Raw genomic sequence first — 64,164 nt, forward strand, 5'->3', positions numbered from 1 at the left:
AATGTGTTTGATTGATTACAAGTAGTATCATGCTAAGTTTGGAATGGAAATTATGATTTGGATGTTATTGGTGATTGGATTATGAAGCATGATTTATTTGTGATGGATTATTGAATGGAAAATAATAGTTTGGAATATTATTTATGAACCACATATTTATTTATGGCATGTTAGAGAGCATGTTTAATTAAACTAAATGTTTAATTTGGTTTGGAATATTGAAAAGAAATTTTATTATGGCTCATATAATTTTTATTGATGCTATAAGCATGAGGAAAGAGCTATATAAGTGTCTATGTACACGAGGAATAAATTGTATGTTGGTACCTTAGTGCACTTAGGGTGTCTTTAACACCGAGGGATAGGATTTGTGGCGCTTATGCATTTAAGGTGTCATTGGCACCGAAGTAGAATTAAAAAGGATTCAACATAAAATATTATATGGTCACTAATTATTCAAGAATTAAATTGGTATATTTGGTTGTTTGAATAATTATTGTTAATTCATTGATTATGGTTTGAGAGTCATCACCAAGTTTATAATCTGTAAATAACGTAAAGTGAAAGAGATTACGCACCAAAACTCTTGGAACGTATATACCTTGAGTATGAATATATGGGGGAAGTTATGGAGTTTTATATTTAACCATAACTTCTACTGGAGTACCGGACGTTGTACATTCCTTTTATTATTATTATGCGCAGGAATTCCGCCACTTACGAGTGGTTATTAATCCTGGCACAGTTAGCTCCCGTGTAAGTAACCTCAAATTTATTTGGGGGAGGGTGAGTGGGAAACCCGTTCGATGCGTAGTCAGCATTAAATAAATCATGTAGTGTCTAGTGAGAAATTTTATTGAATGTTGTATGCTTGAAAAACAGGTGCAACTAACGAGATAAGTTGTGTGTTGATAGAAAATTTTGTGTTAGTGTGTTAATTACGCTTATGTACTCAGCTTTGCTGATTGTGTGTTTTGTGTGTCTGTTAGCCTTGTCTTTACCTTGGCCCTATGATGACCCATTTTTAATGGAGAGTAGTGGAAACAAGTAGAGATAAGCTTTTCAGGTGATGAAGCATTTTCATGAATGGACATGAGTGAAGAGCGAAACAAGCTAGTTTCTATAAATATATGAATGTGTAATTGCTTTATTTATTTATGACTTTATTTATTATATGTGACTAATGAAAAGGGTTTTTAATTTCGGTTTTGTTTTAATAAGGGCCTACAATGGTTTCAAGTTGTAGGTTGACTTTATTTTACATCGTTTGACTTTGGTTTGACTTTACTTTCGTTGTTTGATTTTCAATGTTGAGTTTGTTTGAAATGTTTTGAAATTAGTCTTCCGCTGTGTGTCTTTGATAGTTGCCTTAATCGTTATCACGGTGGCGGTAATGTCTTAGATATTCCTACTTAAAAGTTTTAAACAGGGCAAAACAAGTATTTTAAAAGGAAGGAATTTCTAGGGTGTTACATCCCCGATCCTCTTTTGTGGTTCCGAACCATATGGAGTTAGTAATATCATGGATTATAAATGGGGTGTAACCTTCACAGGTAAATCACTGTTGCATTTAGTTACCCTTAATTGTTGTGGTCTTTTAATGATTAATGAACGATTTACAAGTTCCTTAAAAATAAACTTGTTGGCTTGTCCCTAATTGTATATGTCAATTCTCACTTTCTAAGAGTGTCAAGAATATCACAACATGCTTAAGTAGGCGCGCTTCAAACGACGCATTTAGGTGGTCAAAATTATACAGACTTGGTTGAGATTGATTGATGATGCCTTGGAGACTTGTTGTTTTGCTTGGAGCCTTGAAGTGCTATTGTTTTGCTTGGAGAATTTGTTGTTGAGTAGTTGTTTATATATATGTTGATTGAAGCTGTCATGTTGATTGTTGTTACGTTTTAAGTATTTTCTTATGTCTGTAAATTGATTTAAATAATTTAATTGGACAATTGTATTTTATTACGATATTTCCTAAATTTGGCCCGTATCAAGCCTCAATATCTAAAGTTGCACATAAAAATTAATAGAGGTAGTATATATGGACTGCTGTTTGTTGTAAATTATGACAATTATTAAGCTTTTCTTTTTAATTTCTTCATTTGTTCAGGAAATCACATACAAAATTTAGGCACAAAGGTCAAATCAATAAGTCCAATTATCAGACCTAAATTTAGGCCCAAAACTTGAATCTATATGGATTCAATAATTTCCAAAATCAAATTACTTCGGTTTGGATTGGATTAAATTGTAACCAAATTCGATTTGGATTTAGTTTCAAAAATCCAAACTGAAATAATGCAACTTGATATATAATCCAAATAGAACACGAACTTTCACCCCTAATTGAGAAAGTCATCGATCGTTACAAAATATAAATACATTCAATATGTAAAGAGTAAAAGACTATCAATAACTATATACTTCCTCCATTTTTCTTTTATTGCACCATAAAGACTTTTATACTATTCAGATAATGTTCTTTGACCATCATTTGTGATTTATTGGTAAGGAAAAATGTAATCATGCGGGATCTAGTTAGATTCGTCTTGAAATCTACATTTCAAATATCAAATTATTATAATTTTTACAAAGCTCAATTAAAGATATTAGTAGGCAAAGTAAAGTATTGACAGGCGTGAAATTACTCATGACAAAAAAAAAAAGAACATAGAAAGTATTTAAAACGAAACTCATGATAACACATGTCATCCACTAGTTGAAAATTTTTCCTCCACTTTATCCTTTTTTTTTTTATTCTTCATAAAAAAAAGTGTGTATAGCTTTCCACTTTGACAATTATAATTTTTTTTTTCATACTCACATAAATGAAATATTTTTATATGTATATACTCCTTTCATTTCATAATACTAGCAACACTAGATATTGCACATAGTTTTAGAAAAAATATAGGAATGAGCCAAAAAGTTCAGAATTTAATAATTTAAAGTATAGTAGGTAACTTAGTAAGGGTATATTTCGTTGTTGTTAAGAGAGAGATATAATAAAGTTGTAGTGTAAGTGGGGTTGGTAAGAGAGAGAAAAAATAAAATATAGGTGTGTCCTAACCAAATAAGAAAGTGTTACAATTATTATAAAACAAATATAAAAGAAAATATTGCAATTATTACGATACGGAGGGAGTATATTTTTGTTTAAGTAATTTAGTTATAAAAATGAACATAAATAAAAGTACATAATAATACTATATTTTTTAAGTATATAATTGTTAAATTGATATTGTACTCCACCATATAATTAATTAAAACTCTCACAGACCTTAACTAATGAAAGAGGGACCCCTAAAAAACAGGGCCGGCTCCTAGGGGGAGCTCGTTGAGCGATCGCTCGAGGCCCCCCCTTTTGTGGGGCCCACATTTTTTTTTGATATCTTATTTAAAAAAAAAAAACTATTCTTTGATAAATTTATGAAATATAGTACTAATGACAAGTATTTAATCTAAAGATGAACCAAAAGATTAACTTAGGGCTTGTTTGGCATTGTTTTTTGTTTTGAGTTTTCAGTTTTTTTAAAAACAAAAAACCTAAAACAGGAAACAAGAAAAAGGTGTTTTCACTTTTCTGTTGCCAGTTTTCAAAATTAGCATGATTTTAATAAGTTTGACTAATTTTTTTATTCATTACATTACATATATCATACACTTTTAAAATACAAAAAACCAAAAAACTGAAAACCGCAACAATGCCAAACGAACCCTTACTTAGCTTAAGTGATTTTTTTTGGGTTCAAATAGAGGAAATGAAGAAGCACTAAAGCAAGGGTTTGGTTTATATGCTTAATTATTTTTTTGTTTTGTATTTTTAGATTTTCATTTTATCTTTTATGTGAGCTTCCATTTTCCTTTTTCTTTTCTACTTTCTCTTTTAGTTTATTTCTTTTCTTTAATTACCTAAATTCTACTTCGTATTATGTTAGCTTTAATTACTGAATTTCTCTTCTTTATTAATTTTTTTTATTGGGTTTAAATTCTTGACAATTTTTTTAAATAAAAAAAATGAGGTATTGGAAATATAGCTTGTGAGGGTTTGATTGATGAATTTGCTTTTAAAAAAAAGGCTCATAGGACCAACTATAATCAATAATTTTGGTGAACTTTATAATATAAAAATTTATGAAATACATTCTCTTAATTTAGGGGCCTTTTTTAAGATTTCGCTCTGGGCCCCTAAAATGTCCAAGACGGCACTGCTAAAAAAAAAACTAATGAAAAAGGGAGTAGTAAAACAAGGGATTCTCACGCTCTAGCAACTACTCCGTAGTAAGGACCGTTTTTTTAGAATAGATATAAAAAAAAAGGTCGCGTGACTCCAAAAAAAAAAAAAAAAAAAACAAAAGTAATTTTGCTTTTAGGATGGAAAATTATCCACACCCACTAGAAATAATTTCTCCTAGTCCATATTGTTGAATTTCAAAACAATATGAAATAGGCCTGGGCAACCCTTGGCAAGAGTAGAAGTTACTCCTTTACTTTATAAAATGGAACCACACATCCTCTTTCTCCAATGTGGGACACTCACAAGTGGGCTACAATGGGTTTCAACACTCCCTCTCACTTGTGATTGTCCTTAGAATTACAGCACACCATAGGGTACAATTAATATAAGTCCTCTTTGGGAATGAAGATCTAATAGAGGTCCCTTAACCAGTGGCTTGACAAATACTCAAATTATGAAAGACCCAACTACCCTAGGCTCTAATACCATGTTAAATTTTGAAACAATATGAAATGAGCCTGGGCAACCCGAACAAGGAAGAGAAGAGTTTGGTCCACATACAAGGCTTAGGAGCTTCCATACTAAAATCAATTGACAATAGTAAAGAGTTACTCCTCTACCTTACCTTATAAAGTGGAACCACCTCTCCTATTTCTCACAAGTTGGCCACAATGGGTATCAACACATTACACATATATTAAACAGAATGTTAAAACATTCATTCATAAATTTTAATTCATTAATTTTTTTTTTAATATTTTAACATAAGTTTATTTATTCATGACAACAGCAAAGGTCGTTAACGCAATAAAAAGACTCGGCCAATGGTGGACATTGCGCTTGACATAATTCGGTTCTACAACCAGTTATGCGTATATTGCAACGGAGATTTGCTACTCCAGTGTCCTTTAGAGCATGAATATTGGAGAGGATATCTATCCTCTTGAAGGTGGTTTTTGCTTAGGTGGACATATCCTCTTTGATGCTGGGAATTATTGAGGATCCTTGAGGGGAGGAGGTTGCTCATGAATCCTCTTCTGTTGAAGGAAAGTGAACCTCGTCTACCGTGCCAAGAGGATGACTAAAAACAGCGTTTCAAGCAAAAATACAATGCAAACGGTGACGTTTTGTTAAATTAAAAAAAAGGAAAAAAATTAATCTTCTGACATAACAACAAAGTGGCGAAGACAAGCAACGACAATATATTTTAACCAACCTTCCATTGCTTGACAAGTAGCAGCCACTGATTTGTTATATTTGTTACATGATTTTACTAGCACAAAAATCTTATAACGGTAATTAATAAAAAACGGTAACTTATTTAAAAAAACTGATTTCACCAACAGCTTTATTTTTTTTTCCTCTATAAAATGAACCTAATTTTGGCCATTTTTATGCACTTCAATTTTTCATATTTTTCCTCTCTTTCCTCTAATTTTAAAATTTTCTTCTATAATGGATCCAAATAATCCTAATTATGGAAGAAATATGAATTTCCCAACTGAATACAATGCAAATACTCCCCCTTTTGATCCAAATATGTTCAATAATCCACAATTTCAAGCTGCTTTGCAATGGTTTGGTAGCCACCAAAGACCTATAAACCCGAATTATACATCCCAAATTCCTCACCAATTTCATGGGGGTTCATCTTCACAAAATGTCCCATTATTTCCCATGTCCCAACATTTTATCCAACCCATGGATCAATCTCCAGGAGTAAATGTTAGTAGCACTGCTTCTCAACAGAAGATGTACGGGAAGCGCAACATCTAGAAGATCTCGATGATGATGTTGTTGACATTACCGGAGAAGACCTCAATGATAAAAAAGCTAGTGCATGGAGTATAGCTGAGTATAAGGCGCTTGTTTCAGGCTACATCAATGCCGGTGGGAATGTTACCATAAATACGAAACGAACTAAAGCCGGTTTATGGGCTGCAATTGGGAAGTTATACGAAGAGGGCACGGGTAGAGAACCTTGAAGAGATAAAAGAACGGACCATTAAGTCCATGCAACAACGTTGGGATTTTATCAACAAATGGGTTTCAAAATGGGTTATGGCGTACAGTTATATCCTACGACATCCGAAAAGTGGAAACTCAGGCGGAGACGCTGTCCAACGTGCCCATGAGTATTATGCAAAACTCAATCATGGAAAACACTTTACTTTGATGCATTGTTTTGAAACAATGCAAAATTGTCCTAAATGGGACCCACATATGGTCCAACAGCTTCCTTTGGAGAGCGAGGGAAGTGGGAAACGATCCGAACCAGAATCATCAAGTGTGGGTGCTGGAAAAAAGCGGCCTATGGGTATAAAAAAATCAAAGAGTTTAGCTGCAGAAGGTAGTAATTCTTCTACATCGATAAACCTTGAAGCTTTCAACACAACTCTTGACGAAACTAGTGATAAGTGGCTTGATCAAGGAGAACGAATGATCGACTTGATAAGTAAAAGGAGCGAAGATAGGAAAAAGCTAAAGGAGGAGGAGATGAAATTTAGCATGTTACGTTCGTTGATGGAAAAACCTGTCCTCGATGAATTTGAAGTCGAAATGTACAAGAAGCTTAGAGAGGAGTTTAGTAACAGGTTTTTTTATAGATATTAGTTAAGTACTAGTTATTTTTTATGTATTACGTATTTAATCTTTTAGTTTTTGTATCAAGAGTTTATCTTTCATCTAACAACATTATGTTTAAGATTTGTTGTAGTACTTAAGATGTAATCGTACGTAGTAGTAATTTTAATCGTTTGTATTTTTATTTGATATTAGATGTTGTAATCTTATGTGTTGGAGTAATAATATTATGTTTCTATTAATAAAAAAAAACATGTAATTTTCTATCTTATCTACCAAAAATCTTATTCCTCTGCTAAAAATCTTATCCTCTGTAAGAAAATCTCATTTTATCTGCCAAAATATGAAAACTTATCTGCCACAAAATCTGACCTTATCTACCAAAAATCCTATCCCTCTGCTAAAAATCTTATCCTCTGTTAAAAAATCTCATTTTATCTTCTAAAAAATCTTATCCACTGTTTAAAAAATCTTATCTTCAGCTAGAAAATCATATCTTATGGTAAAAATCTTATCTTACCAGATTGCAAATTATTTTTTGTAACTTTTATCTCAATTGCCTATAAATTGACCTATTTCACTTACAACACTTCTACTATCACAACTACAACTACATATTAATAATTTTAAAATGAGTAGTAATTCAAATTCTTCCACTTCTAGTGATGAAATCTATTACTACATGTTGGTTGATTTTATTGAGGAAAATCGGCAACAACAAATCATAGAAGATGCATTGAGATATGTGGTTAACACCACCATGCAACAACAAGAAGAAGATGTTCCACGTCAAAGAAAACGAAGGGAAGTTATACCACGTAATCGTGAAGCAGCACATGATCAGTTGGTTGCTGACTATTTCAGCGAACAACCATTGTATGGTGATGATAAGTTTCGACGTAGATTTCGCATGCGGAAACCTCTATTTATGAAGATAGTGAACCAACTGAGTGAAACTGATCGATTTTTCCAACAACATCTAGATGCCAGTATGCGTTTAGGTGCTTCTCCAATACATAAGTGCACAGCGGCTATAAGGATGTTAGCATATGGCTGTGCAGCTGATCAAGTTGCAAGTACCTCAAGCTTGGGGCAACTACGGCTAGACATTGTATCACGCACTTCGTTGACGGAGTGATTCGTGAATTCTCAGCAGAGTACTTGAGGAAACCAACCCCTGAAGATATGAATCGCCTTCTAAGAGAAGGAGAGGAAAGAGGTTTTCCTGGTATGTTGGGAAGTATCGATTGCATGCATTGGGAGTGGAAAAATTGTCCAGCGGGGTGGAAAGGGATGTATCAAGGGCGATCAAAAACGGCGACGGTTATCTTAGAAGCTGTTGTATCTTGTGATTTGTGGATATGGCATGCCTTTTTTGGTACACCTGGATCCTGCAATGATATAAATGTCCTTCAACGTTCACCCGTCTTCGACGACATTCCACAAATTCAGTTTACCGTGAATTGAAATACTTACAATCAGGGGTATTATCTCACAGATGGGATCTACCCAAAATGGGCAACATTTATAGATGCAATAACTGCACCGCAAACCCCTAAACAACGATTGTTTACTACCAAACAAGAGAGTATTAGAAAAGATGTAGAGTGTGCATTTGGAGTGTTGCAAGCTCGATTTGCCATTATAAGACGTCCTGCTTTGGCATGGAGTGTCGAAATGTTGTGGAAAATTGTTATGGCGTGTATTATCATGCACAATATGATCGTGGAAGATGAGCGCGAAAGTTATCTTAATTATTGGGATCCTAATGAGTTTGCTACTGAACAACCCGAGTATTTAGCAGGAACTTCAAACCGAAGAGGAACGACTTTCAGCGTAACCCCGCGCTACCAAAATCCTAATCTAACCACATTAATGGCTACACCAGAAAATCTCCTCAATAAACAAACTCATATGTCACTTAAACAAGATTTGGTAGAACATTTGTGGGCAAGATTTGGGCATACTAGTAGTCGGTAAGGAAAAATGAGGATATTTAGTTATTTGTCTTTAATTTCTTGTATTTGTTGTACTTTAGTGTATCAATTAGTGTTTTTATTCCTAACTCCATGTGTTATTGTATCAAAATGTAGGTAAAGTATGGTAATTTTAATTATGTATGCTAATTATGGAATACTAATTATTATTATTATTATTATTATTATTATTATTATTATTATTAATGTTATTATTATTATTAGATTTTATCATTAAAGAAATCAATAACAAATAATCAATAATAATAAGGTGGGGCCATATTTATATATAAAATATATTGAGAGGATACCCTTTTATGTGGGAAAAATAAATGGAAGAGGATGGAAGAGAGGAAAGAGATAGTGGAAAATGAGGTGGATGAAAGAGAGTATGAGGTGTCAAAATAGGGTAAGGAGAGAGAATGAAAGAGAGGATAAAACCATCCTCTCCAATATTCATGCTCTTAAAACCATTACTTTGGCTAACCTTGAGCTCATAACATTAGTACCTGCATTTATAAATTATATACAAGTTAATAAATGTAATACCATTCTTCCATAAAAAAAAATTTCGAAAAAAAGAAATTGTACACCTTAAAATTGATTTAAATTATATATTTAACTACTTTTTATTAATTTTTTTATTGAAGACAATATATTTAATTACTTAATTGTATCATTGAGATGATACGGATAATCGAAATTTCCCATAACTTATGAATTAAAATTGAAAAGGTACATAATTTTATATATACTCTCAAATCCAAGAATAGTTATTTATTTGAAAATAAACGTTTTATCCTCAATCATAAATAAAATCTCATTTTACCTATCAATCAAAATTTGGATTTTAGAAAAAAAATAAAAAAAAAAAAAACCATCAATTTTAACTTTTACCACTTGTAAACATAACTAGTATCACTAGTATGAGAGACAAAAATGATATATTTCTAGCCATCTGAATAATTGTGCTTTTGAAAAATGAATTTCAATATGTTTATCAGTTACTTTGTTTGATTTAAAGATGTTATGTGATTGTCAATTTTATTGGCCAATTTATATCTGTTGCTACACATCAACAAAAATCCAATAAGATTCATGAAGAATCTACTAAGATTTTTTTATTTTTTTTTGTTTGAAACAAGGATCTAATAAGATTAATATTACATAAAATTGACTATTAACTATTGACCTTTGAATTTTAATTTTTTTTTTTTTTTTTTTTTTTTTTTTGGGAGAGATATATTAGTTGATTTGTATGATTATCTTTGCAATTTCTTCTCCTAATTCAACCTTCATTTTATTCCACAAAAATACAACCTTAATACCCCACCTTCTCCAACATATCCATTTGACACCTGTTAAACAGGTTAAAAAATTTTTAATTCTCTCGATTTCCTTTCTCACTCCTCTCTCCTCAAAAATGGAAACAACCCACCAATACACCACCAATACCACCGATACACCACCAACACAACCAGAACACCATACCGAGTACACCGCCAGTACACCACCAACACTAGTCAACCAGTCCCTCACCACCACAATGCATCCCGTAACCACTCTCAACACCACCATGACACGAAATCCCACCATAACCACCCATAACAACTCGCACCAATACCATAACCCGTAACCCAGTCACCACCACCACCAAAATTCGAAACCCGAACCCACCCAATTTGCAGCCACAACCAAGATCCGAAACCCCTCCAAAATCACCGGAAACCAACCTCGACCAAATTTTACAAGGGAAAAGAATTGATTGGCGGTGGTTGTCAAAGAAGAGAGAAGAAAGAGAAGAATTGTTGTGTGAGGTAAGTGGTGGTTTGGAGTCTGTGGTTGTGGGTTTCAATTGATGGTGGATGATCGATTGGTAATGTGAGTTAAGGTTTGGTATTGGTGTGGGTTGGAGCAGGTGCATCAGCAGCCTAATTGGTGGTTGGTTTGGGATTTCGGGCTCTATTGTTGGCTTATCGTGATTGTTGGTGACTGAGCGGTTTAAAGTTGGTGGTTGTGGTTTGCGGGGCTACTGAAATGGAGGTTGGAAACAGAGTTGGGCGGTGGTCGAGCTGGATTTGCTGATTGGTGGTTGTGACTGTTGTGGCGGTGTGATTGTGTTGCTGGTGTCGCTAGGATCCGATGGGCGATGGGGATAGGGTGGTCAGGGAAGGAAGGTGGGGCTGGCTTTTCTGAATTTTTTTGTTTTAATTTTTTTAGTTTTTAAATAATTAAAAAAATAAGTGACCAATTAATGGCCTACATGTGGTACATAACGTACAAATATTGGTCATCAACAGGTAATGGATTGGTTGGAGAAGGTGGGGTATAAAGGTTGGATTTTTGAGAAATAAAATAAAGATTGGATTTTTTAGGAGAAAAAAGTGCAAAGGTTGGATTTTTCATTTCCATTTTTCCTCTATGATTTGCTTCCTATTTTTCCATAAGTAGGTAAATATGGAGTGGTACAATGATTGTATCCGAAACAACGTAACACACTTTCTATCAACTCCTTTTACTTTCTATCCGTATGAGATATATAAATTCTTTTATGCTTGATGTAGGAGCACACACGTAAATTAATTCGAGAAATTTAATTGTGATTGTCTTTCATAATCACTATATGTAATAACAACATTGCATTTCTTGAGCAATTAATAAAACTCGTAATTCTAATTGAGGTTGGTTATAAAAGTGTTGATTAAGTATACAACATAAAAAAGATTGGAGCTAAAGAGATTAGAGTGATTATTGATGTGTTTATTAGAAGTTATCAAGAGTCAATGTTATTGTTATTTTTTTTTTTTGAACAGAGTCCATGTTATTGTAGCCATAGTGATTTTTCTTTTTCAAATAGTGTTTGTAAAAGGTAAATATAAGCAAAATAATCCCTCTTGCTTCCTTTATTTCCCCAAACACTCTCTTTTTCTCGGTCTTGATCTTTTTCTTTCCACTTATCCTTGCTCCTTTTTAATACCTTCATAAATTCTACGTCTCTCCCTCTCTCCCCTCACTCTTACCTTAAATTTTCTTTAGGTCTTCATTTTCTAATTTTATATTTTCACTTTGTCATTCTCTTTGTATTAACTCTCTACTTCCGTCATCTCCTTCTTTCCCCATATACCTCTTTTTAGAAGTTTTCTCCCACTTAGCCCCTTCTCTTTTGCTAACTCATTCCATCACTCTCCTTTTATGATTCCATGTAATTCACAAATAAATGAACAACATATCTATGTTGTGGAAAAGATATTATATTAATGACAAACTTTAGATCTTGAAATCAACTGGTACAATATTCCACTGTAGAAGAAGCCCTAAATTTTCATTATGATAAATATTAATTGTCAGATTGATATGTGTATATATATATATATATATATATATATATATATATATATATATATATATATGTATGTATGTATATGTATGTATATATATATATATATATATATATTATATATATATATTTAAGTATAGTCTAAAATTGTCATAATAAGCCAAATAGATAAATCAACAATTTGCATAAGCTCAACCCACAAATCAGCCATTCAATTTCCAAGAACCAGAGCACTTGGAATCACCCGAATATCTTCATCTATCAAATCTTGTATTTAACTATTTCATTATTATAACAAGTACAATTGCATTGAATAGTTATTAAAATTCCAAAAAAAAAATGTAAGCACTTAAAGTGTGCTTGGATAAAGAAAAGGGAAGGGATGAAAAGAAAAGAAAAGGAAGGAGGAGAAGAGGGGGGGGGGGATGGTGAGTTTCCTAATCTCTTCATTGATTGAGGGATCAATTTCCAACAATTTAATCCCTCATTTTGCTCCCTTCCAATTTCCGTCCCTTCTCATTTATCCAAATGAAAGATACCCTCAGGAGTTTGCTCAATTTGTCATCATCAAAAAGGGGGAAATTGTTGACCCTTATGAGGTTTTGATGATGATGTTAGGAATTGAGAAATCTTTCTTTTAATAAGAATTTTCTAGTGTTGTGATGTTTGCAGGTTTAGTAAGCTCGATGACCTGAAGTAGGGAATAAAACAAAGGAACTTTAGAAGATCCATGAGGACAAGTAAAGACTGAAGAAGAGTTCCAAAAATTGAACTTCAAGGAGTTTCCTTACAGGAACTTCGCAATGGGTTGTAACGACCTGGTTCCGGTGTAATGCTAGGGCAAACCTCACAACCAAGGATCAGAGCAGATCTCGAGATATCAACCGAAAAAGATGGACTTCACAACTTAAAGTTGTATAAAAGATAAGTTTGTTTTGTAGGTTGATGTAAACATGTAATTGGTTGATATGCATGGAACTTATTAGAAATCAGATAAAGCTTGGCAAGCTCATTAATTCGTAAAAGATAATCGCAAGTTTATGAAAAAATTATTTATTTGATTTTATCTTCTAAAATATGGTTTAACTCAGTTTTATCTTTTTCATAAAACTTTATCTTTTGATAAAACGAATTTGACTGAAAAAGGTTTTTATAAAAACGAAATTAAGTTTGTTTTAATTTTGGTTTTAAAGTGATAAGGTTAGATTTCTGTTTGAGCTTATCACATTTAAAAAAACCCTACTTTGTGAAACTGAGGAACCTCTATAAATATAGAAGTGATGCAGTGAAGTAAAGTGAGAGTTTTAAGTGTGAAAACCACTTAGTACTTAAGAGTAAGTTTGCCAAAAGGTTTAAGCTTTATCATTTTGATTTCGGGTTTCATGTGTAGCTTTTCATTTATGTGTTAGAGTGAGTCTTTGTGTTGTAATTGGTTTTGGGGAGAGATTGTGAACTCTCTACAAATTCACGTTTAAGTGTATGAGTTTGAATTCTCTAAAATTCAAGTAGTAGTGAGAGCACAGTGAGTAAAAGGAACCTGAGTGTGTCTTGGGTCAGGAAAAAGGAACCTGAGTGTGTCTTGGGTCTGGTAGGATAGGTTCCTATCAAGTGGCAAGTGTCCTTTGTGGAACTTGCGAGAAAGGTCTGTAATAATAGGTTGTACTAGGAGAGTTGCCTATTATAGTGGAGTTGTTTGAAAGTCCCAAGAAGGGCCGAGATTTTACTTCCAGTTAGGGTCTGGAAGGTTTCCTCGTAAATCTTGTTGTGTTCTTTAAGTTCCTTTTATGTTTTGTTTTTAATTTCCGCATAAGTTTCACGATTGGAACCTACTACTATTCACCCCCCCTTCTCATAGTAGTTCATCTAAACTAACATACCCCTTCTCTTCATTTCTCTTCCCTTCTTTTCCCTCTATTTCCTTCAATCCAAACATACCGCTAAACCTAACAACATTTTCAATTTATGCCAAATAAAAGCTAACAAATTTACAGCTAACTAAATACCTAAAGCACTTAACCCCTGTTATAAATCTACAAAAACCCATTTGGTAACACAAATTCAAAAGTTCATTATTTGATGCCAACATATTCAAATTTCAAGATAGAATATTTTAGAATATCATACTCAAGATCCAATATTTTTTTTAAAAAAAAAGCCAAGATTGTACAAGTTTTATGATTTTTATGATCGTATTCAAATTTCTAGGATATTTCAGATATTATATCCAAATTTGATTGTACCAAGATTGTACAAGTTTTATGATGTTTATGATCTATGGGGAAGTATAATACTCTTCAACACAAATTCTAGATGAGTGGGAACTGTGTCAATTCATCCACATACTTTGGATTGGAATCGAGAGCACCATTTGTGGTGGAGCACTACAGCTTGGGATTATGGAATGGTTCATAGCATGGTAACATTTTCTGATAATAATACTACATTTTTTTTTGGAAACTCACAAATTCGAAAGGTATGTATTTAGATGAATTTATGAGGCAACGAGATACAAAGTAAGAGTTGAAAAAGTCCTAGTGCAAAGTGGAAATATCGAAATGGTTGAAGGAAAAGTTAGCTTTCCATATTTTAAATCATGTTCGAAAATGTTCATCACAAAGTAAAAGATCTAATCTGTATCTAGTAGAGACGAGTAAGAGACCCTACAAAAGCAAGAGCTTATAGATTTTTCTTATTGCTCATTATCTTAACCCATTCATAGCAATAAAGGAAGAACCACCTATCATAATACATGTGGGAAAAACTACTTAAGTAGCGCCAGGATGGTTAAGAAATTACTTAGAAGGAGTACTACATGGTGAATCAGTACACGATTATCTTGAAGAAGTTGAAGCTGGAAGATATATATCCTTAGAGGAAAAAGAGCACTTAGCTTATAGAGATCTTTGTCACATGGGATGACTCATATGTTGTCAAGTGTGTGATACTCGATATAGAAGAAGAAAACCACATGTATATCCACTATGAAGACCGTAAAGAGAACAAGGATGGTCTACAAGACATGATGATCGATGAATGAGATAATGAATTCCTAAACCCACACCAGCAATAATTTAGTATCCTTTAACTATAGCCACGTTTTATTTGTTTTAAAGTATCTTTAGAAAAGCAGCGGACATTCACTTACTAAGTCATGGCTTGCTATAAGCCATAAAAGGTGTCGGTAATCTGTGTAAGCGTGCCTTCCCCTATATTGAGGGCATTAGACAATGAAGTGAAGGCAAAGGTGGAGGAGTAAGGTAGAGCATTCCTCTAAAAACATTAGAGAGTCCTATAAAAAAAAGCCCTACTTTAAGAGAGAATTAGTTCTTATCTCTCTCAATCAAAGTAGAGAAAACTCTACTTTCAGCTCATGTCTATTTAAGCTTTCAATCAGTGTGTTGTAAAATAGAATGTTGTAATCTTTTCAAATTAAATACTACTCCGTACCTTCATTTCATATTACCTGCAACCAAGGACTACTTTATGTCTCACATTTCAAACGTCATCAAAATTTCATCCTAAGTATTAATATTGAGTTAGTTGGTATTAAAATAGGTATTGTTGGCATATAAAAAAAAATAAAAAAAATAAAAAAAACTTTATAAAATACCAACATAAGCAGCCAATTACTAGAGGCAATAAGGGCTCTAGTAGCTCGAGGCTAAGAAATTCCCATGTGAATAGTGTAAAATATCAAACGTTGCAATGTTTAAAAGTTCTTTTGTAAAAAAGAAAAGAGGAAAAAGTCGTTTACCAAAAATGAAAGTGTAATACATACTTGCATGAGAAAAACAGTTGTGTTTGATAATTGTAACAATTAAAATATTAAAGGAGTACATAAAAATTACATAGTGTAAAAAGTTGAAATTAAGAAAATAAACATTAAAATCAAACCAACAAGGCACAAAAGTATCTACATAAATTTATTACAAGTACTTTTTATAATTTGATGAGAATTTAATGTCAAAACTTTTAAAGTTTCCTCATAAAAATTACAAAAGGAGCAATTTAGCTACTTTTAGTGGGACTCGTCAAAAAAAAAAAAAAAAAAACTTAAATATTGGAGTTTGCCACTCTTAGCAAGGTAAAGGCTACACATAAACTAGGTTTATGTGGGACAAATATAAACCAATGATGTGGCGTAATGTAATTGGTGGTTGTCTTGGACCCAAAAATATTATTTTAAAATATTTTTATTCAAATTTCAAATCAAATTTTCAAATCAAATTTTAAATCAGATTTGTATTTTAAATACACATTCAATGTACCCAAATTCTCAACCACCCATTCTCTTTCCTCTCATTTTTTTTACTAAAATTTTTTTTGTTTGGTTTTCTCTTTCTCTCTCTTCAAATGTTCTTGAGTTTTTCATGTTCTTGAATACTAATAATTTCGAATTTTTACTATAATTTCATTTTTTTAAAGACATTTTTTTATATAATGTTTCACAAATTAAATTTTATTTATCTATCTACTTAGTGAATAAATCTCTTCAAATTTTTTCGGTTGAAATTTTATGTGGTCTGATTTTTGTTCTTTATTTTCTCTCTTCTAATATTATTCATGTTCTTGAATTATTACTTTTTCTTATGATTTTTCTATAATTTTTTTTAATATAAAGTTTCACAAATCAAACAGGATATCTATCTAATTATGAAAAAATCCCCACTCATTTTTTTTGGGTGAAATTTTTTGTGGTCCGTTTTTCTCTTTCCTCTAATGTTCTTCATATTCTTCTTTATAATTTGAAAATTTTAATTCTTCATTTTTTGCTTAAAAATTTATTTGGTTTTTCAGAAATTGATATGAATATACATGTTGTTGTACCTTTTTTTAGTTAGTTGTTCTTTATCCTTGTTGTTTAAAATTTGTTTTGGGATTTTTTTTTCCAAATTATTCATATACCAGTTTCATTTTATTGATTTTCAAATTATTAAATTGGTATGAAGACAAATTATGATGTGTTTTTATTCCAATCATATAGTTTTTCAATTGAAATGTACTATATTATGTGAATGGAAACATCGGTATTTCCAATGTTCTTCAGTTTTCCTAAATTTTAAATATCAAAGTATAAATTTGTTCAAGTTAGACTATTGATCAGTGACCGAATATGGACACTGGATTATTCACAATGGCAACACAATTAACTCCTTGAATTATCTCGGTGACAAATTAATAAGAAATTTATATTCTGTTTTAGAACCAAACATCAAGCTTTTCAATCCATGAAACATTAGTTTATTAAATGGTGCTTATAGTTGTGATTAAAACAAAAGGATAAAAATGGGTCAAGTCTTAAAAATAAAACGATTTGTAACAATTGTAAGTTTGTAATTTATTTACTAATAGCAGTTATTTAAATAGTATTCAATAACTATATTGCATTAACAACAATTACTTAAATAGAATTCAAAACCTATATTATAGTTGTATATAATGGCGGTGTATATACTATAAAATATAAAGTATCAATATGTTAACATGGTGAATATCAACTATTTTTGTTGTTGATATGTTTTAAAACTTTAACTTATTTTTTATTTTAATATCTTAAGTTTAGAATATTTTCTTCCAAAGAAGTAAACAAAGTTTCGAAACTTTTAAATTTTATTATTTATATGTTTTAAAACTTTTACTTATTTTTCATTTTTTATGTTTTTGACAAACTTATATAAATATTAGTAACTGATAACTATTATTTGTATTCCAATTTTATTTTATTTTAGGAAATTTTGCGAATAACTACCATTTAAATGACCACTTTTGAGAACAACTACCATTTAAAATTTTCTTTTGAAAAAACTACCACAAAAACACAAAAGGTTTGAGTAGCACTACCGCATTTATTATTTCCGGCAAGAATCTCCGTTTTTGGAAAATATTTTATATAATTTCCCTCAAAAAACTCAAATTAAATGATAATATTACACTACATTAACCCTTAATTGGATTATACACTTCAATTATCCCAAATCCCCCAATTTCGTAAAGCCCTCAATTCAATTTTTTGACCATAAACCCTAAATTTAAGATTTAATTGAGAAATTAAATAAATTATAATGCAAAATTAAAGATAAATGACCTATAATTGTGTTTTACTATAAAAATCTCTTGTTTTCTATACCACAATTGATTGAAATCTTATAAACTAGGCTTTCTCAACCGGAAATTCTTCCCGGAAAATAAAACGTGGTAGTGCTACTCAAAGTTTTTGTGACTTTGTGGTAGTTTTTTTAAAAGAAAAATTTTAAATGGTAGTTGTTCTCAAAAGTGGTCATTTAAAAGGTAGTTGTTGGCAAAATTTCTTTTATTTTAACCCTACACCATTTTATTTTAACCCTTCACTATTTTGTTTTATTCCATCAACTCAAGTGCTATCATTAGTATTAGGTGTTTCAAGCAAACATTAAATATTTCGATAATTATTACTTAATTTGTAAATGATTATTTTTGCATAATCTCACTTTTTGGCATAACAATGGATCTAGTGTTAGTATTTATATATTACAATGTTATTAATTTCTATGTCTTTAATAATCAATTATTATCTAATATTATAACTAAAAAGAAGTGTCATTTCACTTTTAGTAAAACAATTGATTGATATTAAGGGCTTGTTTACATTTATTGAACTAATTGAATTGAACTAAACTGAACTGAGCTGAAATGAATAATTTATGAGAGAAGGAAATTATGAGCTGAACCGAACTGATTGAAGCTGAACTGAACTGAATTGAACTGAACTGATTGGAGCTGAACTGAACTGAAATTAAGTAAATGTGAACAAGCCCTAAGTAGTTGTGTTGTTATGAATGAGCTTCATTTCATTTTTAAAAATAGAAATTATTGATCGAGGTTTTTTGTTTTTTTGTTAAGAGATTGATCGAGGGTTAGTATGCATACAATGTACATTACAAGTTTAATATTTTTTTCCTTGGAATAATTGGTTAATTAATATTAAGGAATAAGATCGTATTAGTATTGCAAACAGTGGCGGATGTAGAATATTAAAGGTGGAGGGGCACTAAATAAATAAATAAAATAAAATACTTGTATAAAGACTTGAACCAAAGAATTTTAACACTAATTAGGGTGGCCAACGCGCGTGATGCGTGCGACATGGCTAGCCAATGAGGAGAAGTTATCAAGGCTTGTCTTTGTACAAAAGATTTTAGCTTGTACATAATTATTATTTGTAAGCATTTTGCATGTAAAATGTCTTATGCAATCTTTAAATACCTTGAAACTGGTAAGAATTAATACAATGAACCTTTAGAAAGAGTAATAATCGACTATTAAGTTCAAAACCATATATCCTTAACTTGTATTTTAAAGAGTAAAAAAATAGCATTTACATGCTTTTCTTATAGAGTCTAGATGATTCTCTAGAATAAAATTTTAATACATATTACAAGATGAAAAACAAAGAGAAACAAACAAAGGAATAATGAAATTTTGCATCAATTTGTTCTTGGGTACCCTATGACTCCTATGAGTAGTTAGGACTCTCAGGTGTTAAATTTTAGTTTTAGTTTGGATTTTGATCAAGTCCAGTGCAACGTACATTTATACTTAGTATTGTTGTTAAGTCTAATATGATCATCTAATATAAAGTTTGGTAGCTTGAACCCAATGTAAAAATCCAAAATAATAAAATACGGAGTAGCTTTTTTTTCCCCCTCTCTTTGTATATTGATCTAGGGGCTTTATTTTTTATTTTTTAATACTCTGTAATTAAACCCAATGTAAGAAGAGCTGAGTTATCCAATGCAGGCAAGCTTGAGCTCAGCTTAATTCAACTCAACAATACAAAGAAATATAGTAAATCATTAAACTGATACTCATTAGATGCAGAGCATATAACATTATTAGGATGCATCATATTAGAATCTCACCAGAAAAGTGGTATCTTCTCTTCTAACAAATAACGATAAACCTTTAAGATAGGTTAGGATTGATAAGAGTACTACTCACACCTCCTTTCCTTCAAATATAGAATATACATCCAGAGCCTAGCACAAAGGCATTCTACTCCCTTTAAAAAACATGTACCTTGAAAAATTGCACCTTTTAAAGTTGTGGACTCTCATTTTACGCTCTTAATCCCAAAATTATAATCGAAGTTTAGATGTCATTTGCATATCATAACAATGAATCTAATAGCAATGTTGAAAGCCACCTTTGTAAAATTCTTCAATCCCCAAAATCAAAATCAAAATACAATATAAAGATCATAAATAAAAATCCTAAAAAATCTTATAGGAAAAAAATTAAAGTACCTTTTGATCAGATTTGTGGTAGCGCTTAAATGGACAAACCACAAAGTCACTGACAAATATTCATGAAATGATCAAATTGAAAGAATAGAAAGAGACATGAGGGGCTTCCTGTTGAATAATTTTGAGAATTGGAGACAAAATGACAAGTTAATAATTAATTTACTTAGGCAAAGGTGATGTAATTTAATTATATAAGAATATTAAAGCAAAAGAAAATAAGAACAATGGTGAAGGAAGGATGGCTTACGAAAGAAGCTTGATTTTCAGCCCTCTATGTGCCCGGTCAGCCGCCCGGTATGGGTGGTGGTCGCCCGACCGGGCGCGAGAGGGTGTATCTGAAAACCTTCTCAGCCGCCCGATCGGGCAGTCACCGCCCGATAGGGCGCGAGAACGGTGATGCAAATTGCTGGGTTTCTCGCCCGATCGGGCCACCACCGCCCGATAGGGCGCGAGAGCAACCCATTTCCGTCACTCCGATTCGCCCGATCGAGCAGCAGCAGCCCGATCGGGCGCGTGTGTGGGCTGGTTGTTCAATGACGGTTATTTGTTATCGTTGATGGCAGTTTCTTCAAGGCTTTTGGTTTCATTTTTGTTTTAATATAAATATTTTCATAGGAACATATGTGTCAGTATCTTTTTGAAGAGGAAAAGTTGTTTTCTTTACTTTTCTTTCTTGAGAAAATCAATTGCAATATTTTTATCACCATCATAAATCCAAAAGCTTTTATACATTGAATTGTAATCATCCTACTTGTGATTGCAATTGTTCTTCGTTGTATCTCCTAAGTAAATTTCCGTGAAACCCGGTTGTAGTATAGGGTCGGAATTATACTTTTGGGAAAGTGATCCCGTTCACGCCTCGAAGATTTTACCAGTTTATTTTATTTGCTTTCTTTGTGACCCTTGTTAACCACAAAATCCCCAACAATCCAAAAGTATAATTTCTACAAAGATGGCAAATGTGAAGGGTATGATGACGAATTTCCAGAAATTGAACAAGTTCGAGGGTGAAGATCTTGGTATGGAGATGGAAACGAAGATGGTGATATTTCTTGTGGGATTACAAGAAAAAATGTTTGATGGAAGGTTTTCTCTAGTCAGTTATATGATTAAAGTCACTCCATTCAAGTAAGAGGTTTCTTATTTGTGATTAATATATATTTATATGTTTGATTATTTATCTCTATGGTTAATTCTTGACATGTTTAATTAATCTAAGTTTATTGATTATGTCTTGATTATTATTAGAGATATGTTGTCTTGTAATTATGCCATTAAAGATGATTGGTAAAAATCATGATGGTTGGTTAAAACCATGTAATTTAACATTGTTAATGGATGAACTAAGTATTATTATCGTTCATGAAATGGGTGTGAATTACGGTTTGTTTTTACATTGGTATTAAGATACTTTGGGTATTGTTAATATATTTACTATATAGACGGTTAATGCTTGTTGTGTATGGACGGTTTAATAGCCATGATTATTTTTTATACAAAGTATGTATTATTTTATCTTGTTACATGGGTTATCAGTTGATGGTTTGTACTTTGTATGACATAAGTGATGTCATTTCATGTATGACAGTTCTTTATAGCGGTTACTCATGTTATCATGTATGATGAATAATGTATGGTCTTATAATGTGTTACTCCATGGTACTTATTCATGAAAGGTTGAATGACCTTGTTTTCGATTTTGTGATTGTTAGTTTACATGCATGAATTAAACCAAGTAGTCTTTAATCATTGACAAAGATATATGTGCATGTATGCTGGCAGTTGTAATATGTCACTTGGTGATGTGATGGTATTGTATATCATGGCAAGTATATTCTTGTGATTAACATGTTATAGTTATTAGGTTTTAATGCCTTGTTGTATTGTTATAAAAGTTAGTGACATATGTTAAATTGATGATTAATTTGATTCAAGTTATTATTCTATGGTATAATAGAATAATAAAACTGCAATGATAAATTATATTGTATTTATAGTGAATTAATCACGAATTTATAATTCCTTGGTTCACTACTAGAAAACACCTTAATTGCGACGGAAAAAGTTCGTCGTAAACTATGTAAATTCCTTCGTAAAGTTGGTTTACGACGGAATTCCGTCGTAGATGGTTGTCGGAAAACCCTTTGTAGGAAAATGGCCATTTTACGACGGAAATTCCGTCGTAAACCAAATTTACGACGGAATTTACGACGGAAATAATATCGTCGGACTTGGAATTGGCCTTTGATGAAGTTCCGTCGCAAATATACATTACGACGGAATTTTCCCTCGCAAAATATAATTTGCGACGGAATTTTCCCTCGCAAAATATAATTTGCGACGGAATTTTCCCTCGCAAAATATGATTTGCGACGGAATTTTCCGTCGCAAAATATATTTTGCGAGGGAAAATTCCGTCGCAATGTATATTTGTACGATGGAAAATTCCGTCGTAAATCATATTTTGCGAGGGAAAATTCCGTCGCAAATTATATTTTGCGAGGGAAAATTTCCTCGCAAATATGTAAATTACAACGAAATGTTCCGTTGCAAATTGTATTTCCAGCCCAAAACAAATTTTTGTAATTTTCTGCATTTTCAAACCTGAATTTTTTTAATGATAAATCGACAAAAAAAATAAATATTGAGTCCTAAAATTGTTGTTTTTAAAAAATTAATTACCGACCTATGAAATTAGGGTTATGTACATATATATATAATAATTATGTCCTAGTACAAAAGATAGTCCACATTTTGGTATCTATACCAAACAAATGCTAGGTTAGAGTGATTCTATGCTAGACTAAAGCTAAGCTACGCAATCGCCTGGAAACCCTGGCCTGCTCCACCACCACCCGGGTCGTTCCTAGGGTCTCGATGCTGAGGATGAATGGTGGAACATGAGTCGTTGTTGTTGAGACGACTCATCATCTCATCGAAACTCTCCTTGTATCTCCTCTCCATTTCAGCCATTCGGGCTTCCATTTGAGTTTGGAGAGTTTGCACCCTGTGTTCCATCTGGTCTTGCATTTGAGAAATGACAGACGGCGTGTATTGCTGTGAAGAACGGGAACCTCGACCCTGTTTGCCATAGTAGAGCTCTGCACTTTGGCCAAGTCCCTTCACACGCCCCTTCTTATTGCGCCCACCCACCGACTCCCAGTACAACTCATTGGGACTCTTCTGAATCCCCTGACTCATTGTTTCTTCGAGCTTCTTCTGGTAGGTGTCCTACAAAATATTGAAGATAAAATAAAATACTGTTAAAAAAACAACCAACAATATGGAGTTATATCGCATACTTTTAGGTTCCTAAGGATAGAAATTAAGAAAATTAAGCACATAAGTCAATTTTCAACCTTCACTCATCCAAAATCATCCAAAATTGGGCTATATCGCTAAAACCATGCCTATTTTCTAAGTTTTCAAGCAAATGGACTCGTTCTTTCTTCTAAAATTCCAATATCAATTGCTTTTAAGTGCATAGGATAGAAATTAAAAGAAATAAGCACATATGTCAATTTTCAACCCTTACTCATCTAAAATCATCCAAATTTGGCCTATATGGCTAAAACCATGCTTATTTTCTAAGTTTTCAAGCAAATGTAAGGTTTCTTTCTTCTAACATTCCAATATCAATTTCTTTTAAGTGCCTGAGGATAGAAATTAAGAGAAATAAGCACATATGTCAATTTTCAACCCTCACTCCTCCAAAATCATCCAAATTTGGCCTATATGGCTAAAACCATGTCTATTTTCTAAGTTTTCAAGCAAATGGACTCGTTCTTTCTTATAACATTCCAATATCAATTTCTTTTAAGTGCCTAAGGATAGAAATTAAGAGAAATAAGCACATATGTCAATTTTCAACCCTCATTCCTCCAAAATCATCCAAATTTGGCCTATAAGGCTAAAACCATGCCTATTTTCTAAGTTTTCAAGCAAATGTAAGGTTTGTTTCTTATAACATTCTAATATCAATTTCTTTTAAGTGCCTAAGGATAGAAATTAAGAGAAATAAGCACATAAGTCAATTTTCAACCCTCACTCATCCAAAATCATCCAAATTTAGCCTATATGGCTAAAACCATGCCTATTTTCTATGTTTTCAAGCAAATGGACTCGTTCTTTCTTATAAAATTCCAATATCACATACTTTTAAGTGCCTAAGGATAGAAATTAAGAGAAATAAGCACAAATGTCAATTTTCAACCCTAACTCATCGAAAATTATCAAAATTTGGCCTATATGGCTAAAACCATGCCTATTTTCTAAGTTTTCAAGCAAATGGACTCGTTCTTTCTTATAACATTCCAATATCACATATTTTTAAGTGCCTAAGGATATAAATTAAGAGAAATAATCACAAATGTCAATTTTCAACCCTAACTCATCGAAAATTATCAAAATTTGGCCTATATGGTTAAAACCATGCCTATTTTCTAAGTTTTCAAGCAAATGGACTCGTTCTTTCTTATAACATTCCAATATCACATATTTTTAAGTGCCTAAGGATATAAATTACGAGAAATAATCACAAATGTCAATTTTCAACCCTAACTCATCGAAAATTATCAAAATTTGGCCTATATGGCTAAAACCATGCCTATTTTCTAAGTTTTCAAGCAAATGGACTCGTTCTTTCTTATAACATTCCAATATCACATAATTTTAAGTTCATAAGGATAGAAATTAAGATAAATAAGCACATATGTCAATTTTCAACCCTAACTCATCGAAAATTATCAAAATTTGGCCTATATGGCTAAAACCATGCCTATTTTCTAAGTTTTCTAGCAAATGGACTCGTTCTTTCTTATAACATTCCAATATCACATAATTTTAAGTGCCTAAGGATAGAAATTAAGAGAATTAAGCACATATGTCAATTTTCAACCCTAACTCATCGAAAATTATCAAAATTTGGCCTATATGGCTAAAACCATGCCTATTTTCTAAGTTTTCAAGCAAATGTTCTCGTTCTTTCTTATAGCATTCCAATATCACATACTTTTAAGTGCCTAAGGATAGAAATTAAGAGAAATAAGCACATATGTCAATGTTCGACCCTAACTCATCCAAATTCATCCAAAATAAGCATATATTGAGTTCTACTTTGCTAATTTGCCATATTTAAACTCATATAATAAGTGTTTACCGCAATCCTTTTTGCTTTGTTGTTGGCAGCCACTTGGCCTTTACCAGGCACTTCCTTGAAGTGTGTCTTCAAGAAAAGATCATGGGCATTTGGTAATTGGCCTTGGTTTTTTGCAGCCTTTATATGTACGTGCAGAAAATCAATGAAAACATGTTAGCCCACCAAAATTCATTAATAGACAAATGACATAATTGTTACTGGACATATTGTAGTAACCTTACCATCTTTTTAGCATGTTGTACAGATGACATTGAACCTTGAAAGTGGGTCGGTTCAACGACATTTTCCATGGATCCGCCTCTTCAGTTCTTCTTGTTTTGTTCCGACCGCTTCTGATATTTTGGATCGGTGGAAACAATTTTCATCATGCCTTCGTGGACATCCTTATTAAGCCATCTTGGTTTGCGACCATTCAGCCCGTGTGTGATGTTGTAGAACGTGTCACGTAGGCGATTTGCAAACTTTTCTTCGAAAGTGTCCTTCACTTGGTTGTTTAACTCAGGTGCCCACTTGAATTTTTTCTGCAAATCAAGAAAATGTCTTTATTACAAAATTCAACTCCATCAATATAATTTATAAAACATGTATTATGTTAGGTTAAAGTTATCATAAGTTGAACAAGTTCCAAAATTGCTCTCTCGAATCTTCATCAACCTCTCCATAATTCCTCCAAGGCTGAACATAGTAGCCAGTTAGCGAGTCGGAGAGCACATTCTTCACCGGCCTATCATCAAACCTATAATAAAGGATAGACATTCATGTAAGTAGATAATCAACAAAAAGTGAATAAAACATGGTTAAAGTAATACAAATTCACTTTATCAAAGTAAATACGAATTTAAGGATATTTCATTATACAAATACATACGCACCAAAGTGTGGAAGGGTCCAACTCTAGCAAGTCATTAGGATGCGGGTCCTGTAGCTCCTGTTCCTGAAGCTGCTGTTGCTCCTGTTGCCCTTGTACATTTCTGACGATTTCTTGAGAGGCCCCCAAATCATGTGCCTCCGCTTCCTCCATTGACTCATCCTCGTCAACACGTACAACCGGAGATTTCCCCTTAGACTTTCTCCTCTTGGACGTTTCTCCTTTATTTCCTCCTCCCATGATGACCACCTGAAAAAGTTATTAGTACCATAATCGCACATTGTAAATTCATAAATTAGATCCATAAGACATTAAAATAATAAAATGAGACCAAAAATGTAATGCAATATTACAAATCCGAGTAGTCATTAAAAACTAAACATTCGAAGACAATAGTAAAAGGAGTAACTACATATTCTCCTCTTCATTACTCTTATCACTACTACCACTATCATTATCACTATCATTATTACTATCACTAGTGTCATCTAAAAATACGTCGATGTCCTCTTCTTCGTCACTGTCACTGGAGCCAATGCTTTCTTCTTCATCTTCATCGCTTGAGATAATAAAGCCATCGTCATCATCATCATCACTATCAAGTTCATAGTCTAGAATGTCATTTGGTGGACAAAGCGTTGCATGTACTTGTGGGGAAGGACCCTGCAAAAACTCTAAATCCACTGGAGCATCAATCACCGACCTTGCTTGAGTTCTAAATACAGCCCACCATTGAACCCGATCACGTTTAAGGCTAGGGTAAGATGCATAATACACTTGAGACACTTGGTAAGATAAGACAAATGGATCATACTTGGGATACTTCTTAGTATGATTTACTTCAACAAGCTTGTATTGTTCATGAATGTTCATTCCTTTACCACAATCCATCCAACTACAACTAAACAAAATAGTCTTGTACTCTTTTTCGGGACCGGTGTAGACAAGTTCAATTATGTCGTTTAAAATGCCAAATCACTCTCCACCGTCCTCACTTGAGACACACACCCCGTAATTCATCTTAGATTTGTGTTTGCCATAGGACTGTGTGTGGAAATTAAAGCCACCGACAAATATTTGGTTCCAAGTTCGAACACGCTTGAAAGGCCTCATAGACAATGCTCGCAACACATCGGAACTTGGTTTTTGTTCTCTCACCTATAGCCGTTACGAATACAAGCGTCACACTAATTGAAATGAAATATATTATATTATATTATCACAAATTAATCGAGATGCAATGTTCGAAAGGTATTATCACCTTGTGATGAAACCAATCAGGGAATTCACTTTTGCATTTCTCCATGACATCTTCTCGACGCAAATAAGTTCGAGTACTAAGAATGTAGTCTTCAAACTGCCTAATAGATTAATGACACATGGTTAATCATTGCAGCAATTATATTAAATTTAAGGGATTTTCAAAAGTTTATCGTAAACATATATACCTTTCGTATTCACCAAGAATGTCGGTATTTCTTAAAACGAACAAATGAGCACGTTCGAGTTCCTTGTCATCTAAATACCGAGTTTTACCCAAATTTGACACACGACCCTTATCCACCGTGAACAGCTCTGGGATTTCATCGTTGTCAGCCGGGGATTCCACATCAGCATTCACATTTCGACCTAGATCTCGTGTTTTTGTGTCAACTGAGGGCTGAAAGTAATTGGAGCAGAAGTTTGATATCTCTTCAGTGAGATAAGCGTTGCATATGGAACCTTCAACACGAGCCTTATTACCAATTTTTCGTTTCAGGTGATTGAGGAACCTGTAATTATGTTTATGTAGCCGTAGAAGTATAAGTAACGGAAATCAATGAAAGAGATGAAAGTAAGAGTTGAGAAAGGACTTTGTTTTTACCTTTCAAAAGGATACATCCACCGATATTGAACAGGTCCACATAACTTGCCCTCATATGGCAAATGAATTGGTAAATGCTCTATGGAGTTGAAGAAAGATGGGGGAAAAACCTTCTCAAGCTTGCACAGGATCTCAGCTATGTTTTTTTCCAATCGCTCCATGTCGCTAACTGTAATTGTGTAGCAACATAAATCGCGAAAGAATTGGCTTATTTCTGTAATTGCATTCCATATATGGGTAGGGAGAAATTCTCTCAAAGCAGTGGGCAACAACCTCGCCATGAACACGTGACAATCATGACTTTTCATTCCATGTAACTTACCTGATTGCAAATCAACACATCGGCTCAAATTGGAAGCGTAACCATCAGAAAACCGCAGTTGTTTGACCCACTCGCACAAAACCTTTCTCTGAGCCTTGTCAAGAGCAAATGGAGCCTTTGGCATGAATTCTTTTCCTCTATCATCCTCTTGAAGATGTAGCCGGGGCCGTTTACAGTATTTAGCAATGTCATTCCGAGTTGATGGGGTGTCACAAGATTGCTTTTTCACGTCCATTATAGTGTGAATCAACTGATCAAAAAAGTTTTTTTTCAACGTGCATGACATCTAATTTGTGACGGACAAGCAGATGTTTCCAATATGGAAGGTCCCATAGAGTGCTTTTCTTGAACCACCCTTTTTTTTGCATTCTTGACACGTTTCAGTGCCTCGGGGCCATCTGTTGCTTTCGGGAGGTTTTTCACACATTCCCAAAGTTCCTCTCCTGACATGATGTGAGGTGGTGAACCTTTTTCGACTTTGTTTTTACAAAATGCATTTTTACTATTTCGAAAAGGATGATTTGTCGGAAGGAATTGACGATGGCAGTCAAACCAAGAAACCTTACCACAATTTTTGAGCCAAAATGCTTTGCTTTTCTCCATGCAATATGGACAAGCCTTCTTACCGGCTGTGGTCCAACCAGATAACATACCATAAGCCGGGAAGTCACTAACGGTCCATAGGATGGCTGCTCGAAGATTGAAATTTTGTTTTCTCGAAATATCGTAAGTATTTGCCCCAACTTCCCACAATTGTTTCAACTCGTGTATGAGCGGCTGCATGTAAACATCCAAGTTGCCCTTAGGGTTTTTAGGACCAGGAACGAGTAACGAAAGAAACATGAACTGTCTTTTCATACACATTGACGGAGGCAAGTTATAAGGGGTCAAAATGACAGGCTAGCATGAATACTGTCCCCCAAACTGACCATGTGGAGCAAATCCATCCGTACATAGGCCAAGTCGAACATTACGAGGTTCAGAGGCAAACTCAGGAAAGCAACTATCTAGGTGTTTCCACGCTTCACTATCGCTAGGGTGTGCCATTGTGCCTTGAACTCGAGGATTTTTAGCATGCCATGTCATTTCCTCAAAAATGTTTTTAGTTGCAAAAAGCCTTTGCAACCTAGGTGTGATAGGGAAATAAAATAGAACATTCAAAGGCACTAAGCTACCTTTAGAAGTCTTCTTGTATCGGTCGCTGCCACACACCCTACATGTAGATAATTGAGCATCATCTTTCCAAAACAACATACATCCTTTCAGGCATGCATGAATCTTTTCATGGGGAAGCTCTAACCCCTTAACAATTTTCTTGACCTCATAGAATGTCTCGGCCATGTGGTTGTTGTTAGGAATCTCTTCATTAACCAAAGAAGCAAATCCATCAACACATCTGTGCGGCAAATTATACTCACACTTTAGGCTAGTGATTCTAGAAGCCATCTCTAACACAGACAATGAACTCCCTTCGTACAACGGTTGTTCAGAAGCCCTTAACAAATCAAAAAATGGCTTGGCTTGTGCATTAGGCTCCTCCTCTAATGAAATAGGTGGCTCTTCGGAATGGCCTTGATCTTGAGACTGACCAAAGGCATCCAAAACCATTTCACGATATTCATTTGACTCCCTTCTACGAGTTCCTGGAAACCCTTCCCCATGACACATCCACTCGTAGTAATTAGGTAAAAAACCGCTGCGATACAAATGAAGTTTGACCGTATCTGGATCCCAGAGACGTTTGTTTTTGCATTTAAAACATGGACACCTAACTTCATTCGGGTTGCTACTCTCGGAATGATCTTCCACATATTTAAGGAATTCATCTACCCCCTTCAAGAACTCAGGATTAATAGAATTCCCAACCTTCCTTTCGTACATCCAGCTACGTTCTTTTCGTTTCATGATTACAAGTTCTACACAACTAACACATATGCCATTAATCACATTAGTCATAAAGCACAATATATATTCATTATAGACCAAACTGTTATGGAAATGCAAATGAGAAGAGAAATGATTTCCAAGGGTCCTTATCACTCCAACCTAACCCATCCTTGTACGTTCAATGTCACTAGTGAATGTATGCCAGAATTTCAATTCTATGGAAAATCCGGCAGCATCTCCCTATAGTTCCCCAAGTACACAATATAGGCGATTAGAAACACCTATATATGTACCTAGAGAACATTGTAGAGAAATGACAAGCAAGGATCTTCCTTAGAATTAAAACAAAGGAATACATTCACCACCTAAGTGAGAATAAACGTACAAGGACAGTCCCAAACGGGGACTATTCAAGACATACTCCTAATGTGTATGCCTTGAACGGGTATCTAGGCATATGATTATGCAAATGATTTTTTTAAAAAATATATATACTTAACTAACATACATATTATTAAACAAATATATCAAGATTAAACTAAACAAGAGAAACAAATCAAACCAAACCAAAGTAAACTAATATATCATATTAAACTAAACCAAACCAAACTACCGTTTTATATATTAAATTAAACTAACATATTTCTAAAAAAACTAAACTAAATTAAGATACTTTATATTAAAATAAATTAAACTACAACACATTATATTAACATAATATTAACTAAACTACATTATGTTAAACTAAACTAAACCAAACTAACATTGTTTATTTTAAAGATCAAGGGAGCAATTAATTAATTATAAGATTTATTTAAAAATATATATACTTAACTAACATACATAATATTAAACAAATATATCAAGATTAAACTAAACAAGAGAAACATATCATAACACCATACTATTAATATAAATAAAAATAATGCCTATTTTTAACCAAATAACCTAACATACATAATTAAAATAAACTAAACTAAACTAACAAAAATGTTAACATTATAAATTAACACGTATAATTAAACTTGATTTAACTAAGTTAATATTTTTATTCAAAATAAACAAAACTAATGCCTATTTTTAACCAAATAAACTAAACTAACATATTTCTATATACAATTAAATTTATATATTTCACTAACATGTCATTCATCAGCTAAACTAACAATTTTAAGTTTTATAATGTCATTAAACTCTAGATCTACCCTTTTTATTGACAATTACACCAAAAAAATCCACACTTATAACAAATAAATTTAATTGACATATAATTTAGAGTGTGTAATGTGAGATTCAATTAATTAAAGTGTTTTACAAAATAAAAAAATAAAAAAAACAAAAAAAAAAAAAACTGAAAACAACCACAAAACTTACCACCTACGCACAGTGGCCGGAGGTTGTGGTGGTGGTTGTGGTCGTCGACCCAAAGGTGGCGCCTGTCAACCCAAAACAGGTAAGGGTTAGTGTTAAAAAAAAATTAATAAAAACCACAATTCACTTACCGTCGGCAGGCAAGCAGTGGTGGAAGAAGGGAAAGGGGCGGTGGCGGTGGCAGAGAAACCACAGGGGTCGGTGGCGGTGGCTGGACATAGTTAGGGTTAGGTTCTTCGAATATTAAAAAAAAAAAAAAAAAAAAAAAAAAAAACAAAGTGCGGCACTTACCTCAAGGCGCACCGACGGTGGATGAAGGGGAGAAATTCCGGCGCCTCAGGGCGGTGGCGGTGGCTGGACATAGTTAGGGTTAGGAACCTTAAGGTTCTTCGAAAATTAAAAAAAAAATAAAAAAAACCAAGACACTTACCTGAGGTGCGCACCGACGGCAGACGACGGCGGTGGCGCGGCGGTCTTCCTCTTTCTCCCTTCTCTTCCCCTTTCATTCTCTCTCTTCTCTTCCCCTTTCTTTCTCTCCCTTCTCTTCTGTTCTGTTCTAAGGCACGAGTTTTGGTCCTTTGTGTTAAATATTTTCCGACGGAATTTAATTTCCTCGGAAAATTTAAATTGCGACGGAAATTTCCGTCGGAAACCAATTTTCGACGGAAAATTCCGCCGCAATTTAATTTTTGCGAGGAAATTTAATTCCGTCGGAAAATTTGCGAGGGAGTTTCCATCGGAAGATCTATTATCCGTCAAAATAATACGAGGCACAAATTTCCGTCGTAAATTTCAAACTTTCCGACGGAAATTAAGGTCCGTCGGAAGGAATCCGTCGGAAATAAGGTGTTTTCTAGTAGTGGTTTTGAGGGTTATGAGTTATATGTTAAGAATGGTTGATTAATTAATGATAATGAATATTCTATGGTGAAATAGAATATAGGTATGTTTTGGGTGTTTTTATCCCTCGGGAGAGTTACAACACGAAGACTGATCCTGGGTGAGCTGTACCTGCAAAACAAATGGAGACACCAGTTGGGTGGTGCTCCGCCTCCGACGCACAAGTTAGAAACTTGAAGGGAGAAAAAAGGTGCGGAAATATAGGTGGGGATCTGCTCGGATTCCAAGCTAAGGATGTCTCTATCAAAGAGTAAAAAATGTGTAATAAATAGTAAAACGTGTCCTCAAAATGAGGGACATCTCCCTATTTATAGGGTCTTTGGGAATTGTGCCCTTGATTAGGTTACTGAACCCTAATCATTGGTGGGCTGCGCCGTTTGGCGGCATTCTCGGGATTTGGGCCTGAAGACCGCCTTTTCTCTTAATTTCGGGAATGACACGTGTAGCAGGGATTGGTCCATTTTAGACCAATCTGGGGCTGACACGTGTCACCTTCTGATTGGGCCACGTGGCTGCGTAAAATTACCCTAAACATTTGCCCCTCACAGATGTGACGTGGCACGCCACGTGGCATCTGTGACACATGTCACGCTCCGGCTGGCGGTAATTTTACCGTTACAGAGTAACCGTTCATTTTCCGGGTAAATTACGGAAATGCCCCCAAATTTACCCTCTATATATAGCCGTTTTACCCTCATAATTTTGTACGTTTACAAAAATTTTCTAGAGAGAAACTTCGAGAGAGCTGAAGACATCCGTTTGAGTCAGGCGCGAGCAAGAAACTTTGTTCTTCCGCAACCCAGCCGGACACGCCTTCCTTCAGATATCAAATCCAAAGGTACCGTCTCTGTCTCTCTCAGCTCTTTTCTTTTTTTCACCGTTTGTACATATTTCTTGCAATAAATGGATGCATCACCAACACACACGGCACAGCCTAGGTTAGAGTCCAGCCGGTCACCAGGAACGGCTGAGTCTAGGAATGGGAGTGCCGGCTCGGGGTGTTGGGACCACCATTTGCCATGGATTCCGACCAGTTATGTGTCTGTGCAGGACACCATGGCTCGGAAAATGCAGACGGCCACTGATCCGAATTATAGAAGCGAAGGCTCAGGCGGCCAAACGCCTGAGGGAGAATCATCTGGTCAGGGAGACCAGACGGCTCTGGAGAGATCCCCTCCGCGCGCCCCTTCAACCCCTGCTAACTCTTTCTTGGAAGAGTGTGACCAAGGCGGCGACGAGGCCGCCTCTGCCTCCATGGACCAAAGCGAGGGGGAGACGGAGAGCGACAGCTCCGCCTCTACCTCCGAGAGCAGCGATGACTTGCCCCCTCTTCCGGATAGCGAGGAGGAAGAAAGGAAAAAGTGGAATGAGAAGGACGATCCCTTCAGCATCCACGTCTCCTCCAAGGACCGAATCCAGATGGGGGAGAACTTAGAGAACTTTAAGAAAATGCACCAGCTTGGAGACGGGTATAAGATCCGGGTGCTACCTGAGCTGGGCACCATCGCTTTGGGGGATGATCAAGAGAACGCCAACAACTATTTTGGCTGTTATGAGGCGGCATTCAAAGCCGGCCTTCGCTTCCCCCTTCACCAGGCGGTGAAGGCAATTTTGAGAGGCTACGGCCTAGGGGTCTGGCAACTTACCCCCAACTCCTGGACCAACATTCTGGGGTATGTTGTCGCCTGCGAGTTCCAAGGGCTTAACCCCGGCTGGGAGGCCTTTGCAAGCATGCATTATCTCAGCAGAAGCCCAGGCGGCTGGAGGGCGTGGTATACTCTAACTACACAGCCGCAATACATGATGACCTTGGACAAGGTCTCCAAGTTCGATGGCTGGAAGCACAGGTTCTACCTGATGTCAGCCCCAACCAGACGGGAAAATTATGAATTCCGTCTGTACAATAAGAAGCCCGACTTGTTGGGCAGGAAGTGCGCTCTTCCCCGGATCCCAGAGGAAGACTTTGACAAAATAATCGAGGCAGACTTTTTCGGCCTCACAGACGCAACTCTGTCAACCGGGGAAACAATAAAAGTCCCTAAGAATTGGATTCCCAAGAGCGCCTGGTTCAGGGATGAATGTTTCCTAGCCGCCTGCGGGCTAGGGCACATGTTTAATAAACGTATGCGCCTGGGTTCACACCGTCTGTAGTATTTTTCTATCGGAATTGATTTATGATTCTGATCAATTTCTTTCTTTTTTGCAGAAGAAGCGCTAAACATGTTGCAGTCGGAGAAAACTCCCAAGCGGTCTTCTGCGACCATCCGCAAAGATCTTGCGGAGAAAGCTGCAGCCGAGCTCAGGGCCAAGGTATTGAGCGCCTGACCCTTTCTTAAGTTTATTTTATAAACTGTCTTGCCCGGATACTAACCTTGTGTATTTTCACAGGGGGGAGAAGTTGGGAAATCGTTTGAGAAGAATCTCAAACGGGCTAGAGAGGAGGCCCCAACCGTTCTCAATAAAATAAAAAAGTCCACCTCTGCGTCAACTCCTAGCGCCTCAGCCGGGGCTAAGACGATGCGGATAGCGGGGCGACTAGAGAAGGTAGGCGGCAGCGTGTGCCTTGATCTTGTCAACCCTTTATCAGCAGCCGCGGGGTTCACCACGCCTGCAAGCGTTTCCCGCTTGGCCGGCTCTGAAGGTAAGAACCCTTTTGAATCCCCGCTTGAGATGGGGTGGCCTTTACGGGTGAAATCCCACTCCCAACAGACGTCATCCTCAGACGGTCGGCAACAGATAGGTGCTGCCTTAGTTTCGCACTCATCACGTATTGATTGTGGTGCAGATCAATCTCCCCGTTGGCCAGACGTCCAGAAGCACGCCAAGGCCATGCTGGATGCCGTCCGGAAGAAGGATAAGGACAATATCCCTGGGATAGAGACATTCAATCTTGAACGCATTCTATCCCTTCTGGCTGAGGTAAGAAACTTGTCAATTCAATGTTATTTTTTCCAAGTAATTATCCCGCCTGTAATTCTTATACCGCCTGCTTTTGCAGGCCATGCTGCGGGTGGACGGGCTCAAACGTCCTTATTCCCGCAAACGGGAAGAGGTAAAAAGAGCCAAGAAGTCCGCCATAGACGCTGATAATATTGCTTTCCACTCAACTATCGTAAATGAACTTGAAACTAAAGCAATAATTATGACACAGGCGTCTAAAATCCAGCAGCTGGAGCTAGATCTGAAGGCGGCCGACCAGCGGGCAACGGATGCTGAGACGACCAAGAAGGGGTCGGAGGAGGCCTAGAAGAAGGCAGACGAGAGCGCCAAGCAAGCTGATGAGGCGCTCAAGAAGGCCCAGGCGGACCTTGGAAAACTGAAAACCAAGGTTGAGAGGCTGGAGAAGGATGCTGCTCTAGCTCAGAAAAACTTTGCAGCAACCCTGGAGGCGGAGCAAAACCGCCTTGTTGCTGAGAGTGATGCTGACAACGAAGCCCGTGTGAAGATTGCTTGGGCTGCCTTGTACCTAGAAGCTGATTATAGCATCTGGGAAATGGCACACAGCTATGCTGAGTACGTGGTGTACTTGAGAGAGCAAGGTGAGCCAGAGCCTGCCTCCTTTGAAGCCTGGCTCAACAACAGTGAACCAACCGCGCCTGAGCTTCCTGGTCCCGGCGAAGCGCACAAAATTCCCTCAGATGATGAGGAGAAGGGGGAGAACCAGGAGGCTCCGTCTGCAAGCCAAAAGTGACCCCTCGGCGGCAGTATGCCAGTCTTTGCTTTTTTAATTTTTATTCAGCGGCTGTATGCTAAAACTTGCTTTTTCCGGCCTGCGTGCCGAGTATTTGTGTTTTTACCGGCTATGGAGCCGGGTTAATTAACAATTTCTTTCTCCCGGACGGGGTCCGGTTAACATTTGATCCATTACAACCGTTTGGTTGGATGGACTTTTATGAATTGCACCGACTAAGTCAGTTTTGATCATTTAGCATATGAATTTTTGTTTTTTGCAAATTTTAATTTTTGCCTAACTTATCAAAAGCATGCGGCGATTTCTTGCCTAACTAATCAGTAGTCCGGCTGTCCTTGCCCCTGGACGGCTGTGTGATTGGTTTCAATTGGAGCTGGTTGATTGACTTGAAAACGTCTGATGCTGCAAAGAGCATGATATGTTTGTAAGTCAATCAATCACAGTAGTGATTGCCCCAAACCAAGTGCACAGCCGTACACCAACAGGCGTTTCAGTCACTACACAGACGGCTTATGCCCGTCCTGGTAGAGATTTCATAGCCATTGAACTCTTACCCCAATTGGGGTGAGGTGCAATTTTAAAATAAATAACCTAAGTGAGAACTTCAGCCAGTTACCGACTGATGCCTATGGGCATCCGGTATTTAGGAACTTATTCGTTCTTCGTAGGTTATTTTAGACAGACGGCTATGAGTTGACCAATTTGGTCGTTAATTTTTGTCGTCTGCATGGATACGTGAAACCGACAGATAATTTGTTCTCTGCGACGATTGCACCCGAAGGGGTGTCTCCGGACGCCTTAGTCCATGTTGGGACAGGTAATTTTATAAAAATAGCAACCATCCGGCCATTTTAGCCTCTGGTCCTGTTTAAGACCGGTTGTGTAGCCACTAAACGTTTTTGTGCTTAGTTTCTTAATCAGTGTTGAATTTACACTAAGTATCGAACTTAGTTTTTTAAGCATACGAGTCTGTCTGGGTAATATCCAGACGGACAGACAAATATTTGATCATACTAAGTATCAAACTTAGTTAGATAAATGGAGAATCCGTCTGAGTATTACCCAGGCGGATAGTCAAGCAGTTGAATAAACAAAGTATCAAACTTAAATAAACAAGAGATCCGAGTATTACCCAGGCGGACTAACAAATGAAACCTTCACTAAGTATCGAACTTAGTTAGGTAAATGAGGAATCTGCCTGGATATTACCCGGATGGATAATCAAATGATAATTTTGCAAACAAAGTCTGAATCTTCATTAACTGACTCACTGTTTACAAAAAGTTTACATTCTCAGAAGTAGTACTTTTTTAGATTGTCTACATTCCAAGTTCTAGGCAGGCGCCTGCCGTCTGGAGTTTCCAGGTGGTAGGTGCCGTCCCTTACTTCTTCATAGATCCGGTAGGGGCCTTCCCAATTTGGGGTTAGATTTCCCAACTCATTGGCCCTACCGGTTGCCTCCATTTTTCGTAACACTAAGTCGTCAACTTTCAAGGGACGCTTGTGTACTTTTTTGTTGTAGGCTCTCGTCATTCTCAGACGGTAAATCTCATGACGCAAGGCGGCATTGCCCCTGCGTTCTGGGAGTGAATCCAATGTCAGGCGCATTGCTTCCCAGTTTGCCTCTTCATCATACAGCATGACTCTGAGAGTCGGCTCGTAATGTTCGATGGGCAAGACGGCTTCAGCACCGTAAACCATGAGAAATGGGGTTTCACCGGTTGCCCCTTTCGCTGTTGTTCGGATGGCCCACAGGACATGGATTAATTCTTCTGCCCATAAGCCACCAGCTCTTTCTATTTTCTTTTTAATGCCGTCTGAGATGAGTTTGTTGAAAGCTTCAACTTGGCCGTTTGCTTGGGGCCAGCCAACAGATGCGAAATAGCTTGAGATCGCCTGATCTCCCAACCAAGTATTTAGCTGAGGCGTCTCAAACTGAGGACCATTATCAAAAACCATAGACATGGGTACCCCGTACCGGGTGATAATGTTCTTCCAGATGAAGGAAATTACGTCTGAGGTCTTGATGTTTTTAACCGCCTCAGCCTCAAACCACTTGGTGAAGTAATCCACAGCCACTAAGATATAGCGCTTACCGCCTGGAGCAGGCTTGTAGGGACCTAGAATGTCCATGCCCCATTTTGCAAACGAGATTGGGCTATGGATAGCCGTCAGATCAGTAGCCGGACGGTGAATGAGTTTGCCAAATTTTTGGCACTTGTCACATTTCTTCACCAACTCCTTGGCGTTTGCCTAAAGAGTGGGCCAAAAGTAATGTCGTCTGGCTCTGACGGCTAGGGACCTGCCGCCTATGTGAGAGGCGCAGAATCCCGAGTGCAAGTCTTCGAGAATTTCTTTCCCCTTTTCTGGGGTGACACACTTCAACAAAGGCTTCAGAAACCCCGGCTTGAAGAGTTCTCCATTTTCCAACTCGAATCTTGCAGCTCACTTTTTCAGGACGGCTGCTTCCTGTGGCGAATCAGGAAGTGTGCCGTCTGAGAGATAGGCCCGGATGCCATCCATCCAGGTAGAGCTTTGGTCCAGAATTCCAACGGGATCCTCATAGATGCTTCTCTTTTCAAGAACTTCCCAAAAGACTGACCGAGGCGTATCATGGCAGGCGGAAGATGCCAGCTTTGACAATGCATCCGCCTGGTTGTTTTCCGACCTAGGCACCTGATTCAGCCGAAATTCCTCAAGTGCCTTGGTCTCTTCTTTGACTTCTTGAAGATATTTAATCATAGTCGGATGGGTAGCCTCATAACTTCCCTCATACTGGCTAACAAACAATTGAGAATTAGAGTAGGCGTCAATTTTCATGGCCCCTGCCGCCTTACACATGTGTATGCCGGCTAGCAGGGCTTCATATTCCGCCTCATTGTTAGAGGCCTGAAACTTAAAGCGTAGTGCATATTCAAATCTGTCTCCTTCAGGAGACTCATAAATTACGCCTGCACCACAGCCGTTCTTTGTAGAGCTCCCGTCTACGTACACTTTCCAAACCTGATCAAGATTATCCGGAGCCACCGGACGAGTCATTTCCACAATGAAGTCGGCAAACGCCTGACCTTTCACTGCCTTTCTTGGTTCGTAAGTGATTTCAAGGCTCTGCATTTCAATAGCCCATTTCAACATTCTCCCGGATGAGTCCAAGGTAGACATTGACCGCTTGAGTGGCTGGTCCGTGTAAATCACCACCGGATGTGCCAAAAAGTAAGGCTTCAATTTTTTGAATGCCATATACAAAGCGAGGCCAAATTTTTCAACCATGGGGTACCGGAGTTCAGCATTTTTAAGAACATGGCTAATGAAGTAAACCAGGAGTTGCACGCCGTCTCGCTCAGCAAGGAGAACGGCACTGAGGGCATGGTCTGAGACGGCTAAATACATGTACAACATCTCCCTAGGCAAAGGACTGACCAACCTAGGCAGAGAATGTAAATGCTCTTTCAACCTCTGGAACGCCGCCTCAGCATCATCCCCCCATTCAAATCTGGTCTTCTTCCTGATTGCTTGGAAGAAGTAGAGGCATTTGTCACCTGACCGGCTGAGGAACCTCCCCAGGGCGGCCAGACAACCGGTGAGTCTCTGAACTTCCTTAACAGAGCGGGGTGACTTCATGTCAATCACCTCCTGTATCTTTTCGGGGTTAGCCTCTATCCCCCTTTGATCAATCAGGAATCCGAGAAACTTCCCAGACTCAACACCGAAGACGCATTTCTTAGGATTTAACATAACCTTATGCCGCCTGAGGGTGGTGAATGTTTCTCGGAGATCAGCAAGGTGATCCGTCTGTAGCTTGGATTTGACTATCATGTCATCAATGTACGCCTCCACATTCCTCCCAATCTGATTAATGAAGACCGTATTAATCATCCGTTGGAAAGTGGCAGACACATTTTTCAAGCCAAACGGCATCACAGTATAACAGAATAGCCCCTAATCAGTGACGAAGGCCGTCTTCTCTTGATCTTTCTTCCACAGGGGTATCTGGTTGAAGCCGGAGTAGGCATCCATAAAGCTCATTAAGGCGTGACCGGCTGTAGAATCGACCAGACTGTCGATCTTTGGAAGCGGATAACTGTCCTTTGGACACGCCTTGTTGAGGTCTGTGTAATCAACACACATGCACCAGGTCCCATTCGGTTTCTTCACAAGGACCACATTGGCCACCCAGTCGGGGAAATTACAAGGCCGAATGAACCTGGCGTCTAGCAGCTTTTTGACTTCGGCAGCTGCCGCCTGACTTCTTTCCTCGCCGTGGTTTCTTTTCTTTTGCCGGATAGGCTTCTTTTTGGGGTTCACGGTGAGTTTGTGGACAGCAAGATCCGGGCTGACGCCTTGCATCTCTTCCACTTCAAAGGCAAAAAATGTTTTTGAATTCTTTTAGCAGAAGGTGCAAGCTTGCACCCTAGGTAGAATGAGCAACCGTCCCAAACTTAACAGTGCGTTCTGGACGGCTGTCGTCTAGTACGAGATCAATGCTTTCGCCAGCCGGTTGGGGACGGAGCTCATCTGACCGTTCACCGGTCAGTGATTGCTATTTTTTCTCTTTTTTCACCTCCACCAGCAGAGGAGCCTTTCTTTTCTTTCCGGTTGCTGGTGGGGCAGGAGCTGGATCGGCATCCTTGACGTTGTCAAGGTCTATTGGTTCCTGGCCGCCTGGGGCCACGGTATCTCGGACGGCTGAGAGATAACATTCTCGGGCCGTCTTCTGATCCCCATTCAAGGAACCAACAGAGCCGTCATCCTTCTCATACTTGATGAGCATGAGGGAAGGGATGATTACTGCCTTGGCTACATTGAGGGTTGGCCTGCCAAGAATGATGTTATAGGCGGTCAACTCCTCAACGACCAAGAATCTGACAACAATATGTCGTCCCTGGCCTTTCTCTCCCAGCCGGATGGGTAAATCAATTCTCCCGGCTGGGTAGACCATCCCACCCCCAAAACCAACCAAGGGGTGGGTGACCGGATGCATGCTGCTGACGTTGTATTTCAGCTTTTGCAAGCACCGGAGACTGATGATGTCTGTTGAGCTGCCGGTGTCTATAAGGATCCGTCTAACCAGCTGATTGGCAACCTTACATTCAATGACCACCGGGTCATCATGCGGGCGGCGAACGCTGCCCCTATCCTTCTTAGTGATCAAGACGTCTGGGAAGGAGGAGCTGGCTTCCGCCTGTTCATCATCATCTTTGTCCATCTTTTGAAGATGGCTCTTGGTGCCCTGGATGGTAGGGCCACCACATGAGAACCCGCCTGCTGTAGTGTAGACCGGCTCCTTATCGGTATCCGAGCTACTAGCAGGCTGGGGGGTAGTCTTGGAGGACTGACCCTTGTTTTTCTTTTTTGCCCCGGCTGGGGACTTAGAAATGTAGGACTTCAACAGCCCTTTGTCAGCCAGACGGTCCAACGTACGCTGAAGACTGAAGCAGTCGTTGGTGTCATGGCCGACCTCCTCATGGAACTGACAGAATTTATTCTTGTTCCGTGTCTGAACAGAACTCTTCATAGGATTCGGCTTCTCAATGGACAGCCGGTCCTTTACCTCCATGAAGATGGAGTTGCAGTCTTTATTAAACTCGTACTTGGGGACGTACGGTTTAAATTCTTTCTTTTTCTTCTGGGACGGCTGGTCAGAATCAGTAACCGCCCAGACTTCTTTTCTTTTCTTGCTCTCTTCTTTGTTTTTAGCCGGCTGAGCTGACCGGCTGTCTTTCTGTTTGTCGGACTTCTTGGAGTCCGACTGGCTACCAGGCGAGCAGAGGTCGGTAGCTTAAATGTAGCTTTCCGCCTCCCTCAGGGCCGCTTGTAGGGTGAAAGCCCCTTTTTTGACTAGGTCAAACTTAAAGGTCGACCCGTCTCTCAGACCTTTAAAAAAGTCTGTAAAAGCTACCTCATCAGACAGTCCCTGAATCAGAATTCTAATCAGGTTGAACCGCCTGACATATGAGCGCAACCCTTCTCTCTCTCCCTGCTTAACAGTGCTCAAATCAAGGCTTGTTTTCTTAGCAGGGATGTTCATTGAGAAGTTGGAAGCAAACAGGAAGGCAAGCTTCCTGAAGTTGTCTATGGACCCGGCTGGCAGGTTGCCAAACCATTGTTGGGAAATGCCCTTCAATGTAGCCGGAAAGCATCGACACCAAGTGGCATCATCCAACCCCTGCAGATACATGAGGTTGGTGTAAGCCATGAGGTGATCTTCCGGATTGGTGGTACCATCATAGGTACCAACCAACACATTCTTAACCTTGGTCGGCTGAGCCGCCTCGGTTATCTCCCGAGTGAACGCAGAAGGTTTTTCACCCAGGCGCGGCAGGCGAAGCTGCCAGTCCAATGGCTGGACATTTGGATATGCCGCCTGACCCCCAAAGAAGGCCGGCTGCATGAAGTGAGGAGGATACTGCCCGTAAGCCTGAGTAGGCACATACGGGACGGCTCCAATCATATGAGGGCTAGAATGGACGGTATTACCGCCTGTCTGGCTCTCATGCAAGGAGGGTGCACTCCCTGTAGAGATGTTGTTGAAGCTGTCTGGAAAGTTCGACGTTGAAGCCGACTCAGACAGCGATTGATTTCTCTTCCGGTTGATGATCTCCCGGGCATCGAGAGTTGATTTTTTACTTCTCACCGGCTGATGAGGCCGGCGAGGGTTATTGGTGTTCCCCCCAGGAAGGAGAATTTTCGACCAATCGATGGTCCCGGCTGCCTTCTCCTTTGGGTGAGGAGTGGGCTGCCGGTTTCTGACTGACTTCCCCTTCTCTGGTGGAGTCTTCTTCGCCGACTGACCTTTACTTGGGCCAGCCTGGCTTTTGGTGATCAGCTTTGTAATTTCACCCTTAAAACTCGTCATGAACCTCATGAGTTCGTCTCGGGTGACAGGGGCCGATCCAGCTGCCGTTTGGGTTGCCCCTTTCGGCTGCCCAGTAGGTCTGCTCGGACCCGCCTGGGAGGCGGCCCGCTCTAGAGTCTCTCTAGGCCGGATGCGCTTGACTCTGAGAGAGCCGTCCTCGGCTGTAGAGGTTTCAACCTGAGGATCCTCATCCTCCTCATGGTCTGTAAAGACTTCTGGGTCTTCGCCCAGACGGTTAGGGGGTGGTACAGACTCTTGAACCATCTTCGAGGTACTCTCCCCACAGATGGCGCCAAATGTTTTGGGTGAGATGTACCTGCAAAACAAACGGAGACACCAGTTGGATGGTGCTCCGCCTCCAACGCACAGGTTAGAAACTTGAAGGGAGAAAAAAGGTGCGGAAATTTAGGTGGGGATCTGCTCGGATTCCAAGCTCAGGATGTCTCTATCAAAGAGTAAAAAATGTGTAATAAATGGTAAAACGTGTTCTCAAAATGAGGGACATCTCCCTATTTATAGGGTCTTTGGGAATTGTGCCCCTGATTAGGTTACTGAACCCTAATCATTGGTGGGTTGCGCCGTTTGGCGGCATTCTCGGGATTTGGGCCTGAAGGCCGCCTTTTCCCTTAATTTCGGGAATGACACGTGTCGAGCAGGGATTGGTCCATTTTAGACTAATCTGGGGCTGACACGTGTCACCTTCTGATTGGGCCACGTGGCAGGGTAAAATTACCCTAAACAGGTATGCAATGAGTGTCATGGTCTATGACATGAGGATTTTGTATTGAATTATTGTAATTGATTAAATCAATGTTTAATTTAATTATTGATGTTATTTTATGCCTCTATGGTGATAGCAGTATAATGAAGTGTTTGTTGATCTTGTTTGTGAAATTTATTCAAGTTATATGGATAATGATAATCTCTTTGTGATTATGAGTTTATACTCTTGGTTACAAAAGGGTATATATGCATGTATCAAACAAAAGCTATGTAAGTGGGTGAATATCGCTTATGTGATTGGTCAATTGAATAGGCTCACTAGTAATTCTAGAATTCTATGTTGGCAAACGGTTTATTGTTTGTTGTAGTACTTGTTGAAAATCATAGATTATGGCTTGTGGTTTAGTGGGTTTCCTTCGGTTATTGAAGGATATTCGGATGCAAGTTGGATCTCAAATAGAGATTGTTCATTCACAAGTGGATGGGTATTCCATTATGGGGAAGGTGTCATGTAATGGACATCAAAGAAGCAAATTAACTTGCATTGTGCGTTCTATAAGACATTGGAGGTCATTGCATTACATTCCGCTGGTAAAAAAGCAGAATGGTTTAAGGGTTTTAATGCATGATGAGATTTCTTTGTTGCAAAAGCCAATATCACTAATAGTGATGAATTATTGGGATAACAATGTAAATTTGGCTAAGGGATATAGCCAAGTGTAAAATTATAAAATGGTGAGTTAAGGTATATTGGTGTAAGGTATAGTTACATCCAAGGACTTAACAAGGATAGTATTAAAAACTATTGTTTATTTTCGTACGAAGTTTAGTCTCGCCGATTGTTTAAAAAGCATGGGTTAGAGATGTTAATAAAAGGATGGCAATCGGTTTAGGATTGGAGCCCTAGATAATCACAATTAGGAGAATCTCAACTTAACGCCCAATAAGACGTTGGGTCTTAAGTTCAATGAGATCAATTCTCTTATTTGATGATTGGGAACTTGTTTATTCATCCAAGGTTAAGTTCCGGTTTTACTGTGATGAAAAGAGGTTGTTTTAACTTAATAGAATTCCTGATATACTGCTCGATCACGGGAGCATGTTTGGAAGTCTACCTATATAAGTACGAAGTTTAGCCGCTTCAAGAAGCTATTGGGGCATAGCTTTAATGTACTTATGAATAGATATGGACACATGGCTTATAGTGTCAAGCTAATATGTATTTAAGTAATTAATCTTGTGTGTGTAATATCCTCAAGTTTCCAAATGTTTTGCTTTTGGTTCAAACGTTTTACGATACCAAATGGATACGGATTCTTGAATTGTATATTGCACTAAGTGGGAGTTCAAGTCTATGTACACTTTCATTTATGCATAAGATTGTTTTGTGATGATGATGTTTTTGCAATGAGTCTAGTTTAATTCTCAAAATGGGGGAGGATTGTTGAATAATTTTGAGAATTGGAGACAAAATGACAAGTTAATAATTAATTTACTTAGGCAAAGGTGATGTAATTTAATTATATAAGAATATTAAAGCAAAAGAAAATAAGAACAATGGTTAACAACTTTTTACCCTCGCGTCCTGTGAAAAGGTTGGTGCCTGGAAAAAGACAAGCGTGTAAATGCGTTGATCCGGGGGTATAAAAGGTCCAACTCGCTGTAACCAGAGGAATTTAAAAATTCACTCTCGGTTACCGGACTGAAGCCGTAAAACCTAGCTCAAAACACCAAAGCCCCAAAAGGGCCCTTGCGAGCCTTAGCCATTTAGGAAAGGGCTCGTTCCGGGGTTTGACTCAATATTCTTGAAGGAATCCTTTAGCTACTAATCTAGCTTTGTATCTTTCTACTGAGCTATCTGTTTTATGCTTGATCTTGTAAATTCACTTGTAGCCAATGGCTTGTTTCCCTGCAGGCAATGAGACTTAGTTTTTTTCTTTTTTTCTTGCATAGTCTTTCTTCAGCAAGAATGATTGGAAGCTTCAGCAAAGAATTCAAGTTCATAAAAAGATTGAACTGACATGAGGTAAGCTCGATGTTTTAGAGAAAACGATTCATAAAATAAGAAAAAAATCCTTCAACGGGATAAGAAACTTGAGAAGATCAACGAACCTGAGAGAAGGATCCAAAATCTAATCTAAGGAAGCGACTGGAAGGAAAGCAACTGGGCTAGACTGCGGATCTTCTAGAGCAGTCTGACTTTGGGAAACAGACAGTAATCGCCGCCGAGAAGAAACATGCTGTTCCGGATGACTGGAAGCCTCTGAGGTCAGCTGAACAGGCTAACAATCGGCGGAAGATGTTGGGTAAAGCTGCCGGCCTGAAGAGTGAGGCTGATCCATAACATCAACTGCAGAAGAATGAAGTTCGAGTTGATGAACAGGAGAAGGCCATAATACATCTCCATCACCATTCTCCTCCAGGGCTTCTTAATTAAGAAAAGGAAAATATGAGGTGACCTCATTAAAGAGAACATTCAAGGATACATCGAGTCTCTTGGATTTCACGTCATAGCATCTATCTATATTCGGACTGAGCATATCCAAAAAAGACACAAGTGCTTGCCTTGAGGACAATTTCTCTCTTAACTGCGCAAGAATATGAACAAAACAAGTGCATCCAAACACTCGCAAATGCCCATAGGATGGTGCTGCCCTAGTAAGAAGTTCGTGAGGTGCCGCTGTAGCTTCTTTCCTCTCTCTTCTCCCCAAAAAAAAAAAAAGGAAAAAGGAGAGAGATGTCCCGTCCTTTCTTTATGCACATTCATATACATAGCCAGACACAAAGGTGTACAATCCGGTCAAAATCTGCGGTTCTTTAAGTGAATGAACTCTAGGTTTTCTTACTTGCTCTAGTGGCTGGAAAAGGCCAACCGAGAGGGGAGAACGAATGGCTCAGGAATCGACCGGTTCCGAGCAGATTCGTGGAATTATTGTAGAAGAATTTGATTATCGTAGAATAAGAAGAGTCGTCTTAGGAAATGACTTAACTTAAAAGACGGATTTCGCCGCTGCAAGGCAAGAGAGCAACTTGTCTGGTCTTGCGGTGCACTCACTCCCGTTACAAGAATGAGATGAAGCTTTTTCTCGACTCGAGATCAATACCCCTTACAACTCGCACCAATAGCGGCACTGAGCGGCCGGGGATTGATTGAAAAGCCAGCCCGCCTCTATAAGATTGTGATAAAGAGCACACACACGGGACCTGACCTACTAATCATCATCTCATCTAGCGCGAAGCAAAAAGAAAGGTCCCTCTTCCCGGCCCCCCCTAGCCACCTACCTACTCGTGCTCGTAGCTCGATCGGAGGTCAAGAGTGTGGTCCGGCGGAAAAACAAAAGTCGTCCATATCAAGTGATACGTGAATTTCTCAGTAGTGCTTCGCCACTACCGTAGCTGGCGGAAATAGCTTAATGGTAGAGCATAGCCTTGCCAAGGCTGAGGTTGAGGGTTCAAGTCCCTCCTTCCGCTCCTGGCTTCGTCGTTTAGTGGTAAGGAGTGGAGTAGGCGGCGAGTAGAGTGCATAAGTTTTAGAGTTAGAGAGAGGCAATGAAATTGAAGTGGGATGTGGAATGTGATTGGTGATGGATGGTGGTTATGAAATAGGTTCGGGATCATCTCGCATCTAGATCTGCAGTTTTTCGGGAGGGAACAAGAGAATGAGGTTTGTTTCATTTTTAAATAAATGCTTTTCTATGATCGACACGAGTTTTAGACAGCGTCTTGAACTCTGGGACCGCACCCTGTATGTCGGCCTCAAGTTCCTCGGCTAGGAAACTACTAATCCTTCTTCTCTTCCTTCTCGCCTTTCTTCTAAAAAAGTCTTTTTTTCCTGACTTGTTCCAAGTAAGTGTATTGGCATTACCTTACTCTAAAGAGTCAGTCAATTTCATTGCCTTCGCCTTCGGCTACTACCGGCTGGAAAGGCTTGGCTCAACATTGGATTTGTTTGAAAAGAAACAAGGATGGCGTTCATTTAATCAAATCTTTTATGCTAACTCAAACAAATTACTGTCTTTGGAACGGTATGGGTGGTGGTCGCCCGACTGGGCGTGAGAGGGTGTATCTGAAAACCTTTCCAGCCGCCCGATCGGGCAGCCACTGCCCGATAGGGTGCGAGAACGGTGATGCAAATTGCTGGGTTTCTCGCCCGATCGGGCCACCACCGCCCGATAGGGCGCAAGAGCAACCCATTTCCGTCACTCCAATCCGCCCGATCGAGCGGCAGTAGCTCGATCGGGCGCGTGTGTGGGCTGGTTGTTCAATGACGGTTATTTGTTATCGTTGATGGCAGTTTCTTCAAGGCTTTTGGTTTCATTTTTGTTTTAATATAAATATGTTCATAGGAACATATGTGTCAGTATCTTTTTGAAGAGGAAAAGTTGTTTTCTTTACTTTTCTTTCTTGAGAAAATCAATTGCAATATTTTTATCACCATCATAAATCCAAAAGCTTTTATACATTGAATTGTAATCATCCTACTTGTGATTTCAATTGTTCTTCGTTGTATCTCCTAAGTAAATTTCCGTGAAACCCGGTTGTAGTATAGGGTCGGAATTATACTTTTGGGAAAGTGATCCCGTTCACGCCTCGAAGATTTTACCAGTTTATTTTATTTGCTTTCTTTGTGACCCTTGTTAAACACAAAAACCCCAACACTTCCATGGGGTAGTGCTCGGAAGTTGGTATATTTCCCTCGCTTATAGTGTTTGTGGTTCTCCATTCACTTCAATTATCTACTGTATTTTTTTTCTTTCAAAATTCAATCAAATTTAGGAAAAATAGATGACTACCCGGACCCTAAAATTTAAAAAGGATAATACCTTAAAATCTAAAATAAATCAAAACCCTATAAAACAATTGAAATTAAAATTGAAAAAAACCTTTGAAGATTGTCAGTGACTTTGTGGTTGAAACTTGAAACCAATAATTCAACCGATTGAATGTGAAGATGAAAAAGTACGTAATAACATAGAAAAGATATACAATATTAAAAAAATCTTGTAATATTAAATAGGGGCAAATGCATAAATACACATTTTTGGGGTTATATTGTCACAACACTATTCATAAGAGCATGATTCTACTTTTTATAAAGTAGGGATTCAATGCATTACCACTATGACAAAGTCAATTTGATGTTATTTATTGCATTAAAATTGTATTTAACCTATAAATTTACATCTTTAACTTAATATATTAAAAAAAATAAAAAACTGGCGGAGCCAGTGCCACCCAGGCCCCTTAATAGCTCCGCAAATAATTGCAAACAATAATAAATGAATGGTTTTTTTGTTTAAAGTTACTATAATCTCCTTACCTGATGAAAAAAAGGATAATAAAATGAGGATTAGTTATAAATTTTCTTACATGTAGTAAATAATAGTTTTATTATACATTAAATATGTAATTTGAAACTTTTTGTTTCACATAATGCTATATCTTAGTAACCAATAACTACTTTATGTATTCCAAATGTTATTAATTTTAACCCTCCGCTATTTGATTTTAACCCTTCACTATTTGATTTAATCCTTCAATTTAAGTTATATCATTTGTATTGGGTGGTTTAAGCAAAAATTGAATATTTCAAAGAGTTATTCCTTTTGTACATATTTATTTTAGCATAATAAAACGATGTTTATTTTAACCCGTCACTTTATTTTAAAGTTATATCCATTTTTAATAACAAAACGATGTTTATTGGTATCAAGAGTAAAAACTAAGGGTGTAGTATAAAACTATAGTAAGGTTAAAATTATCCAACTATTTAACATTTTTGATAATATGTATCTATATGGATGTCTTTAGAAAGAGCATTTAAAAAGAATCTCATTGGTACTTTTATAATAATTTTTTGATTTATAATATAAGAAATATTATCAAATGATATATTATTCATTTTTTTTTTTAAAACAGCCTCTCTCATCATTAATGACTCTGACTAAGACATTGTAATTTCTAGTAAAAAATTCTGTTTATTAGTATCATAATATAATTGTTTAGTACTAAATGTGTATTTGGCCCCTAACAAATTCTGTTTAATTAGTACTCCCTCCGTCCCAAAAAGAACGACCCATTTGGCCAAAACTTTGTCCCAAAAAGAATGACCCATTTGCATTAAAACACCACCAATTTGCAACAATATTTGTGCAAAATTAACTTCCCCATATAAAAATTTCATTTTCCATGTTATTTTATTACTTTCTCTCTCTATTTTTTTACAAACCCCATGTAAATTTATCTTTCCAATATACTTTTACTTCTTTTTACTTAACTTCCTTAATATCCGCGTAATCCCAAATAGGTCGTTCTTTTTGGGACGGAGGGAGTAGCACAATAGTGAGATAAATATGCATGTTTGGCGCCTAACTTATATCTCTCGCTAAACCTTGCTTTGTGGCGCCAAAACCCAAATAGTTCCCCCCCTCCCCCCAATTTTCCCTCTCTTTTTTGGTTAACAATGATGTGGCAACTTCTCATTGGAAGTTTATGTTTACCCCACATAAACCAAAGCAAGTGTCAATTAGTTGTACGTGTAATTGGGAAAAGAAAAGGCAAGACTGGTCGTTAAAAGCGGATGGTTTGGCCTTTCACTTTAGTTGGCCCCATATAATTATTATGTTAACGAGGGCAGCAAGCCAGCAATCTTGACTCATTTGCCACTTTGTTATTCGTAGTCTCGTAGTTGCTACCTTATCCTAATCCAGTTTCGCCACATTTCTGAACTGATCTATCATGTTACATCTAGTTCTTGAGTCTTTTTTTTTTTTTTTTTTTTTTTTTTTCAAGAATCTACTTCTTGATTCTTAATCAACAATATCTTTACTAACAATTGCATGCATGAATCGAAGCTAAAAATCAACTAAAATCACTTTTTTTATAATATACGAAAATCAAAGTCAAAATAAAATCACTTTTTTTTTAAAAAAAAATAGGAAAAAATCAAAAACAAATAAATTTATTACAAATTAATTTTGTACCCTGTGCATGCGCGGATTGTTTATTAATTTTTAAGGCAAGGGTTGAACAATTCTTAATAGACTCGTTACCTGAAGTGATCCGATCAGATATGACTCAGCTAGTGATCCGATCGGATATGACTCAGCTCATGACCCGACTCTGATTGATAGGTTTACATAGTAATAAAATTATACTATATTAGATTGTGAAGTAAATTATCTTAACCGATTAATATATATATATATATATGTGTGTGTGTGTGTGTGTGTGTGTATATATATGTGTGTGTGTATATATATATATATGTGTATATATATATATATATATATATATATATATATATATATATATGTGTGTGTGTGTGTGTGTGTGTATATGTGTATATATATATGTATATATATAATGGATGTTTTACGTTTTGAACTACTTTTCCCCCCCCCCAAAAAAATTATGGTATAAAAATAAATTCATATGATAATTTTTTAGAATTATAATCTAAATTTTTTTAAGAATAAAATTATAATTCAATTTGTATATCTGAAATATTTGTATGTTATCGAAAATAAAACTATAAACTAACAACTTTATCTTGAAATTCTATTCAAATTTGATTGAAAATAGATTTCTAAACTTTTTTTTTTTTTAATCCTAGAAGTATATATAAATCTGTTCAACGTGGCGCGACATTCAGTGAAAAGTTGGAACGGTAAGTGTCACTGTGTCGTGACCTGACTAAAACTTTAACTTTATATATTAGTTATATGATATGAAACAACTTTACTAATTTTCATCTTAGCCAACATATGACAACTTCAGCAAAAAAAATTTCTTCGGTTTTGGGACCATGTTGATGCAAGTTATAGCTGCAATGCAACCTATGTCAATAAGACTACTTGTCCAACATAGTGATGTATTCCCTTCGTCTCATTTTTTTGTGCTAGTATTATTTTTTTTTTGGTGTCTCAAAATGTTGTGCCTGTTTCTAAATATATTACATAATCATTACTTACTTTTTATCTTTTCTATACAAAATACACCTATACACCCAAAAAATCATTACTCACTATTAGAGATATTAGATATCATTAAGAGAATAATATATTTAGGTTTATTTTATGTTAAGATAGTATTTAGTATAGGCTTGTTTGGTAAATGACTTTTCATTGACATTTGGCTTTCTCATTTGGTTAAACATCTAAAATTTGTGTTTGGCAAATGGCTATTATTAGCTGGCTTTTAAGCCAAAATGAAAAACTTACTTGGAGTACCTTTTGGCTACCTAAGCTACTAATAACATCCAACAATTAATTTTACCAAACATGTTTTTAGACTAATAAAAAGTCAAACAACCAACAAAAAAGTCAATACAAACAGCCAGTCAAACCAACAATAATCAAACCAGCCTACAACAACAACAAACAACCAATTGCCAAACAAGACCTATATCTTTTAGGAATATTATTTCTTATCTTATAAGCTTAGATTTTGTATAAATACTCTACATATTGATCAATAATAAAAACCCATTCATTTTCTCTTTCTCTAATTTGTCACTTACTTTTTCTTTTTTTTCATACAACATTCTTTTCTTTTTATTATTCTCATACAATATTCTCATACAATATTCTCTACTTTTTATCTTTCCAATAGAATATTTTCCTACTTTCACCATTCTCCTTAGTTATCGTGTTTTTTGAGAAATAGGCATGAAATTATGGGACAGAGGAAGTACTTTCCCCATGTTTAAATAAATGAAATATTTTTCTTTTTTTATCCGTGTTTAAATTAATCAAATAGTTGCTTTTTTTTAAAGTTACTTTTCTCAACTTTTTAATAATATTTTTTATATTTTTTATTAATATTTTATTAAGGCCCCGTTCACTTCACTTTATTTTTATTGAACTAAAATTATTTTTACTTATTCTATGTTATGCTTCTTCTTTGAAATTACTGATTTTACCGAATTAAAATTATTTTTATTGAACTGAACTTATTTTTACTAAACTAAAATTATTTTAGCTGAATCGAAGCTTATTTTTATTGATCTGAAATTATTTTTACTTAATATTATCTTTTTAAGGTAAAGTGAACAATGCCTAACTAATGATTTCTACAAAACTCCTTACTTTTTTATGACACAAACAAAACCCCTTACTTTCTTCGCTATCCTCAAACTTACCACATTACTTATTAGGAAATTTTGCAAAAAAACCACCTTTTAAATCTTGTTTTTTGCATATAATCACCTTTTAAAAAAAAATGTTGTAAAAGACCACAAATTTTAAAATTTTTGTTGCAAAATACCAATTTTTAAGCTAAATTTATCAATTGTTTTATATTGAAATGGTGATAATTTGCATCAAAAATTGTAAAATTGGTGGTCTTTTGCAACATTTTTTTAAGGTTATATCACTAGACGAAAATATGAATTGGCCACCGGTTCAAAACCCCCCTATGCCACCGGTTTTGAACCGGTGGCCATTTGGGGGGTGGCAATAATCTTAATAAAAAGCCACCGGTTCAAAACCGGTGGCAGAAACAAATATTAACCGGTGGCAATAATGCTTCCCGTAATTTTTTTTTAATGGTATTAACAAGTATTGCCACCGGTTAACCGGTGGCAATAATGCCCATAAAAAACAAAAACAAAAAATTTGCATTTATTTCACTTAAATTGTAGTAGAAACTATATATATATGTAAAATACATAAAAACACATATATATTCATCAGTATCAAGTAATTGTACACTTTTTAAGAGTGAAAAAACTAAATTAATAACTACAACTAAATTACTCATACAACAATTCCAATTTAAAAGAACTAAATTAATCAAATTACACAAGACTAAAATTCCAACATTAAAATCAAAAAAAAAAAATTACAATAAAAAACCAAAAAAAAATTACAACATTAAAATTAAAAAATAACCCATATAACACCTAAATCAATAATCCAGCATCTTTATTCTTCGATTTAACATCTACATCTAAATCAATATACCTGCATCAAACAAAAAAAAAATCGATTAAATAAAATAAATAAGCTGCGAAATAAAAATTAAAACCAGAACAATATGCTTGGTACCCATAAATCGATTTAAATCGGTTAAATAAACCCAGAAAAAACACACAAAAATATAAACAAAACCCATAAATTAAACAAAAACCCAGAAAAATAACCTAGAAAACTAAAACCCAGAAAAAAAAGAAAAAAAACCCAGAAAAAAAAATTAAACAAAATTCCCAGAAATTAGTGAAAACCCGAGAATTAAATCGAACTTAATTAAAAATCAAATTGATTTTCAAAACGAGAATGAAAAACAAAATGAGAATTAAATCGAACTCAAAAAAACAAATTGATTTTCACGAACTCAAAAAAAAAACCCAGAAAAAAAAAACCCAGAATTAAATCGAATGAACCCAGAAGGAGATCGACTTAGAATCGATTAAAATCAATTAAAAATCGAATTAAAATCGATGAAAACACTCAAAAAATCCAAAATCGACTAATTAACCCAGGAAAATCAATAACTAATAATGAAACAAAAACCCAGAAGAAAACCCTGAAAAAAAAATTAAACAAAAATAAAAACAAAATCTCAGAAATAAGTTAAAAAACCGAGGAAAAAAAAACAAGAAATTGATTCACGAACTCAAAAAACAAAAACCCAGAATTAATTGATTAAAATCGATTAAAAGCAAATTAAAATCGATTAAGAAACTCAAACAATTCCAAAAACGATTAATTAAACCCAGAAAATCAATCAATTAAACCCAACAAAATCCGATTAATTAACCAAGAAAAATCGATTTTAAACACAAACCTCATGCATGTCTTCGTGATGCATGTCTTTGTGGTTTATTGGTGATGGGAGACGAAGGAGATGAGGGAGAAGGAGACGAAGGAGAAGAGCAAGAGAACAGAGCAGTCGAATTGAAAGAGAAAGAAGAAAGGGGAGAGCAGGAGAGAGAGAGGAGAAGGGAGAGCAGGAGAGAGAAAGAACGGCTCAGAGGGAAATGAGGTAGGGTTTGGGGTTTATAAGGGGGGCGTTTTTTTTAATTGATTATTGCCACGGGTTCAAACCGGTGGCCTTTACCATTTATGCCACCGGTTCGGTTTGAACCCGTGGCAATGTGAATTAGCCTATCCCGCCCATTTTTTAAGCCACCGGTTTTTAAAAACCGGTGGCCATAGAGCGGTGCCTTTTTGTATTTTTCTACTAGTGTATGCAAAAAAAAATAAGATTTTAAAGGTGATTTTTTGCAAAATTTCCTACTTATTATTGTAATAAATTTAACTAACCTTTCTAAAACTCCGTAAAAGTCAAACGTTTCATTTATTTAAACATGAAGGGAGTAAGGGCCTGTTCTCTTCAACTTATTTTCAATTCAGTTCAGTTCAACTCTAATAAATTCAATTCAGTTCAGTTTAGTTCTTAATTTCCTTTTTTCATAAAATATTCAGTTTAGTTCAGTTCAGTTCAATTCCAATCAATTCAGTTTTATTCAGCTCATTTAAGTAAATTAGAACAGACACTAGTATTAAATATATAGGTGCATGTTCAATTGTCATACTTGTCCAGAGTTGTCCTTATGTGAAACCTCTCTATGATTGGTATTATGACCAAAATAAAATAACCAGACATAGCTGTATTACTTGTCCTTGTGTGAAACATATCTATGATTGTTATTATGGCCTCAAAAATAATCAGACAAAGGTTTATTACTTGGCCTTGTGTGTATGGCCTAAAAAATAATCAGACAGAGGTTTACAAGACAGAATAATGATTTAAATTAGCGGTGTTAATTGGGATGACTGAGTTGAGTTTAGTAAAGCTGGATTAGATCGAATCTTTCTTAAAACTTGAGTTATGTACTTATGTTAAATTATTATATTTATGCAAATCGGAATTTAAATAAATTCGGATATTTTTCGAGATATTGGGTCGGGTCGAGTATGGTTTTTACACTTTTGAGTAAACAATAGGAAATGATAAATATGTTGATCCGAGGCTTGAATAATTTAATATACTACATAATACCACGAAAGTTGGGACTCTTAAGATCGATCATCTGGATCAAAAAAGGAATCAAAATGGCATAAATTGAGATACAAAATTAATCTTACTTCTAGACTTGAAGTCTGTTTTATATAATAAAGCCCACAACCGAGTACTTGTTATATCCTTGCTAAAACGGCCCAATTTTTAGCATGTACAGTCTAAACGGAAGCTTATTTCTCACCAAAATTAAAATTTTCACTCCAACTATTATAAATTAATAAGCCATTTATTTGCATCCAGCAGCCAAAGGTGGACCGCAAAGGCACTTATTATGTTCAAAACTAGCTCGCTTGAACCCCTTCAAACCACTAGGAATGGGGCCGCAAAGCTGGTTGTTACTCACATCAATGCTCTTCAAACTCTTCGGCATCGGCGGTATGGAACCGGAAAGCTTATTGTGGGAGACATTAAACTGCGAGAGAGACAACAATGAAGTAACAGACGGTGGGATCGGACCCGATAGTTGGTTAGCGGAGAGATCGACTTCCTTGAGCTTCTTCAACTTGAACAGCTCATTGGGGATAGGCCCGGTTAAGCTATTCGTGTCGAGTTCGATGTGATAGAGATTCTTGAGCTTGCCAAAAGACTTGGGGATAGTTCCTGTGACGTTAATGTTATCTGCTAGAATAAAAAAGCCGAGGTAAGGCAGATCACCGAAGTCTGAAGGTATGGTGCCTGAAAGGCCCCATGAGCGGCTGAATGTGACAGAATCGATGCGGCCGTATGCACGGCCGCTCGTGCCACATGCCACGAAACTCCATTCTGAACAACAGTCTGTGTCGTTTTCCCAGTCCGAGAGGCGGCCGTTAGGGCCGCCGAAGTGATCGCGGACTTTTAGGAGGACGGCCTTGTCCTGGGCGTTGCATGGTGGAAAGTCGGTGGCGGTAGTAAGGGTGAGGTATGAGAAGAGGAGGGTGAAATATATGAGAGAGAGTTTTAGAAGCGTCGGCATTGTGATGATAATTGACTTAAACAGTAAGGAGTTAAGTAAATTTGGGTATAGAATGATGATTTTAAAGGGGTTATTTATAGAAGCATAATATCTTGTCGAGTTTGGATTTATTCTACGGGTAGACCTTACAAAATAGATTATATATATTAATATCCAAGATTTGAATAAGATATGGTGTACCCTTAAGTTCTCGATCTCTATATGGTCCACTATTATGTTATGCTCAGTGGTGGATCCAGGATTTAGGGACAGGGGTAGCGCAACGTATACTAAGTTAAAAATGAGTCAAGACAAATTAATCAATACAAAATCAAATTTAAAAAGTACATAGAATGTATGTTATTACATTACAACACAAGTACTTAAAAAAAATTACAAATGTTCACGACGAGTTTGCATATTTTGGAATCGATTTACAATTGCATCAAGACTTACATTCAAGAACAAATCTTTCTCTAAATAAGTAACTAAGGTGTCATTCAACAAACCATCTCCCATGCTATTTCGTAGCTTGCTTTTGATTTGAGTCATTCCGGAAAATGCTCTTTCAACAGTTACAGTAGCCACGGGAAGAAGCAATACTAATTTCAACAGCAAGTACACCTTTTGATGATTTCGATACTTTTTCGTCTCAACTAATTTCATAGAAAGCTCGTTGAGATTCTTTAGAATTTTGTGGATTTTGATGAAACAAAGGAGGATTTTCATAATTTGGTGGGTTTTGATGGTTGGAAGGATGATTATCAAGTGGTTCTCTTTGTGTTCTTTTTGAAAAAAAACTAGAAATACTTCTTTCTTGGGATCTCTTCATTGAATTAGATTTCTGAAATCTGTAGCATTATTATGTTTTATCAGAACATATATCATTATTATCATATTTGCAAGTTCAATACTTCAATCATCATTACACACAGCTTCAATTGAATTAAAAAAAAAAAAATAGAACTTTAACTAGGCAGTAAGTGAGTAAGGCAATAGGCAATTAGCAAATTTAATTCATCTACATAACAATTAACAACTTCAATTCATAAATCAGCAAGTTAAATTCATCAACAATTCAACAAAGCAAATTTGGTCAATTCCATTATTATATAAACAGGCAAACACCAACATTATACTTCATTACTTCAAATCTTCAGATCATTTCAATTATCAATTCAATTATTCAATATTTCAATTCATAATTGAATTCATAATTTCATACTCAAAATCTCAAATTCTAACCAACAAAAAAAGAACCTTATTGAAAGTTTGAAACAAAAGAGAAAGGAAAGAAGGGGACCTTAATTGGAGCATTGGAGAGTTGGAGGAGTTGGAGGCCGAGAACACTGAAAAGTGACTCCTGAACACCGTCACCCCGTTAGGTCGCCGACTTGCCGACGAGAAGAACTTGGGTCGTGAATCGGTGACTCTGTGAGGCGTGATCTGAGACCGTGACTGAGCAGGGAACTTGAAAAGAGGAACTTCAATTCTTCAAGCTTCAACAAAGCAAAAAGGAGAATAGGAGTGACTAGCCGTCGCCGGTCGCCAGATCTGGAGACTGGAGGTCTGGAGTACCGAGGAAGGAGAAGGGGCGAAGAGAGAGAAAGAGGTGAAGAGGGGTTAGGGTTGTATTTTGCGAAGAAGGAGAAAGCAGAATAGCAGAAACCATTGTTTTTTTTTCCGTTTTTTTTTTAATTTTTTTTTCAGGGTTAGCACGTGCTACCCCTTGTGACTCTGTAGTTCCGCCACTGGTTATGTTATTACCGGTTTATCACATAAATGTAAAATGTCAAATTCACTGGAAATATTTCTCATTGGCAAAATAATGCTCTTTTGAGGGGGGTGGTTAATGGGTTGGGAGAGTCTGTTTTGTACATCCGGTCAAGTGTACGGTATACCCGGGTTATTTGCTCATTAATTTTTGCTCATTTTATAAGTGAGTAAAAAAAAAATAAATACTTATTTGTTAAATGAGCAAAAAATAATGAGCAACTTTTACAGATGTACGATACATTCGGATATATCATATATATATATAACAAATTCTAGTGGGTTGGGACTTGTGAGGGTGCAACTGTGCTAGGGCAGCCCTTATGTCACAATGTTACCAAATAAGTGATCTATGCATTGCCTTCAATGCTATGAGGAATGACCCGCCGCCTAAGTAGCACAATGAATATATGGGCCACGCATATTATCAAAATTAGCATGACAGGCTAGGCCATGAATTGGATGGTCCTCTAGATTTTTTTTCTGTTATCAAATTTTCGGAAAACTATTAAGGTACGAGTACAACATGATCAACACCTAAATCTAGACTTCTAGCCGTGCATGGGCGGTATTAATGGAAGAACAACACACATCAACTTTGTTTTAAAAAGAATAGCACAAGCCGGTACTACAGTAGTTTGTTTGACTTATTTTGGGATATGACTTAAAATTACAATCAATTATAATTACTTGACTTGCTTTCACTTTTACACTATTCATAACTTTTTTTTTTACCATCTTTTGTGAATAATATGCGAGGAAAAATATATTTGTAGATCTTTTTAAATTCATCTCAAAAAGTACTATTGTACTTATGGATAATTAAAGTTATTGATCGCTTTTGCATTGACAAGCGTGATGATAGAAACATGTCTAGTAAAAATGAACAGAGGTAATATATTATGTATGAAATTCCAATCACAAGTACTCCATTTAGTTAAAAATATTAAAAGTAACTTCAATATAATTGGATAAATTTTGAATTATTCTTATATCCAAAGAGTTGGGGTGTATTCCACTTGTAGTATATAGTAAAGATGATTCTAATGTAGTTTTATGACTTTTGACTACCACAATTTTTTAAAATGTTCGGTTGGTATTATTTATATTTTTATTAAAAATTATTGTAAATATATTTATATCTATAAAATAATTAAAAAATAATTTATAATTAAAATTACTGATTAAAAATAAATAAATTCAATCGTCCATTTAAAAAAAATTATGATGGTCAAAAGTTATAAGACTATATTAGAATTTTCAAATATAGTAAAAGCTCACTTCTACATTAATTATTCTATTACTCCAATACGAACTATATATCTATAACAAAGTTTTGATTTAAATTGGAAAAATTTTCTGGAAACTTAAGGTTCCTTTCAAATACAAAGTTTTTATGCGGAATTGCATCCCTACTGCTTCCCTTCTAGCTTCAAAGTACCCTAATTTTGATCCCATTTGTTCAAGATGCAATTCACACTCAAAAATTTTCATTCATATTTTTTGAGATGGTCACTCTTGTATTATCCCGTGGAAGATGATCATAGTAAGGGCCTGTTCTAATAGACTGAAATCAGTTGAACTGAACTGAACCGAACTGAACTGAACTGAAATGAATTTTTTTATAAGAGAAGGAAATTAGGAGCTGAGCTGAACTGAATTGAACTGAACTGAAATGAAATGAACCGATCTGAACTGAACTGAGCTGAACTGAATCGAAAATAAACGTATGAGAACAAGCCCTAAAGCTTAAGCCTCCTCTCTCTTTTGATTATTCTTCTTTTATGAATTCCAATTAGGAGGATTGACTAACTTTCAATTTTAAACAATCTCAGAAATGGAGATGCATTTTGCTTATGGGAATGTGGCAAATTTGGAAACTCAGAAATGGAATCATTTTCAAAAAAAGAAGTCTATAATTGCAATTTTGTTTAACAAATTCATTTTAGATTACCAAATCAACACATTTGTTTTGCAGGGTGGTTCAAAGGGTAAGGAGAAAGTTAGGGATCTTGGTGCTTCAGTTTCTTCAACTTCATCTAGTTGGACACCACCAAGGCCTGGCTTAGCTTCCTGAAGAATAACACAGATGGAGCTTAGAAGAGCACTACTGAAGGTGGAGGTGGAGGAGTCTTTAGAACTGAGAAAGGGACTTGTTACTTTGGGTACTCCAGCGAATACATGCCCCTTGTGCTTTAACAACTGAGCTTCATGCTTTAAAGTGGGGATTGAATTATGCAATAGCTTTTCCCATTCAGTGCCTGGAAATCAAAATTGATGCAAAGGCTATAAATGCTCCGATGGATAAGGAAGCTGATAACTCTCAGCATGAACTTGCTGCTGTGACCATCGACATAGGAAGGATGCTAATAAATAGGGACATGGTTATCATTTTTAATCATATTCCTAGATATTGGAATCAGTTAGCTCACTATCTGGGTCAGTATGCTATGGATATACATCTTGGTCATAAGCCTCATTATTTCATCCCAACCAGTGTTATTGCAGCATTTGAAGCAGATCTCTCTGCTCTTGGTAGCCCGTCTACTACTTAGTCCTAGCCATCTGGATATCCTGTTTGTTAGTTGTATCTATTTTCATCTGTTGTCTAAAAACTTTACTTTTGCTACTTTTTTTTACTTAGTTCATGCTTCTATTTGTCAAAAAAAAAAAACTTATAAAAACACCATTTTACGAAAAAACCTTTCCAAAGGTTTTTTTGTTATAAAAAACTCAATTTTTAGCTTTTTGGCAAAAGAAATCCCGATTTATTATTTTTTTTGTTGAAGACAAACAATTACCTCTAATTCACTTAGTTAACATTTAATTTCTTCTAATAACTTTCTAATATTCACTTAATCATTTGATAATTAAATTAATTGATAAATAAATAAATAAAAACCAGAACCCCTACCACCAATAGCCAACCCACTCCATTTCCCCCTCCCATGGCAGCAGCCCCCACCACCGACTGAGCCGCCGCCTAGGTCCCTCACCGCCGGCTACCCCCTCCCTTATCCCCTTACCCTCTCTTTTCTTCTTCATCTTCTTCATCAATTTCCTCCTAAAAAAATCCTAACTTCATCTTTTTCTCTCCTCAATTTAGGTTATCATCAATAGCTTCTCCCTCTTAAATTCCCAAAATTATCTCACAAAAACCCTAATTTATCAATCCTAACTTCGAATTTCTCTCTCCTCCTTACACCGCCATGTCCGTCATTGATGTGATACTTTACAGTCCCGAAGCCGGAGAATTTCCAATAGAGTAGAGCTACGTGGCGCCGCGAGGTTTCTCCAGCGAGCGAGTAATCGGAGTAGGGCGGTTTTGTTGTGGGTGTTGACGACGGGAGTAGGCTAGCTAGCGATAAGGTGTGGCTAGGGTGGTTTTCTTGGGATGGGGGTAGCGATTCTGGTGGCTCAACAAGGGGAGGGAGCTGCTGCCATGGTGGGGAAGTGGGGGGGTTTTATTTTATTTTGTATTTATTTATAAATTAATCTAATTATCAATGGTTAAGTGATCGTTAGAAGGTGATTAGAAAAAATTAGATGTTAAAAAAATAATTAGTGGCGCTAGGTTTCTTTAAACAAAAACTTTAAATTCCAGATTTTTTTTTAACGATAAAGCTTTTAAAAGGTTTTTTCTCACAAAATGGTGCATTTAAAAGATTTTTTTAAAAATTTTTTTTTTACAAATTTTCCTTAATAATAAAAATTGTTTTAGGCAAGTTATATTTTATTGATGAGAACAGCAATATGACTATAGTTATGCTATAAGCCTATAACACATTAATGAGAGAGTAAACCCACCTTGAATAATACGAGTAATCCCTCTAGAAGCCGCCGCCAGTCCACTTATCCTTAGACGTCCACTTGCATGCGCATAACTGATTGACTGCGTAAAAGATAGTCTTCTACGGTTCTACGTGCCCACATGTTGTAATAAGCCATACGGTGGGCAATTTACCCCCAGATTATGTATCAAAGATAACGTACTACCAAGGGTTTGTAAAATAGAAATTTCTTGCTCAAGTGTATAACCTTTCTGTATCTTTTCAAATATATAAAACAAATTTCTTGCTCAAGTGAAAATGCTTTGTTCTATACCACAAATTGTAGTTCATAAGCATTTTCATACCTGCTCACGCTTAGGTAATTCACAGAAGCCAGCACAAGTAAAAGATGATAATTTAGAAAGAGAAAAGTTTGCTACTCCATCTGCTCCAAGATAATTGAAATGTTGATTTTTTTTTATTATTTTTTTTAACTATTCATAGACTTACTTTTATCCTAGTTTTTTTAATACGATATTTAAAATAAAATTTATCATGAAATATGTTATTAAATAATTATTAATATAAAGTCTCATAACATCAACTTTTTAACATTTTTACTAAATTAATTATTTATATAATAAAGGTCAGATCAGACTAGAAATGATAATGAGACCGAGCTATTCGTGAACTATTTGAGCTCGATAAATTTATATTTTTGTACTCGTAATAAATTCTATAAAGTTTTACACTAAAACTTTCTCCGTATCTATTTACTTGACCCATAGCCTTTGACACAATATTTAAGGAGAGGAGACATAAAATGTAGTTTGTGGCCCTGATTGCTCATGACTTGCCTTTTTACCCCTAAAAGTTGTCTCTATGTGCACTTTATGAGGGTATCTTAAAGAATTTATCTACCAAAAGTTTATGAAATATAGTGTTATTTCGGATGATATACTACAAGAGGGGGGCCGAGTGAATTGTAGTATGTTCCTAGTGCCTACTTTTTGCGGAATATGAAACTGATTGTTGTTAGGAACTTAGACAATGCAAAGCGGATTTTATGAGGAAACCATCCAGGGCCCAACTGGAAGTAAAATCTTGACTCTGCAAGGGATTTCATGCCAAACTAATCCACTATAATAGGCCAAACACTCCTAGTTACAAACCTATTACAAACAGACCTTTCTCACAAGTTCCTGACTGAACTTGCTACACAATAAAACCCTATCTTACCCAACCTCAGTCCCAAACTTAGATTCACTCATCACTCCCAAAGTGCTTACACTCGGCCTCTCATTAGAAGCTCATTCGGCTTCACCCTAAAAGTTCACACATTGCACTTTTACAATACAATATTATAAAAACGAGAATCCTCATGAACTCTCACACCCCAATACATAAAACACTCAAAACCTTTTTTCCCAATTACAAGATCTCAAAGAATAACTCTAAATACATATCAATGAATAAAGAGATAAAACTAGTATGTTGGACATTCAAGATCTATCTAGAACTTACTATACGAACTGAAATCAAACCTGACTGGAGCTTTGACCTGGAGGTTTGACTTAGCTTCGTGGTGAAGGATGAAACCAT

At 36.3% G+C, this 64,164-nt stretch overlaps 5 protein-coding genes and 1 non-coding gene across 6 annotated transcripts; 2 read left to right on the top strand and 4 right to left on the bottom strand.

Moving 5' to 3' along the window:
• Positions 1–6,304: 6,304 nt before the first annotated feature.
• On the top strand, positions 6,305–6,856 carry LOC110691343. The gene has a single exon (XM_021868262.1). The coding sequence runs from the start codon at positions 6,305–6,307 to the stop codon at positions 6,854–6,856; it is 552 nt and encodes a 183-aa protein (XP_021723954.1).
• A 16,347-nt stretch (positions 6,857–23,203) lies between these two features.
• Positions 23,204–25,874, bottom strand: LOC110691639. Its single transcript, XM_021868592.1, has 3 exons — positions 25,801–25,874; positions 25,580–25,696; positions 23,204–23,652 (listed from the first exon to the last, which is right to left on the bottom strand). The coding sequence occupies exons 1-3, from the start codon at positions 25,867–25,869 to the stop codon at positions 23,236–23,238; spliced, it is 603 nt and encodes a 200-aa protein (XP_021724284.1). The 5' UTR covers positions 25,870–25,874; the 3' UTR covers positions 23,204–23,235.
• Positions 25,875–25,940: 66 nt separating this feature from the next.
• On the bottom strand, positions 25,941–26,937 carry LOC110691640. Its single transcript, XM_021868593.1, has 2 exons — positions 26,452–26,937; positions 25,941–26,315 (listed from the first exon to the last, which is right to left on the bottom strand). Exons 1-2 carry the CDS (start codon positions 26,685–26,687, stop codon positions 26,186–26,188), a joined length of 366 nt encoding a protein of 121 aa, XP_021724285.1. The 5' UTR covers positions 26,688–26,937; the 3' UTR covers positions 25,941–26,185.
• Positions 26,938–29,533: 2,596 nt separating this feature from the next.
• Positions 29,534–30,538, bottom strand: LOC110691344. The gene has a single exon (XM_021868263.1). It carries the CDS (start codon positions 30,536–30,538, stop codon positions 29,534–29,536), a length of 1,005 nt encoding a protein of 334 aa, XP_021723955.1.
• Positions 30,539–47,460: 16,922 nt separating this feature from the next.
• On the top strand, positions 47,461–47,532 carry TRNAG-GCC. The gene has a single exon. It is a non-coding gene; the product is annotated as a tRNA-Gly (tRNA).
• An 8,470-nt stretch (positions 47,533–56,002) lies between these two features.
• LOC110691415 (polygalacturonase inhibitor 1-like) lies at positions 56,003–57,138 on the bottom strand. Its single transcript, XM_021868340.1, has one exon. It carries the CDS (start codon positions 57,038–57,040, stop codon positions 56,315–56,317), a length of 726 nt encoding a protein of 241 aa, XP_021724032.1. The 5' UTR covers positions 57,041–57,138; the 3' UTR covers positions 56,003–56,314.
• Between the last annotated feature and the right edge of the window lie 7,026 nt (positions 57,139–64,164).

This window comes from Chenopodium quinoa, unplaced genomic scaffold (genome assembly GCF_001683475.1).
Source record: "Chenopodium quinoa cultivar QQ74 unplaced genomic scaffold, ASM168347v1, whole genome shotgun sequence".
NCBI lineage: Eukaryota > Viridiplantae > Streptophyta > Magnoliopsida > Caryophyllales > Amaranthaceae > Chenopodium > Chenopodium quinoa.

Excerpts from the sequence above, each read along its gene's own strand:
- LOC110691343 (XM_021868262.1), top strand. The coding sequence starts at position 6,305 with ATGGCGTACAGTTATATCCTACGACATCCGAAAAGTGGAAACTCAGGC.
- LOC110691639 (XM_021868592.1), bottom strand. The coding sequence starts at position 25,869 with ATGGAAAATGTCGTTGAACCGACCCACTTTCAAGGTTCAATGTCATCT. Across the intron at positions 25,697-25,800 it reads TACAACATGCTAAAAAGATG|GCTGCAAAAAACCAAGGCCA; the intron begins GTAAGGTTACTA and ends GTACATATAAAG. Across the intron at positions 23,653-25,579 it reads ACAAAGCAAAAAGGATTGCG|GACACCTACCAGAAGAAGCT; the intron begins GTAAACACTTAT and ends AATATTTTGTAG.
- LOC110691640 (XM_021868593.1), bottom strand. The coding sequence starts at position 26,687 with ATGGGAGGAGGAAATAAAGGAGAAACGTCCAAGAGGAGAAAGTCTAAG. Across the intron at positions 26,316-26,451 it reads TTGGACCCTTCCACACTTTG|GTTTGATGATAGGCCGGTGA; the intron begins GTGCGTATGTAT and ends CCTTTATTATAG.
- LOC110691344 (XM_021868263.1), bottom strand. The coding sequence starts at position 30,538 with ATGAAACGAAAAGAACGTAGCTGGATGTACGAAAGGAAGGTTGGGAAT.
- LOC110691415 (XM_021868340.1), bottom strand. The coding sequence starts at position 57,040 with ATGCCGACGCTTCTAAAACTCTCTCTCATATATTTCACCCTCCTCTTC.